This window comes from Rousettus aegyptiacus, unplaced genomic scaffold, assembly GCF_014176215.1.
Source record: "Rousettus aegyptiacus isolate mRouAeg1 unplaced genomic scaffold, mRouAeg1.p scaffold_m13_p_6, whole genome shotgun sequence".
Classification (NCBI taxonomy): Eukaryota; Metazoa; Chordata; class Mammalia; order Chiroptera; family Pteropodidae; genus Rousettus; species Rousettus aegyptiacus.
Genome location: NW_023416309.1, coordinates 99030764 through 99094085, shown reverse-complemented (window position 1 = coordinate 99094085; position 63322 = coordinate 99030764). Strand labels below are relative to the sequence as shown.

Here is a 63322-nt window from a genome sequence, read left to right as displayed (position 1 = left end):
CAACACGTGAAAAGCATGAAGTGGCCATAGATCTTAGGTGTCCCACTTCTTTGTCCAGAGCCTCTGGCCTGAACTGTCCTTAATAACTTGGCAGAAGTGCCCTGGGGTCTGGATGAGAGAGGAAAGGAGAGTTTGAGAGGGAGCATGGGCCAGGCGGGCAAGAGTTGGGAGGGGTCTGATTTCTGAGGAAGGAACATTTCTTATTCCCCTGCCAATGAGGGGGCTGGATGTGAAGCCCACATTTTGGAAACAACATAACTAGCAAAGGAGTGTCCCTTTGATAAATGGGCCAATGAATCCCCATGGGGCTGATGGGGGTATGAGGGACTTCCGGGTGGGGTGGTAAGTTTGTTCCAGGGTTACTCACTAATGAGGAATGAGAAACTGGCTCCTGAGGAGAGAGGCTGCCATTTGAGAAAGGTGGATATGAGTGGGCTATGAAGCGGGGGCGTGGGGGGGGGGGTTGGGGGGGAATGAGATGTAAAATACTATGCCATTAATGATTTCTGCTGTCTCGCTCACGCGGACCACCCCGTTAGATAGGTACTTTCCATTTTTCTCAATCATAGCTCCCTATCTCTTTCTGAGAACTTGTCACACTTTGTAATTATCTTTCTTGCTTTCTTCTTTATCTTCCTCCCCTTCTAGATTCTAAACTTCAGAGAGCAGGCATCTAGTTTCTCTTGTTCCCTGCTCTAGCCTGGAGTCTAGTTTGGTATATATGTAGTAGGTACTCAATCAATGTTTGTCAGATGAATGAACGAACCCAGACAGCAGGAAACATTCTTATCACAGTGCTTCTCCACTGGAGAGCTGGTGGACAGGGCACTCTGATCCTCCTTCTTGTGTTGTCTTTCTTGTTCCATGCGCTTTCGTGGACACTTGGCCCCCGCCAAAGCACACTGGCAGCATTAGAAGCCTCTGTCTCAGAAGCACATCTTCAGCCCCTGTCCTGGGCTCAGGTTTGGCGTGGTGACTGTGGAGAAGGGGCTCCTGGAATTTCTTATGCTAGATAGGAGAATGAGTGAGAGGGATGGACGAGAGATGGATTCCTGTGGCTGGAGGGTGCGGAGATGAGAGTATCACAATAGTAGAGGATGAGGCCTCGACTTCAGAAGGGCAGGAGACTGCATGCTGGGGAAAATGTTTGGGAGGTGAATTAAGCAGGACTTGGTGACTGATTGGATATTGAAGAGAAGGGAATTGGGGCATCAAGAATGACCCCCAAGGCTTTAAAAGAATCAGTGCTGCGGCCATATCTTTTGGCTTGTGGTTTGCTCCAGTCCAAAGGCACAGAAATGGCCACTGCCACCCACAGTTCATTCAGGACTTATGGCGACCCTTGGAGGTATCTGGCCCATGCTGCCCGTGGAGGGACACGCTCCTTGCGCTGAAGGGACGCAGGTCTGGTCTTGGAGATACACACTCCCACCACTGCCCTGGGGCCGTGCGGGACGGAGTCTTCACGGAGAGACGTCCGAGCGGAGTCTCTGGGAAGAACAGGCGTTTGCCAGGGTGGAAGGAGGTGGGCAAAGGGAAAGCGGGCTGGAGGGAAAGCTCCAGGAATGACAATATGACAAATTAAGAAGTAAGAAAGAGGGCTGTCGAGTGGTTGGAGCAATGGGGTGTGAGCTCAGCGTGTGACACGCCAGACTGGGCAGCCGTGGAGACTGTTCTGGAGTTTGGGTTGATCTCCCAGCCACCAGGGAAAGCCATAATGCTGCCCTAACTCACAGGCCAACTCCAGGGAAGGCAGCTAAACCCGAGCGGGAGTGGCGGGGAAAGGGTGCCCCCAGTTAGGGACCTCCAAGTCCCAGAGAAGCAGCGGCTTTGGGCAGAACCATTCTCTAGAGGTGGAGAGTGGGTGGGGGAGGGGAGGGGAGCTCTGCATTCAGAACCATGCCGATGGAACCAGCTAGAACCTCCACTCGGCTCTTCTTGCTGTTCTCTTATTTTGGCGCTCTGTTCCTCCATTAGCTCGCCCCTGCGCAGTCCCCGGTTCCTGTCACCACGAGTTGCTCCTCTGCTGCCCCCTCCCGCGCGTGGTCCGACCCGGAGGGCGACCCGTCAGGCGCAGGTTATAAAGTCTGGGCTGCCTCAGCGGACTGAGGACTCAAGATACTCTCGAAGGGGGTTGGGGCAGGGATGCGCCGGGGACCAAGAGGGGCCCGGGCCCGGGGAACCCCCAGCAGTCATCCGCGCACCCCCGCCCACGGCCAGTTCTGCTCCAGAGCCCTCCACCGAGCCTGAACTCTCCCCTGCGCAGGCACCCGCGGCTGGACAGGGAGCAGGTTCCCGATCCCGATCCGGATCCCCACCCGTCTTGAGACCCCCAGCCGGAGTTCGCCTGGCCTCCGAGACTGGATCTGGGCCGCGAGCCTAGCGCACGTCTTCATTCTCGGCCGTCCGGGGATATGCCCAATCTGCGCCCAGCAGCTCCGATGCGCCGCGAATCCGTTTCATACTTCAAGGACCTTTTGGTCTTCGGGCCACTGGCCTGGGACCGGAGAGGCAGGGGACATGGACGACGCCGGCTGCTTACTTCGGCCGGCGGTGTCAGGCCCTGAGCGCGCCTCCTTTATTCGGAGTTGGAGGAAGGTAAACGGGGTCCCGAGACCCCGTAGCAGGTGGGGCTAGGGAGGGGGCCCTGTCGGGTCCAGGCACCCCGCCCCGTCTGGCGTTTGGTCCCACCCCTCTGTCCACCCGCGCGATGTCACTGGCTGCAGTGCCTGTCTGGCCGCCTCTTCCCCGCCTCCTCCTCTCCTCTCGGTCCCTGATTTTCGTCAGTGGGTCGGGTCCCGGGGCGCGCGCGCGCAACTCCGCCCAACTTTGCGAGCCTGTTGCTCCAGGAGATCTGCGCACTCTCAGGGCCCACCTCCCAGCTCCAACTCAGCCGCAGGAGAGGGGCGGGGGGCGGGGGGACGGCGCTGCCTCGCACGCTCTGAGTCTGCGCTGGCCCCGAGCGCCAGCGACCCGAAGGTGGTGGGCCAAAGCGGGTTGGGGGGTTTGCCGACTTCTTGGCTGAGGGGGTCAAAGTCCAGCTCCCACCCCCGTCCCCTAGCCTGGGGGTGGGCGGGGCCTCAGACAGAATCTGCGCGTTCTCTTGCATCCTCCTCTGGGTCGTGGGAGATCTTCGCATTGGGTTTAGAGACTCAGGTGCCCCTACCCCAGTACGGGAGAAATCTCTTTCTCTCTCTGCTCCGTGCGCAACAGGTTCGGGGCGGGTGACTGCGTCTGTTTTTATGACCCATGAGGCTCTAATGAGTGGCCAAGGCTGCCCTCTGGTTGGGGGGCGATGACTCAGTCTACGACGGTACTTCCTTTAGCTTGCCTCCATTCTCCTACGTGCCAGGGATCCAGGCGTCCTGAGAGCCCATTTCCACCTGAGCCCGGAGGACTGCGATCTCCTTACCTCACTCAGGACCCTCCATTGGGGGTTGGGGGGAGAAGGAAAAAACAAAGAGTCCAGTGTGCCTTTGGAGTGGGGAAGGGAGTGCTGAGTACTGGGGGGGGGGGGGTATGAAGAGGATATTGCGGGCAGGAAGGGAGCTCAGTCTTCTTTTTTGTTGCTGACCCTCGTTGAGGGAGAACTGGGGATAGGGCAGGAAACAGGGTAGCATATGCCCCCTTTTTTCCCAACCTGGTTGACCCACTTTCTCTTGCAGGGGTCCTGACTGAGCCCTGTCGGTCAAGAAGATCACCCAAGAAAATGTCAAAGTGATGGTAAACTTGCTAGCGGAGGCATGCTGCCTTCCCTACCCCACTGCCAGGGCCTTAGCCAGGCTTGTTTTCATTCTGTCCTGGAGGGCAGCGGTCCCCAATCTTTTTGGCACCAGGGACCGGTGCTCCTTTAAGAAGCTAATGCCTGATGGTCTGAGGTGAAGCCGAGGTGGTGATGCTAGCGCTGGGGAGCGGCTGCAAATACAGATGAAGCTTTACTTGCTCACCTCCTGCTGTGCAGTCCAGTTCCTAACAGGCTACAGACCAGTACCCTTCACGGCCCAGGGGTTGGAGACCCCTCTTGTAGGGGTAGGAGTCTTATCTGTTTCCTGCCTGGCTACCTTTCTGTGGCCCAGCTGGGAGTCCCTCTTATAGAAAGCAGGCAGATGTAGATGTCCAAGCCGGAAGGGCTCTTAGAGCTGTCCGGGCCGATCTGTTCTTTTCCGGTAAGGGGAAACTAAGTCAGGGCCCATAGTGAGTTACTGGCTGACTCTTGTCTAGTACACTGGAGAACTAGGGGTCGGGGAGGGTTTCCCCTAGTGGTGGAGCTTCTCTTTGATCCGTGTCCTCCCTAGCTTCTCCCGCCTCTCTGGGAGGTCCTCAAAAACCAAGAATGTGTTTCCCATGGATGGGGGTCCCTTTGGCCAGTCCCTGGTGAAACAGAATGATGGAGGAGAACAGCAAGCTGGAGGTTATGCTGGGCTCAGCCAGGGAGGAGCTAATGGAGCAGGGAGGAGCGGTAAGGGGTATGCCATCTTGGGCCACCTACATCCCCTGGTGCCAGGACCCTCGCCTGCCCTGGCCCTGCCCCGACCCAGGGCTCCTCTCCCCCTGCCAGATTTTACACCTTAGATACCAGGTGAGCTTGGAGGATGACCTCCTTTAACTCTACTCAGACTCTGGTGATGATGAGGAAGAGGGGGAGGGCTATGAGAAGGAAGAAGAGGAAGAAGAACAGGAAGTAGAGGAGGAGCGGCATCATGATCATCCCTTTGAGGCTCCTGAGCTGTAAGTGTCCTGCCTTTGTACCTGGGTAGCCTCTTTGCCAAGCCTCAGCTTCCTTGTTTGCAAACTGGTGCATGGAGGGATGGTTAGTGTACCTGCCAGCAGGGTTGCTGGGCTAATTGAGACCGCCACACAACCTGAGTGGGCTGGGAGCTGGGTGCCCCCCTCCCATCCCACAATACTGTCTCCCGTTACTCCCTCCCTAGGATCCTTCTACCTGAGCCAGAGTCGCTTCACCACTGCCCACAGCTAGAAGCTCTGCAGGAGCAGCTGAGGCTGCTGGAGGAGGAGCAGCTGAGAGAGGAGGTGAGGATGGGGGAAGGGGATGCCTGCGGGCAGTGGGTATTGACACTCCTGCCCCTTCCTCTCACCCTCCCTCCAGGCCCTTCTCCTTGAAGCACTTGAGGAAGAGGAGCAGATGCTCCTTCTGGAATGTGTGGAGCAGTTTTGTACATGAAGTTGTAGCTTGGGGTAGGGGGCTGTCCCAAGGAGCAGAAGAAAGAACTCAGGACTGAGTTTGGAGATCTGAGTTCAAGCCCCAGCTCTGGTACTCTCTAGCCGTGTGAGCTCAGACAAGTTCCTTGACCTCTTTGAACCTTCATCTTTAGAATGGGGATTAATAATCTCAGTCCTGATGACCTCTCCAGGGGTTACAGCCGAGGAAATGCCTTGTACAAACTGTAAAGAGCTATACGGAGGCTGTGGGTTTCCTCTAAGTCAGTCTCCTTTTATTGTTTGGGGCAAGAGGAGGGAGGAGCCTAAAAGTGAGGAAGAGAGGGAGCCGTAAGGTTTTGGAGACTATGCTCCCCATGGTACTGAGGCTGGGGCAGTTCAGAGTTGCACATTAGGCAGTGGCTTTGCCTGGTACCGCACGTTTATGAAGATGAGTGAGGGACAGTGTTTGTCCCTGAGGAACTCGAGTCTGGCTGGTGAGAGGCAGGCTCAAGAAGGCAACAGCTCTTCTCATCCCAAACCTGGCCTTTCTTCCCCTTGGCTCTCCCAGCTCCCTGAATGGCCCCACTGGTCCCCAGACCCTGGAGTAGGAGCCACTTGTCACACTCTTGCTTCTCCCTCCTAGGAAAGGCTTAAGTCTCTTTCTTCCTCCCTACCCTGGCTGCCTCTAGCCCAGGCCACCTCTTAACTGGTCTCCTTGCCTCCAATCCAGGCCCTTCTGCATACAGCCCCAGTGAGTTTTCTAAAACCAAATTCGATTGTGACTCCTTTGCCTACAACCCCCCAAATACCTTACCATCGGCCAAAGAATACAGCCCCGGCTCCTTACCCAGCTTTGTGACCTGGGCCCTGCTCACTCCCTGAGCCACTCCCCACCACAGTGTCATGTGCTCCTCCCTGAGCCTCTTTGCACCCTGCCTAGGCTTTGTCTTCCCTACTGCCTGGCTGAGCCCCATTTGCCCCAGGGGGTCTTTGCTTCGCAGACCTTGCAAGGCCGTGCTAGGTGCCACAGCTGTGACCCCCTCCTGCATTCTTGACACTTGCTTCATCCCGGTCTGCGATACCAGCCATTGTGATTTCTTTTCCCATCAGTCTCCCCGCTAGACTGGAGCTCAGTATGGGCTGGGACCAGATTTTGTTGACTGTCCACCCAGTGCCCTGCTCCATGTGAGTCAATAAAGGTGTATTGGAAAGAAGACCTGAGTTAGGAATGCTATCCCAGTGGACCCTTGGGGACCCTGCAGGATCTGGGGCTGGGGGTGAATAGAGGCCTCAGGGAGGGCCAGAACTGGTCCCCGAAGGCCAGGGGAGCCAAGGAGGACCTTCTCTTCCCACTCCTCCCCAGCGAAGGCCAGCCAGCAGATGGCCGAGCTGTTGGAGGTGCTGGTGCTCAGAATGGAGAACTGTGAGCAGCAGCAGCAGGAGGTCTCCCAGCTGCGGACCCAGGTCACGAAGCTGCAGCAGTGCTGCCAGTTGGTGCGTCGGGGGGGGGGGGGGTACGTGGGGCTCACTCCTCCAGTCATGGCCCTGTGCGACCCAAGGCGTCTTTTTCCTGCCCCTACCTTCTGGAGCTCTCAGCTCAGCCGGGCCCAAAGATCCTGTCCAAGTCAGAGTCGGAGTTGGGGGAGACCTCAGAGAGCTCCCCACATCCTGTCCCTTCGTCCCAAGAAAGGGACCAAGGTGTTCCAGGAACCAGGCCATATGATCCCCGCCCCCCCGCCCCCCCCCTCCACACACCTATTTGGCCTATTCCATGTGACTTCCTATTTAAATGGCTGCCAGAGACTCACCGATGGGCCTGGGAACACTTGCCAGAAGCAGGGGGTGTGTGGGAGTGGGGAGGCGTTGCCTGGGGCTCACGCATCTTGGGTCCTTTCAGTATGGGGCTGAGACAGAAGTTGTAGCAGCAGCTGGCTTCGGAGAAGGAAATCTAGATGCAGCTCCAGGGAAGCGAGGCTCCCCCTGGGCTCCTGCCCCTGCCTTTGAGAGCCCCTGTCACTGACTCTCCCACGAAGACAAGCTCCTTGTAGCAGGGATGGGTCTGTCCCTCCCCGTGCTCTCAGTATCTGGCACAGGGCCTGCAGATGGCAGTTCAGTTGGGGTCTGAGTGGAGTCCAGGGACCTACCTGGGGTCACCCTGCATGTCATGTGGGTCTAAAGTCTGGGCCTCTTGCCTCTTAGCCCAGCTTCCTGGCCCCCTAGGGGAGAGAGTGGGCAAGGCATGCTCAGCCTGGTATACCTGGATTCCAACAGAACCTGTGGAAGAAGCGCGTGGAGTGTGGAGACATGCTGAGCGAGGCCCAGGAGGATGCGAAGACCCTCCGCCAGCAAGCCCCAGTGTCCACAGGCTGTGTCGGCCACTATACACACCTGGAACCTCTGGTGAGAACCCCCTGCCCACAGCCTCTCTTATCTGTGTTCCCTGTATCTACACCCTGCTGCCCAGTTTCCATTCTCAGTCCCTTTCTGTGCCTGGAAGTCTTAGGGGGAAGGGTTCAGTGGGGGTCCTGTGGTAATGTCCCACCTCCTGCCCTAAGAGGCTCGTCCTGGTTTCCAAGAGTCCCTGGCTGAGGAGCTCAGAACGTCTAGGAGGAGGATCATCTCAGACCCTGTGTTTTTTATGGGGAGGTGCGCTGCCGGCCCCCAGGCCCTTGCCGGCCCACACCTTTGCCTTTCCCGTGGTGGGAAAGGTTTGCCCTCTTGCTTCACCACCCTTTTCTCTATCCACAAGGTCTGGGTCTGGGTCCCTCATTTCTCCCTGGAATTTTTGTTGCAAGACGGGTTCCCAGAGACTTTGCAGTTTCAGCTTCCTTTGCTTTGGGACAGTGATGGGCCTTCTCTCTGTTTAAGGAATTGTGAAATGACCACAGAGGAGATGTCAGACCTGAGGTAAGCAAGCCATCACCTTCCCTCACCTTTCAGCAGCCAGGCAGCCACCTGAAGCTGGTTCTGGTACCCCACAGCTGTGGAGAAGACCCCACTCTCTGCTGGGCAGACGTCATTATGGGAAGGAGCTGCCTCCTTTTCCTTCAAATCTTGCTGATAGGTGGCCACCTGATTTAAGGCAGCTCCGAAGTGGAGACTGGAGCCTTCCCTTCACCTGACAAGGGGCTGAGAGGCAAATGGGCAGTGGTCTGAGAGCTGAGAACACCTGAGACTGAGTCCTTCCTAACTTGCTCCCTTTATTGGCCGTGCATTCTTGGGCAAGCCATTTGACCTGTCTGAGCCTTACTAAAATGGATTTGTTTCTATGGCAAGCAGCTGTGGGTTGGGTTGGGAGGGTTCAATAACGAAGGAGGGGGCAGAGGCGATATTATTCCTGTTGGTCTATGCTGAGTAGCAGGAGGGGTGCTAGGGGAAGGCGGAGCCTACGCAGTGCTGGGGACCATTCTTCCTCCTTCCTACCAGGGGCATGAGCCGGGTGTTTGAAGCCTTGAGGCTGATACCCAGCTCTGCCCGCCTTGCCCCACTCCCATTGGCTGGGACAGAACTGTGTTGTAGTTCTGTGTCTATGTGTAGACTGGGCTCCTCCGCTGGGGCTGGAGATGAGGGGGCGGGGTGGGGGAGTGGGGAGGCTGGGAACTCTGGCTGGGGCTGGTTGCAGAGGCATGGAGACTTCCCTGCCTCTCTTGCACTACAGTGAGGAGCCAGAGCAGGAGCAGGGGTTCGAGGCTGAGGAGCGGTCGTAGCGAGGATTTCATGCCTGCGGAGGAGTTAGTGCCTAAGGAGGAGCTGGGGTCCATAGAAGAGGTGGTGCCAGCTGAGGACGAGGAGACGGAAGAGGCAGAGGTGGCGCTGGAGGAGGCTGAGGCCTGGGAGGAGGCGGAGGCAGGACTGGATGAGGCAACGCGGAAGAAAGTGGTGGCCTGAGACCTGGAGGCCAGCGGCTTGGGCCTCTCGTGCCAGGACATGAAATGTGTCCTCTAGCAACTGGCCAACTGGCAGGACACCCATTGCATGTGGCAGCTGAAGCAGGAAATGCTCCAGAAAGGTGAGTGCTCCCATGCGGGCCTCCCTCCTGCCAGCCGGACAAGCTGCAGATCATCAAGCCGATGAAAGGTAAGGGTCCATGAGCTCCCTTCCCCTTGCTCCCTTGCCCTGGCCCGACCCAGTGTGCGCTGATTTGTATGGATTTTGCATAAACAAGTCAGGTTGGCTCAGCAGAAACTGCTCATTTACATGGAATTTGCATAGGATTCCAGGTCTCCACCCCCTTTTCTCCTGGGGGCTGGGCTGGGAGTCAGGACAGGGAATGCAGCCTCCACTGCACCTCAGCTTCCCGTCTCTGCCCACCCCTTTTTCCTGTCCCTCACCCCTGCCATCCCCAAGGCTCCCCAACCCTGCAGCAATGGCAGCAACAGGCCAAAACAAACATGGAGGGCAAGATCGTGGAGCAGCTACCCAGGGTGCCGACCCAGGACTTGCGAAGGCCAAGGCGGGAGGAGGACAGGGCCAACCCTCCCACGGCTGGAAGGAAGAAGGGCTTTCTGGGGCCACCGAGGCTGCTGGGACAAAGGCCTCCGCCAGCAAGGGCCATAGTTGGACCAGTCCCCTGGGTGGGTCTGAAGGTGGGCTAGGGCCTCCTGCAGGGTAGGGGTGGGTGGATCAGGGTCTCCTCTCCCCAGTTAGGAATCCCAAAAGTTGGCGACCTGCACTTGCAGAGTGCGGGCTATGTGCTAGGCCGTGTGAGCCCTGCCTTCAGGGAACTCACAGAGATATCAAAGATGATTCACTTATGCGTGTTATCTCCTTGAATCCTCTCACCCCTGTGGGTAGATATCATCTTCATTTATTTGGTGAAGAAACTGAGGTTCAGAGAGAGAAAGTAACTCCATCAGGGTCTCACAGCTAGAGTGGATCTGAGCCTGGTCTCGTCACTATTATGCCATAATGACTTCCCTGGCCCATCCCTCTCCTCCGACCCCGTCCTGGTCCCTGCCTGGCCTCCTGGGTCAGCCATGAAGTTTACAACCTGTTGGCAGCCTCACCATTATATCTGCCCTGTCCTCACTCGGATGGTCCTTTCGGCATTGCTGGGTGGCCTCATCAGGGTCACCATGGAAGGCTATGCAGATTGTAAACTGAATGGTGACCTCTACGGCCGAGCAGTGGGCAACCTTCATAACTGTCAGTGGCAGCCATCTCTTCCTGATAAGGCTGACCAGGCCCCCGCCTTTGCCTGCTGCCCAGGCCAGGCCTGTGGCCCTCAGGCCCCCAGTTCACATCTACCCGCCTCTCTTCCAGGCTTTGCTGTTTCCCAGCAGCCTGCAGAGGCCCCATAGAAAGACTGCTGCCTGGTCAAGTCCCACTCCACGCCCCCTTCCCGGATCCCCCTTTCATTCTTCAGAAGTGGGACCCCCTGTCTGTCACCAGCCCACCCTCTGTACTGCTGAACCTGGGCTGGTGTTTGAGGGCCCAAGCCTCGACCCTCTTCTGGGACAGGCTGAAGGAAGCCTGGCTGTCCTTCTGCAGCCAGTGCAAAAGCTGTGGCTGCTGAGCCCGGATCCCATGGTGGCTCCAGGCACCGAAGAAGCCCAGAGCGAGGCCTACCAGCTACCAGATTCAGCTCTGAGCTGGGGGAGGGGCACTGGCCCTTGGAGCAGGAAGTTGTTCTGAGGACCCTTCTAAAACCATACCCTTACCCCTTAACCCCCAAATTAAAGGTGGCTCCTGAGTCCTTGTGATTTGGGGGATCCCCATTCTTGGCCCTCTCTTCTCAGTCCCTAATTACTGTTTATAACGGGAAGTGTTTCTACGTGAGGAGTCTCTCTGCCCGGTGGTGGGTGGTGCGCCTTCCCCAGCCCCTTGCATGGCCTGTGAGTGTCCTGGTTCCCACCTCAGGCCCAGTCGCTCCCTCCCACGGCCCTCCCCTTAGTGCTCCTTGTTGCCTCCTTCCCGATCTCTCCTTCTTCACTCATAAACATCTGGAGCTAGGGGGGCCTGTGACCCCCACCTCTGCCGCTCCGCTCCCACCACGCTCCTCGCTCTCCTGTTGCTCGTCAGCCTGTGTACTTGTCATTGCAGGAAATAAAGAACCTGTGCTCTACTTGGCCCATCCTCCAGCCATCTTTCTCAGGGAGTGTGCGCACATGTGTGTGTGTGTGTGTGTCTGTGCGCGCGCGCCCACGTGTGCGTGCATGTGCTTTGGTAGGTAAAGTTGTGGGGAGAAGGAGGGCTCCAGCATTGAATGATGTGCCAAAGACTTTGATTAAATCCATTATTTAATCATATCAACAACGCTTGCGGGTTGGCGTGTGATCTGATAAATGGTTGTCAGATGATGAAACAGGTCCAGGCAGGATAAGTGACCCTCCCTAGAATCTAACAGCAGGTAATGGAGTCGGGATTTGAACCCAAGGCCTCGGGCACTCATGCTTGCACAGGCTCTCCCCCTGATCCTTTCTGCTCCAGCGTCTCTCATGCAGTGCTCAGTGCTGAGGGTGAAGCTGAGTGAGAGTCGCCCACTGTCTTAGGTAGAAGTCCCCTAGGAGAAGACCCGGAAGAGGGTTTGAAGACAAGTGGTGACTTGAGAACAGAAAGAAGCTAATGAAAGGGAGTTTTAGGCAACAAAGGCACAGTCTTAACTGTGGAACCCTGGGAAGCAAGTATAGCCCTTTGCAATTCAAAGTGTAGTCCATGGACCAGCCTCGTTGACATCCGCTGGGAGCTTATCAGAAATGTAGACTCTCAGGTCCCACCCTAGACCTAGAGAGTCAAAGTCTGCAGGTTCACAAGGCCCCCAGGCAATGCACATGCCTGTTAAAGTTGGAAACACACAGATATAGACCCCATCTCAGTTATCCCACCCAAGTGGTGAGGAAGCTGGGGCAAGCATCCTCCAGCTCTCATTCATCGTTGGCCGAGGGCTGTTCCTGGTGCATTAACTCGCTGGTGCTCTGGTCTCTCCATGCTCGGAGCTGAAGGAAAATCCCCAGGCAGAGAGTAACTGCTTGTAGTGGAACACGGTTGGCATTTACGAGAATGGTGAGTGCCAAGGACACCAGCAGGGCACCACGGTGTCTGCTATAGGCCACACCTTGTACCACTCAGAAGCTCCGTGTGGCGTTCACTCTGGCCTGGCATTGCTTCTTTAAGATGGTGGCTGGTCACAGTATCTTAAAAAAAAAAAAAAAAAAGGTACACCTGGCGGCCGCGTGGTCTAAGCTGTGCTTTCCACTGCTGCACGTGATCCTAGCACCCTAAGTGCTATTTCTCACCTCCGTCCTCTACCACCCGTCCTCTATTCCCCTCATCCATGGCCAGCTGGTTCATGTTGCTTTCCTGGTGAAGTAACCCAGACCTTCACCCCCCAAAAGGTTTCACACCTTGGTCACCAAGCCTTTTCAGGCCATTGTTGCTGCAACTTCCTGTTTATGGTTATCACCCGGCAGGAAGTCCCAAGAGGCACCCCAGCGAGCCTCCATTCCTGTGTACCCTTCCTGCGTTATTGTGAGGCAGTGAGCCTAGCCCTCAAACTAATCAGAGTCAATTACCTCTCATAGTAATTGACCTTTCTTTGACCGCTGGTCTAATGGCGTGAAGGCAGCAGCTGTACCTTTAGGATTTAGGGGAATCTTTACAGTATTCTCTGGTGGAAGCGTACCCCCACCCACCCCCAAGAACAAGGATTTTTAGTCCAGAAATATTGAGAAGACAGGAAACACAGATTCTGAGGTTGGCCCCTGGCAGTGATGGCGACAGGGGCCACTTCCACTCTACCCCTCGGTTCCTGGACCCATGTGTTCCTGTGACTGGGGACACAGCCCCATCTAACAACCACTGGTTCAAAGTACATCCTGCATTCCAACGCCAGGGCTCATCCCCAAGTTAGCCTCACCTGTAATTCCAACATTCTCTCAGGCCTGTAGCGATGTGGTATGCGGTGGGACAAGCGGATCCCAAGGTCATGTGCTCGTTGCCGCACCTCCTCCACTGTAAAGCAGGCCCCTTGTCTGAGGTCACGTTTTATGGCATCCTCTGATGGCAAGTCATATACACTGTGAGTTCTTAGATGCTCTGTAGTCCTGTAGCGCTGGCAGATGCATGTGGGCAGGAAAGCAAACTCGTACTTAGGATATGTATCAGGCCCCACAAGGACGGCTGAACACCTCTTCTAGAGTGTAATCTAGCAACAAGTAGCTTGTTGGTCTCCTGGAGGCACAGTCTATTATCAAGAGCTCAGAGTTAAGTCTCTGCTGCCGATGAATCAGCTATTTAGCAGAGGCAGCAACTAGATTGGCTGTCAGGCCCAGGCATGACCTCTGTCTCTGCTGCCATTGTCGCTGTATTTGTGAGCCTGTAGTGTAAGTGTGCAGTGGCTGAAGACTGCATCTGGCTGACGGCCACCGGATGAATAGCTCGGTTGTTCGGGTGGCTGCTCTCGGGTGGGTCTCAAGCCGCTCACTTCGTGCCTCTTCCACAGAGCCATCTGCTTGCCTCTTCCCAGAAGTCTCTCTCTGATGTTCTCATTTCGTTCCTGCACGTCCCCTGACCGACCAGATGAACCCTCCGTCACTGTCCAGAAGTCTGCGCATATGCTTCCCTCAGACTCCTTCTCCCTCCACGCCAAGCTGATGACCAGGTCTACTTGAAATTCCACCCACTGGAAGGATCGCCCCTCACCAATGCCTTTTGGGGTCACCCCCGGGTGGGCCATAGTGTGGCAGCAGTCCATTTTCAGTTTTTACCAACATGTCAGGCCTGCACATTTGTGAACCAGGCCTGGGTTCTTCCTTCTCTATGAGCTGACCATAGAGAACCTGTAATGAGGCCATGGGGGTGAGCAGAGAGGAGGCACGGGTGTGATAGGCGTAGGTACCTGGGGGTGTGGGTGACTGAGTACCTTTGTGCCTTCTCACCTTCCTCAGGCCCAATCTCAAATACGCCACGTCCCTCTTAAGCTCGGCCCACCTGGCCTCGTGACAGGGTGGGTCTGAAAATACCCAGCTCACGACAGGCCACTCTGGTTGCATGATAACAAAATCCAACGGCCAAGTGCTCATTCCCTATCAGAGACCAGGAGCCCACCAGGCGTGGCTTTTTAAACAAGAAGTAATTCTCTCTTGCAGATGGCATGACCTTGCTCTAAAACAGGAGTCAGCAAACGATGACCCACGGGCCAAATCTGGCCCATCACCTGTTTTTATATGGCCTGCTAGCGAAGAATGATGTTTATATTTTAAATAGTTACATTTTAAACTGCTATTTGAGTATCTATACAAATAGCCTTTTGGCCAGCAAAGCCTAAAATATTTTCTATCTGGCCCTTTTAGAGAAAATTTGCCTCCCGTAGGGGTCTGCCCTGCAGTTCTCCTCCAGCTGTCGCCTGTCATTGACTGAGAGACCTTGCTTGTGGAGGCACTAACTCCTCAGCCTTTCCAGCCTGCCTCGCACTCAGAAAGCCCTCAGGTGGAGAGTAGCATGTGCCTGTGGGAGGATGCCGCCGACAGGCACAGAGCAGTGAGGGACTGTGGGTGGGATACCAACAAGTGCCTACGCCGGCCACTCCCCCATTTGACAAATATAGATTGGGTACCTTTTGTTCTTGGCACTGGGGATTCAGCAGGGAAGAGGGACACAGGGTTCCCACTCTAAACAGAATTTCCTTTCTAACTGGGGAGGCTGACAATAAGCTGGAAAACAAACCAACTACAGATGGTGAAATGTGCTTTGCAGACAATATTATGCTGCGGATTTAGAGAATAATGGGGGCTGTGTGTGAAGGGTGAGGAGCAGAAAGGGCGAATCCTCAGAAACGGGCATTTCACCACGAGCCAAGGAGAAAAAGAGGAGCCGGCTACCTCTGTGCCTGGGGAAAAGAATTCCAGGCACAGGGAACAGCAAGGACAAAGGTTCTGAGCAGAAAGGAGCATGGTGCATTTGTGTAGGGGAAAGGAAGAGAGAGGTGGGAGAAACGTGGCCCCCACGACGGCACCCACCAGGAGGAATAGCTCTTAGAACTCTGATAAGGTTAGATTTTCTTCCAAGTGCCGTGGGAGGCTCTGGAGGGTTGGAGTAACACGATTTGATTTATTCTTTAAAAAGCTTACTCTGGTTGCGACCCCCAGCCCCATTCTCCCACCCACACATGGAGACATTTGTTGGGCTCCAGGGAGACCAAGATGATAAGCCATGGTCCCTGCCCCCAGAGGAGTGCTCAACGCTTCTCCCCGCCTCAACCCTGCCCCCAACTCCCCTTCGTTGCCCCATGACACTTGACACAATGTGATCCATTGGAAGCGAGTTTATTTTGATTGGTTTTTCATGGGGCCAGGCTGGGCTGGGAGGTGACTGGGCTCTGCAGCTTGGGTCTAGGGACGTTGGTCTCCTTCCTCAGCGCTGCGGCGGCCGAAGTCCATCCATCCATACGATTCTTCTTCTCCCGTCCATGGCCCCTGCTTCTTGGACAGGTCTGAGGGTCAGAGATGGGAGAGGAGGTGAAGCTAGGGGAAGGATGCTTAGCTTCTGGGACTGAGTCCAGGGCTAAAACTGGCTGGGTAAGGCAAGCTATCGGTAGCTCCTACCTGCCACCAGGTGTGGGGGACCCTGAAGTCCCAGCTGCCTGCGGTGGTGGGAGGCTGGATCCAGCTGTACCAGCCTACGAGGCCCCGGGCCCCGGTTGACACTTGGATCTGAGGGTGCATCCCGCAGCTGGGAGTGGGGCTTCCAAGAAGCTTCGGAAAGGGTGGCCAGAGCCAGCGCCAGGATCAGCACATTCACACACAATCTGTGCATCTTGTCTGTAAAGAAGAGAAAGATCGAGCTTAAAGGTTGAGCAGTTCAAGCATCCAGAGGCAGGGGCTTGGACCAGATTAACTCTAGGCCCCTGCCTGCAGACGAGTCTGCAGTTCTGCAAGGGCTTGTGGACTGTTCCTCCAGTTCCTGCCTGCTCCCTCGGCCCCGAGCCCTGCCCCTTTTCTCCTTACTTACCCTAATTTCAGTGACTGTTTCTCTCAGAGGAACTGAAAGCCTAGAGGGATGGCCAGGTAAGTGGCTCTCTAGATGTTTCGGTCTCGTAATTTAAAGGTGAACGTTAAGTAATAATACCAAAGGCACACATTTATTTAGCTGTGTTACAGACCACACAGCATCTTTTTGGAGACCTCCGGCAGTCGCTCTGTCCAACACTAACCACGTGTGTTGTCCAATATGGTAGCCACTAGCCACATGTAGCTCTTCACAATTTAAATTATTTAAGATAAAAAAATTCCTCCCTTGCACTAGCCATATTTCCAGTGCGCATGTGGCTGGTGGCTGCCATACTGGACAGTACAGCTATAGAACATCACCATCATCACAGAAAGTTCTTGTAGACAGTGCTGGTCTAGGAAAGAGCTTGAGGTAGGATCCAGGAAGCCTAGGTTCCAGTCCCGGCCTTGCCCCATAATTTGGGTAAGTCGCATCTCCCCCTGGGCCTGTTTTCTCACCGGAGAGATGGGAGAATAGTCTTTGTCCTTCTCACCTCCTAGGTGAACATGTAACAGGAGGGGCAGGGCAGGAACCTGGGTGAAACAGCAGGTCAGCTCGTAGGCAAGGGCTGGGAAGCCAGGTGGGTCCTAGTGCTGAGAACTGGTCTAGCCCTGGGCTGAGGGAAGGGTCCCAGCTCCGAAGACACCAAGATGTGGGCCCAGAACCCACCAACCCTCTTCCCAGCCTTTCCTTCCCCTCCTGGGTACTCTCACCTGCAGAGCTGGGAGGCGGGTGATGCTGGGTTGGTCTGGTGCCTTTCTGTTCTCAGCTGGGCTGGGTGCTCCAACTCTGCCTTATAAAGCCCTCAAGGCCCCTCCCAAGCCCTCTTTCTCCAGGAGGCCAGGATCCCCACTGTGAGAGGAAGGGGGGTGGGCCAGGTACATCACCCCTGCCCCACCCTGTCATTTATAATCAGTCATCCAGGTGTGGGGGAAGGTAAGGGGGGTTGACTTTCATGGTGCGGGGCAGGAGCAGGGTGGGGTGTTCTTCTTCATCTGGGCATGAGGGCAGACAGGAGACAGGGTCCCTGGGGTCAGAGACAGTGTCCCCACAATGTCCTTGGGGTCAAAGGCCTTGTGCTCCTCCCTTGGACTGCATTCGATTAGGGGGCATGTGAGATGAATGGACTAAATGACCTTAGATTCAGAGAAAGCATATTTCATCATACACTGATGTTTGAAGAGCAAGGAGTATGTGAATGTAGAGTGATGTATTGATTCCTTGTCCCCACTGCTGGGCTCTGCAAACAGGACGTGTCATAGTTATCAGGAGCAATGGGCCGTGGGTTGATGCCTCGCTCTCTGCCTAGTGGCTGTATCCTGGCTGCCTCTGAAACCCCTTCACCTGCCCTTCTGAGGGTCCCCCCTTCTCCATATGTCCTCTGTGCTCCCTGACATCTCCCCAGGTCTGCTCCTCATCTCTCACCTCTTGTAAACCCCCAACCCAGAGCCAATTCCTGAGCCTTCTGAACCTAGAGGCTCGAGGGGAGATAGTAATCTGACTTCTCAATATAAAAATGTACCTTAAAAAAAAAATCTTAAAATGGTTAGTAAAGAGACTAAAGGGTTTGCCCAAGATTTTCCAGAACGTCAAGTGGTATGTTTGGTGACCTGTTTGATAAATTGCCCCCTGGACCTGTTTTGGACCAATGTAACTAGCTCTAGGCTGTTTTTGATTTTTCTGTAGCTGGGACTGGAGATTTTGCTTTTGTTCATGCATCATCAGGGGCCCATCCAGTCTGGGGAGTCTTGATGCTCTTTGGATCCTGGATGAGGGGCAGTGGTACTCACACTCACAGCTAGCCTTGCTGAGAATTAATAGGTGATGAAGGAAGCAGGCTGTGAGGTGTCCATGGCAACCAGTGGCTGAATGTTCTGGTGAATAACCACTGTAATCCAAAACAGGTCTCAGTGACACAGTAGATAGAATGAACAAAAATGACAAGCAAACAAACAAACAAACAAAACCAGCACAGGTGTGGGTGATCATAATTGCATCACAGAAGCTTAGAGACGGTAGAGACTTGAGGGGCCTTGGAGGGAAGGGTGGAGTGGGGAACAGTTCTGCTCACATCCTGGGGAAAAGAGATGTTCGTGTTGCTGTGGTAACGGGAAATTACAAGCTTTCAGCAGAGCCCTGGTTATACCAGAGCCCGAGACTTGATTTCTGCTGGGTGGGGGAGGCGTGTGCCCCTTGGCTGTGCTTCCGCAGGCTGGTCGCACAGGGGCTGGCAACGGCACCGTTTGGAAGCGCGTAATAGCCCCATCCGACACGTGGTGGAGTGCTGCTGTTTGCAGGCGCTGGCAGGCGCGCTGCCAGGGCTCCCGTGCACAGTCGAAAGAGACAGCCCTCACCCCGGGGAGCGCGCCATCATGGAGACTTGCGTGTTCTCCTCAGAAGGGAACCTGCTGAGCTTTGGGCCACTCTCTCCCTCTCCGAGCTGTTTTTCTCTCCAGGAAATGAGGACATTAACTCGGTGATGGTTGCGGGGGATGGTCCTGTGAAGGGGATGTCCATAAAGCACTGTGCATGGTGCCCAGAAGTTCACGGGTATCTAATTTGTTGCACCTTCTCCCCTTATCCTCTCTGGGCCTGTTAGCTGCATCTGTGAAGTGGGAATCATTCATTCCTACCTCACAGGGCTGCAGTGAAGGGGAAATGCGACTAGGTCTGCGCACATGCCTTGCACACACTGGGGAGCTTTGCCTCCCCCAAGGCTTCGTAAGGCCACCTAAAAAGCATCATTTGTAAACCCAAAGTTTTCCCTCCCAATGGCTGTGATTCATAGAGATACCTGCCCTGAGTTATCACTGAAAGAGGCAAAAGGGATGAAGCCTATTGAGGCTGGACCAGAGACGAGCACCTACTGGTATGAGGAGGGTTTTGGAACTGGTGAGGCCAGGGTGGGATCCAGGATCCAACACTTTAACTAGCTGGGTGACCAGAAAAATCCAGTTTCTGGGTCTACCAAGTTGAAGACAAAATCTCAGCCCCTTCCTCTCCCTGTGGACCCTATCCCTGTGCTCACAACGATGACAATGCTGTGTGCCAGGCACTGATAAGCCCTTTCATGAATGGATACAGTTACTCTTCCCCATCACCCCAGTATGTAAGTGCCAGTGTGTCCCCATTCTACAGATGAAGAAACTGAGGCCCAGAAAGGTGAAGCATTCACCGTTCTGAGTTCATATGACCAAGAAGGAGAGCTGGGCTTAATACTCAGTTCTTTGTCCACCTGTTTCTGTGATCTTTCTCTTCCCAGGGCAGAATAACGGTCCCCCAAAGATATCCACACCCCAATCCCTGGGATCTGCGAACATTTGACGTTACATGGCAAAGAGACTTTGCAGATATAATTAAGGTTATAGACTTTAAAATAGAGAGCTTATCCTGGATCATCTGAATGGGCACAATTTAATCACATGAGCTCTTAAAAACAGAGAATGTTCTTTGGTTAGAGGCAGAAGAAATATGGCTGAAGGGTGAGTCAGAGATTGGAAGAATGAGAAGGCCTCGACCTGCCTTTGCTAGTTTGAAGATGGGAGAGGGAGGCCAACAGGCAGAGTAATGCAGGTGGCCTTACGAAGCTGAGAAAGGCCCTCAGCTGAGGCCCCACAACCACAAAGAATTGAGTTCAGCCAGCAGCCTGCATGAGCCTAGACAGAGATTCATCCCAGAGCCTTCAGGAAGGAATGCAGTCCTGGCCACACCTTGATTTTGGCCCAGTGAGACACACTGTGCCTGGACTTCTGACCTACAGAACTGTGAGAGAATGAATTTGTGTTGTCTTAAGCTTCTAAGTTGGTGGTCATTTGTTAAGGCAACAATAGAAAAAGGATGCAAGGGGCTCCGACCTTCCGATGGCTTTTGTCAGTAAGAAGTGGCCTTGCATGAGTTTCTATGGGATTTTCCAAACACAGTTAAGGGAGATGTTCGTTAAGGTATTGGACTGTTCATCTCTTCCATTTTCATTGCCGTTACCAAACACCTGCTGTAAGCCAGGGTCTGGATGAGGCCCTGGGGATAAGAGAGGAGTATGACGATGGCCCTTTCCTGGCTTTGGTGTGGTTTAGATTCTAGAAGAGTCGGGGCAAACACACACACATACAAAAATGGACATAATAACAATGGTACCCTTTCAAGGGGAGAAGGTCCCCAGACTCCCCAGGGGCATCTCTGCACATGTGACCACGCTCTGCCTGCTAGGGCAGCCTCGGGAAACTTCACCATGTTGGATGAGCTGGCATCGAGGAGGCCGTGCTGGAGTCCTAATTGATTATTGATGACAGGAAAGGGAAGGGCTGATGACGTCTCATTCACCCTGCCCCAGGCAGCGGGGCCTTGGAGAGTGTGAAGGTTCTGGCACAAACAGTGACACCTGGGTGGTGTTAGTGTCAACATGGGCATCCGTGGTCCCTCCCAGGGTAGGGGGCTGGGGAGGGGGAAGTCGCATCACGACTTCTGGACTAACTTGCTGTCCGATAGTGGTAACACAGCAGGACCCAGAGGACAGCCAGCAAGCACACTGCTCTCAGGCTGAGCTGAAGAGGCCACCCGCCCAACTTCAGGGGCCAGGGGACAGTCTCAGCTGCCTAGGAGGAGAGCGAAGAACACCCCCAATCCAGCCTCTGCCTTCTCTTCCTGAGCTCCCCGCTCACGTTCTCACCTCATGCCCACCTGTGCCTTCAGAGCAGTGGCTCTCAGCGCACGCCTCACATGAAGATCACCTGGGGAGCCCTAACCCTTGCCCACTGTACCCCAGTCTTCAAATCAGAAGCTGGGGGTGAGACCTGGGTGTTTGTCTAGCTGGAGTCTGTGAGCAAGACCAGTGTTTGTGTGTGTGAAAGGATGAGGCAAGGAGGCTTTACTATCCTGGACTAGAATCCCAGCTTGGTACTTCCTGAGTATTCGATCTAAGGCAAGTCACAAACTTGAGGATAATACTGGCCCTTACCTTGAGGATTGTGGTGAGGGATAAATAAGCCGCCTGTAGCATTCACTTGGTCTCTCACACAGCAAGTTCTAAGGGTCTGTCTGCTATTACTATGGGCATTTTCATTACCCCAGCCTACGCACACATCATCTTGCTGCTTCTTCCTGCCGACCTCCAGAATAATCTTCTTTCCTTGATTATTTTCCTCTTCCCTGCAGTAGGCCCTGGTGTGCTTCCTGTCAAGTCAACACCCTTCCTCTGTGCAGGTCTCCCCAACCTTCTGTCTCTCATAGTTCTGAGTCACCCTGTCCTCCACCCTGGGGACTGTCGTCTCCCTTTTTTTTTTTTTTTTTTTGCCCAGTTCTTATTTTATTTTATTTTATTTTAATTGAAAATGATTTAAATTATTTTTCCCCCATCTGCGTCCCCTCTCCTCCTCCCCCAACCCTCCCATGTTTTAACAATGACATTTTCCACTGTTGAGTGAGCTCTCACAGGCATATTATCCCTCTTAATACTCAAACTCAAGCCCAGAACCCTGTTTGCGGACTGCCAAAACCCAGTGAATGCAAAGTTAGGAGTTGTGCATCCCATTGTATATAATTTTTATTTTAAAAAAAGAACTGTAACAAATGTCCAACTCTAGTTAATGAAGTGTTTAGAGTGAAGCGTACCGACATTTATTTTTAAGTGTATGACAAATAAGATATTTGGATATAAGATCTAGAATAATAAAATATAGAATCTGGGTGGTAAGCATACGAGCACTCACATTAAAATCCAACTTTTCCGTGTGTTGGAACACTTTTATAATGAAATTTTGGAAAGTACTTTGTTTTAAATGGGCAATAATTCCAAAAGCTCCTATGTGAGAGGAGTCTTTACTCAGGTGCATTTTAGAGTCGAGGAAGTGAGGGGCAGCCAGGTGAAGCCGCTTGCTTTAGGCCCCACAGGTAGGAAGCTGGGCCGGGAACCCGATCCATCTCCTTGGATTCTGTGTACTTGTGCACTGCTGCTGCCTCTTCTCACCTGCAGCTTCCTGCCCCAGCCTCTCTCCAGAAGCCCAGCCCCTGCTCAGTCTACCTTCACTGTGACCTCTAGTTCCTCTACCTGCTTGGATCCTCACCACCTACCTGCCTCTCCTGGTCTCACTTTCCTCTCTCCCCAGTCTGTCCCCATGGTTTCTCATTTCAGTTATGTGTGAAGCACCTAGATTGTTACCCTTCTTCTGCTTCGGAACCTGCCAGGCTGGTCCCCAGTTGCTGGCAGAGGACACCCCCCCCCCCCTTCCTCAGCTCCTGTCTCCCTCTCTGCGCACACAGGAAAGTTCCTGAAAGTAGCTGGCTAATTCGATTGCAGATTAATATTCTGCAGCTGGGTTGTTGCCTGGCAACCTTCACTCACAAGATCATCTGACGTCAGTCCCCTTCTCCCTGCCATGACCGCAGCCGTCTGAGCCCTTCTGCCTTTTTCTCCTTTCCTCCATCACTGGAGGGTGTATAGCCCTGTTCAAGGTCAGTCCCTCCATCAGGGCATTTCATGTGAGACCCTCCTGCCTGCTTAGAGGCCTTGTACAGTCATTTTCCACTCACTCATTTATTTATTAAAAAATTGTTTCTAAGCGCCCATTTGATGCCAGGCACTGCACTGACTCTGGGGCTATATCTATCAAGAGGGTCTTTGTTCCTTTTCTCTTGGAGGGAAGAGTCTGATGTGACTTTAAGGTGCCATGGATGTTTGCGGGGGAAAGAAAGTAAGCAGGGGAGCCCTCTCCTTCCCTCTGGACCTCCATGTAAGCCTGCTGACATCTAAAAGACATTTTCACCTCCCTCTTCTAATAATGGTGATTGAAAGTTAGGGAGTACTTCTATGGTCAGGCCCCTATGCTAAGCACTTTGCATGCATAATGTCTTCGGATCCTCACCACAGCCCCATAAGGAGGGTAATACTACTGCCCCTAGTTTATAGCCAAGAAAACTGAGGCACAGGAAGGTTGGGGATTGTTGGGAGAAGCAATGAAGCAATCCCCCACAGGTACTAAGCATTCCTGAATGTAAGGTCATGACTATTCTCATGGCCATTTCTCAGGGTTGTGTTTGAAGTGAGTAATCTTGAGGCACGAGATGATGTCTCCCTATGGGACAAAGAGCAGACTTGCTTCTGCTGACTATAAAAGCAGTAGATTCCCCAAGCTCAGTGTTTCTCAGCTGAGATGTGCCTACTGCCCGTGTAGCATCCATGTGGGTCCATATTGTGTCACCATCAAAGAACTTGGGGGGCGGGGGGTAAGAGGAATCGATGCAAATTACGCTGCTAGCAGGGTGTTAGTAATAGTTATTTGTCTCTGACCCAGGAGTCTTGTATCTTCTGCCAGCATTGGTGAGTCAGTAATAGGATAACTTATTAGCTTGAAAGTAAAATAAAATCAAACTTGACACAGTGATTTGCCCAGAAAACAGAGTTCATCAGACACAGAGTTGAGACTTGAACCTGGGCAGTTTGAGTCCACAAGCAATGAAAACATGTCTTTCCTTGCTTCTCTCCTGCTCCTTCTACGGTGCTCTTTCTCCTTCCTTCACTCTCTTATCTCTTAAGTCAGTGGGTGGGGTTGGTTGGAAAGACAGACAGTGGGGGCAGGGAGAAATGGAGGTGGGGAGGGAGTTTCAGTGGCTGAATTTGCCTACGGCCTCACTGGCTGTTGTGAAAAGCTATTTCAGGGAAGGGAGAAGGTACAGTGCGTTTCTTCTGGCTTTACTAAAGTTCTGCATTTATAAACCCACCTAATTCCAAACTATCCTTGGCAGAGGATAGAAGACATTTCCATTCGTCAGCCAAAGAGGTACTGCCGTGTGAATGAGGACAAAACCCTGCTCACAATTTGCCCACCAGCCAGCTTTGAAATGATGCAATTGAAAAATATACCACACTACACAACATGCACACATACATGATATAGTTCACATATCACACAGCTCACTCTTTTTAAAGTATACAATCCAGTGGCTTATTATACAGTTACAAAGTTGCACAACCATCACTATAAGGTAACCCCAGAACATTTTCACTACCCCAAAGGGAAACTCCATCCCCATCTGCAGTCATTTGTCATCATTCTTCCTTTCCCCTGGCAACTGCTAATCTACTTTCTGTCTCTACAGATTTGACTATTCTGGACATTTCATCTAAATGGGATTATACAATATATGGCCTTTAGTGATCTGGCTTCTTTCACTTAATATAATGTTTTCAAGGTTCTTTTATGCTGAAACATGTGTCAGTACTTCATTCCATTTATGCCTCAATAATATTCCATCCTATGGATATACTGCACTTTATCGTTCATCAGTTGATGGACATTTGGGTTGTTTCACTTTTTAGCTACTGTGAGCAATGCTGCTAGGAACACTTTGTACAAGTTTTTGTGTGAACAGATGCTTTCAGTTCTCTTGGGTATATGTCTAGGAGTGGAATTGCTGAATCATGTGGTAACTCCATGTTTAACTTTTGGAAGAACTTTCGGACTGCTTTCCTCAGCGGCTGCACTATTTTACATTTCTGCTGGCAACATACGAGGGTTCCCATTTCTCCACATCTTCCACCAAAAATCATCATCTGTCTTTTTGACTATAGCCATTCTTGTGGTATCTCCCTATGATTTCGATTTGCGTTTTTCTGATGACTAATGATGTTGAGCATCTTTTCATGTACTTTTCATGTACTTATTGGCCATTTGGATATTTTCTTTGGAAAAATGTCTATTCAGATCCTCTGCCCATTTTTCAATTAGGCTGTCTTTTTATTACTGAGTTGTGGGAGTTCTTTATATTTTCTAAATCAAAGTCCCCTATCAATACATGATTTGCAAATATTTTTTCCTGTTTGGTGTGTTGTCTTTTCACTTTCTTGATACTACCCTTTGAATCACAAAAGTTTTAAAATTTGATGAAGTTCAATTCACCTCTTTTCCTTTTGTCACTTACGATTTTGGTGTCAAAGCTAAGAAAGCTTTGCCTAACTTAAGGTCATGAAGATTAATTCATTTTCTTTTAAGAGCTCCATATTTTTAGCTCTTATGTTTAGGACCGTGATCCATTTTGAATTAATTTCTGTGTATGGTGAAAAGTATGGATCCAACTTCATTCTTCTGGATTTGGATATATATTCATCCCAGCATCATTTGTTGAAAAGACGATTTTCCCCTACTGAATTGTCTTGGCGGCCTAATCCAAAGTCAGTAGGTGAAATTAAACGATTCTTGATCATTTTCAGTTTGGGATAATTTGTGTAATTTCAAATGTAGTATGTAGAGTGAGGCTTTTAAAGTGTGTTTTATAATAGTGCTTCTCAATTTTTAATATGCGTGAGAATCCTCTGGGGATCCTATTAAGATGCAGATTCTGATTCAATTGGTCTCAGATGGGACCTAAAACAAGGTTTATAAGTAACTGCCCAATGAGCTAGCAGCAGGTAAATCACTTCCTGAAGTTAAGAACCCTTCCCTCCCTGTTGATTGTTCAAAATTTAAAGTTCCTCTCTCAAACAGTACAGAAAAAGGAAATGAAAACCACAAGGTACTTAGAAAATTATAGTCCAGTGAATTCTAAGAGATGGAGCCAAATCTAATTTAGAGCATTAATGCATTCATCATTAAATGAATGAATTAATACAAATGTGTGTATCTTTAAACTCAGGAAGTTATAAAAAGAACCACAAAGTCAACCAAGGAATGTAATGGGGTAAAGGGAAATGATAAAAGTAGAAATTAAAGACTGAGAAAGACAGAAAAAAAAAATGATAGAGTCGATAAGACTAAGAATAGATTTTTTGGAAAAAAATCATTAAAACAGAGAAACATTTAGCAAGTCTAATTATTAAAAATACAGAAGTCACATATGCTTAGACATGAGAAAGAGGATTTAATTAAAGAGAGATTTAAAACATTATAAGAAATACTATGCATAATTTTATGCTAATAAACATGATCTCAATAAAGGACAATTTTCTAGGAAAAATCCATTTCCAAAATCAAGAAGAAAACTGAAATAGTCCAAAATTATGGAAGAAACTCAAAGACTTGTCAAAGAATAACCTTTAATAAAGATTACAGGCCAAAAGAATTTAATGATGGAATATCATTCAGCCATTAAAAATGGCGTTTTTGAGAACAGTTAAGGACATGGAAATTCTCACATAGTGGATTACACTGATTTCTGTTTTCTTTTTTCCTACTTTTTGCTGTTTTCCAATTTCCTTTCAGTGTGTCTTGTTTTCGTAGTCAAATAAAAAATATTTTTTTAAAGGAAGAGTAGTGTGCACCCAAAACTCCCCACCTCTTTAAGCCCCTACTTGCTCCTGGTGGGGCTTCTGACCCTCTTCAAGGTCACCAGCCCAATAGCCTTAGATCTCTCCTAGTATTCTACAGTTGCTCCTGCAGCATTTGGCACAGCAGACCAGCCCTCTGGGCTTCTCTGATAAGGTCTCCTGCGAGGCACTTTTCCAGCTCTCTACCTTTTGGAAACTTCAATTCCTTCTACTCTCGGACTGTAGGAGTTCCATAGGGATCATCTAGTTCTTTCCTGCTCCCTTGGTGGTCTCAACCGATGTTGTGACTTTGGTTATGCCTTCGTTGTTCATAATCTTAAAACTCTGTTTCCAGCCACAACTGCTCTTCCAAGTCCAGACCTACTGCCAGTTCTTTGCTGTGTTCATTCATTCACTCATCCATTCATACTTATGGAATACTTACTGGGTGCAGGCACCATGTCAGCAATAAACAAGTCAAGCCACACCTTGTTCTCATGGAGTTCATATTCTAAATGGGGAATCAGATGCTAAACCAACTATTCACTGTACAAATACCTATATTATTTCAACTGTGTTTTGGTAAGGGGTCATAATCAGCATGTGACAGTGAGTATACTTTTTCCTGTTCCCTTTTTCTCCATAACACATATCGCCATCTGGACAAGTATATAATTTGTTTGATTTTGTTCATCTTCCCCTTGATGGAACATAAATTCCACGTGGGCAGAGAGCTTTTTTTGGTGCTATTCCCCCAACATAGCCATGACTGTATTTTCTCCTTTAACATTGTTTTTGACATCCTGGAGACCTATTAATCGAATGAACAGGACCTGGTGGGGCTTGATGGGTGTGAATGGGTAGATCACCGTCACTCAGTAGGCCCCTTGGGTGGTTCTAGTTTGAAGCACTGAGGGCTGAGCCTGTGCTGGTCCCAACAGGAGCTCCCCAGCCGATTCCCATGACAGCCAGGTTTCTGCACCTCTCAGCTAGTACTATGGTAATCAGTTCATATTCTGCTCATAACTGTTGCTTTCTGTACTTCAATTGTTTTTGTGTATTCCAATTCAGATCTAACACTATGATAAAAAATGCAGTTATAAAAAGTAAGTTATGGAGTATTTGAGATCTTGCTTCCCGATGGATGTTGTCAGTTTGGCTCAAATAAACTCCTATAAAATTTTTTTTAAAAGTCATAATGATACTATCTTTTTTAAACAGCTTGCAGATTACAGTATGAGGTCTGCTAATTTTATGATCCAAACCGGTGCTTCTCAAACTTTGTTAAATGAAGAGTGTTAAAATGAAGATTGGTTCAGTAGGTGGGGCTTAAAATTCTGCACTTCTGTCACGTTCCCAGGAGATGCTGAGCAGCAAGTCTTCGTTCTGTCTCCACGGTGGAACCAGGTAAATCCCATCTCTCTGCACTTGACTTTGTCCCTGTGCTTGTTTTCTGTCATTTCACAGAAATCGAATGAGAATCAATGACTTGACATACAGAGTGACTGACATGTTTGTGCTCCACGTTAACGTTTCCTGTGTTCCCTACGCTTCCTGTTTTTAACCGGTTGTCCATGCTGGGTATAAATTAACCATAAAGGACTATGATTAAAGACAATTTAAGCTGCAACGATTGGACTGCTGCGGCTGGGTGACGACTGGCGATAGTGGCTGTGGAGTGAGTCACGCACAGGCTCTGAACACCGTGGAGTCCGGCCGCTGCATGTGTGCCTTCTGCCCGATGCACACTCAGTGTGAGATATTTATAAATATTTTTAAATAGTTATTAATTTTAAAAGTCGATATTGAAATAGGCACTGTTGACGCTTGTACTGATGGGCCTGGAAAACCTTCGTTAATCCCCAGGGTTTTGTAAGCCTCAGGAGGAAAGCATGGACCAGTGATTCTTAACTGTTTTGGGTAGTGGGCTCTTTTAAGAATCTGATAAAAGCCATGGACAGTCTCTCAAGAAAATGCCCATATGTACATTATGCATGAAATCTCATAGTCCCAGGGTTTGAGGGTCTTAGGTGCTGGTAACCAGGTTTTGACCCTTGACCACCCCTTTTCAAACCATCTTAAATATACTACTACTTTCCCTGAAGTTTAGCTCTGATAATGCTTTTCTCCTGATATTTCCCCAATAGCTCCTCATTACCCACAGCACTCTTTCTCCAAGTGTGGTTCCTGCAGAAATTGGCTGATGCTGGTTAAAAAGGCTGGTTCATGGGCCCCACATCAGTGCTTCTGGATCAGAATCTCTGGTTCTAAAGGCACAGCCATTTCCTGGAGTTGGTAAGCCAGGCATTCTAGCTTCAGAGGCTCGGTCACACCTCATACCAGATGAAAAAAAAAATGCACTTGCAGGCCAGACGTATTTTTTTTTTTACATATTTGAAAATGTTTATAAATTTTACAAACTGAAGTTCTGTTAAAAATAATTATTGTTCTTCTTTAGAACTTTGATTACATTTACACATATAGGTAAGAATTATTTTGTAGTCATTGCCAATGTTACCTTTTATAATGCTAACACTTATTCATTTTTATTTTGCAGTTTTTGGCTTAAATTTTATAGATGATACATTTCTTTTTAGTTCTCAGACATTTCTGTAAGCCCTTGAAAAACAGGTGGAACCTGGGCATTGTTCAGCTAACACCCGGTAGAGCCAAACTGTCCTGGGTGGGGTCTACATTCTGAATTTTTAACAAGGTCCCCAAGAACAGTGCATTTTATAAATATTTGAATTAGAGTTTAAGAGTGAAGAAATTACCAAAACCTCAGATTATGTGCTAATTTTCAAATAATGTATAACATATGAAAAAAAGAAAAAGACTAAGTTGTAATTTCAAAGCCTTGTGAATATTACAGTTTTGACACTGATGCCACTTGTCAAGGATTGTAAGTGAGGAAAAGGGGTCAAGGCTACAGCTACTTGGTAGAATGTTCAGTTCACAGATACAGTGTTTCTTCTAGAGTTTACAGCAATTTGAATAGGGTTGTTTTTGTAAATTCCTGTGTAGTTTTAGCTGGTTTTCATTTTGTCTTAAATGACATTTTAAGAAACACCATTTTAAGTGTTTAACACCATTTTAAGAAACTTAGGTTGTCCTTGCTTGTCCCTGTTGCAGATGGCGGCCCGGGCAGCAGGAGGGCTGCTGATGCCTGGGGTGGGGCAGGAAGACAGAGTGGGGAGGAAATGGGAGAAGGGAGAAGGGAAGAATCGTCCTAGCTTGTGCTGTAGCCCACTCTGATCTCATACCAACTCTCTAGCTGTCACTTTCTTCTACTCTGTTCTCTCATCTACTTGCTGGCAAACTTGTTACCTCTCTGAATCAGTTTTACCATGGGGCTAATGAGTCCCAACTGTTAAATAGTGGATGCATACTTTAGCACTTGGCACAGGCCTGGCACACAGTAGTAGACAGTACTGTTAATTCTTCTACTCTATGCAGGTCCTTTGTTCCAGTCAAATGGTCCTGCTTTAGGGTCCTCATACACACTGGGTGCTTCCACCTTTGGGCCCTGACTCCTCTCAGCCTGAATTCCCAGCTTCAGTTGGCACCTCCTTTATGAAGCCTTCCCTGACCCCCTGGGTGTGGGTAGAGCTGGGGATCGCCTAATTCTTGAGCTCCTTTGGCCCCTTTCTGCCGCATGTCAAGGCTGTGTGCTGGTCTCATGCCCTGTCAGGGTGTCTGCTTACTTGACTCACCTTTGTGTACCGTGATCTCTAGCACACTGCACTTCACGTACCAAGCACTCAACCTTTGTAAAGTGGGCTATTTAAATTGTAAAGGTATAGGTATTCTGGTGGAAAGAAGACAGGGAATCCTGGGTTCTAGATGAGGCTCTGTCTCCCCTTAGCCTTGGGAATTTCCACATCTCATTTTCTCGACCATAAAATGGAGACAACTGTTATTTCAGACCAGAGATACACCCAAGTCATAGCAATTGGATTAAGGTGTTCACAAACCTACTGTCATATGTTCAGATAATTTTGGTTAGTTCCAGACAGCTGACTTAATAGATCTTGCTTTCTTTAGAATCATCCCAAAGAACTACAGATTCAAAGGCACAAGAGATGTTGACAGCCTAACACAGGACCTACATATCAACCTACAGTATTGATTCCCTCCAGTTCAACCTATTTCCTCATTGTAGTCTTCTGTTTGGTCTCCAGAGCTGCTTCTAGAAGTACTTCTATGAGTAAAAGTCCTTTTGTTATAGTCAAATCTGATTTGTGTCACCTAAAAGTCCTAAACAATGTCACTGGTTGGAGTCAAGCAGTAAGCTCTTCCATGTTTATTAAATAGGTATTTTGTAAGACCTTGTGTCATAAGCCTCTACCAAGGTTAGAGTCCTCCTATTTTCAAGGCAATTGCCACTGGCACAGCCTTTCACCAGACCTGCTCCACACCTCAACCTTCATCTACAAACCAGGATGTCAACAGATAGGAAAAAGGTCAATTCTTCATGACCTTTCTTAGCAGTTTGATGCCTGTATTTCACTATCTAAAACTAGGATGTTTATGATCTACATGCTGGCAGAATTACAGTATTTTCATAGAATGGACCCGGGAAGAGCTTGACTTAATTACTCACTTAAGTTTTTTTGGCCCAGAGATTCATTCAGGCCCCAGTTGAGAAGCTGCGGGTGCAGATGGATCCTCCACTGCCCATTTCTGTGGTTCCTTCACACATACAACTGACTATACATAAAATAGAATCTATAACTCAGGTGTTTCTGAAAACAAGTTTTATTTAAATAATGGTTTAAATACATTACATAACATTAAAACTGAAGGGAAAAAACCAAAAATCTGTTACTTCACATGGCATTGGGCAGCTCTTGCTAGTAAATTGCAAGCTCTACAGCTAGCTACATGACATATCAGTTTGAAACTTGTTCCCTTGTCAAAAGTTTAACTCTGATAGAAGGTTGGCCTCACATTCTGTGTTTGGACATCAGTTAGGACATTTCTGATCAAAAATACCTTGGTGGCAAGCCAGATGTCCTTATCACCTCATTAGAAGGAAGGTGACTGCCTGAAGCTCCGCCCACCTGGTCAGACTGGAGACACCAAGGGATCTTTGACTACTGGAGGCTCCCTCTAGTGGCACAGCTGCTGTTGCTGCCTTACCCCATCCTCTCTCCTCTTAAGCTTCACGGAAGGCTGTTCAGGTGGTGACATTCTCTTAGGGCAGGGAACTCTGTAGAGGGAAAGCCGAGGAGCTTCTGGCTGGACATAGCCATCTGTGATCTTGGGGCTCTGGGCTTGGCCGAAACATCACGTTATTGCTTTGTTTCAGGCTGGACACTGCCGGGCGCCTACTGCTTGACCTCTGTTTAAATGAGGGACTTCAAGACTAGACAGCATGGCTCTTTTCAGTTTATTGCATGAAGGAGTTACACTAGTCCAAGTTAAAAGCAGACCCCAAATGGTTACATTATACAAGCTGTGAGGTTTTTAAACTTGTGACAAGGGACAGAAGGGAAATTCTACTCATTGCAAGGAAATCCTCACTTAAGCTTCAGTGAGCCAAAAAGCACTTAAAACCCATGAACCTTCAGCTGGTCGTCCTTAGCCAGACCAATCTGCAAAGAAAAAACGGCAAAGTTTTAAAGAGAGTTAAAGTCTCCAATTCTGATGCCAATAATTCTTTCTGCTTCTACACTGGGCAAGGGAAGTCCAAGGGCCAAGATGCACATCTCAACCACCAGTAGCACAGTGGTAATCAACTCAGGAAACCCAGTTAAGAACCAACGATGTGAGAGAATTTTAGCACGTGGGAGGAATAGCCAAACAGACATCCTGCTTTATTTTTGCAATCCTTAGAGTAGATCCATACAAACAGTAAATGTAAAGCAGAAAAGTCCCTTCTGTTTTTGGAAATACATTCGTCTATGTACTTTAAACTTCAACTGTTTTTGCTCAGCTTTACAAAATGAGAACTATGTCTCTAGAAGAAATTGAATAGACTAAGGAGGATTTCACATTAGCCAGGGAAGAGGTTCAAATGCATCATCAAGTGACTGAACTCACCTCTACGAGGAACTGGCATATGTTCTTGCGCTGGTCACCCTGTAGCTGAATTACTTCTCCATATTCTGGATGCTCAATTACAGTACCATTGCAGGCAAATTTCTGCAAGCACGAGGGAAGCAAAACAAATTAGGTCAAGCAACGGGACCCATGCACTAATAATCCCTTTTGAGAAATAATAATGCACCACTACCATGCGGGCATGTAAAATGTGAATTTCCTACAATTAAGACCTACCTTTTTAAACGCCTTCACTAGTTTCTTTTTATCGTAATCATCAGCGATCCCTTGGACAGTAGTAAGGGTCTTCCTGCCGTTCCTCTGTTGAATTCTTATATGGATATAATCCTCAGTGCCAGCAGGAAGCAGATCATCACCCTTACTTGCATCAGCAAAGGGGTCTACAAAGAAAGGTCAAGTTTAGAACTGTTGTGGCTCAGATGCCACTGTTACCCTCCCACTGGATCTTTTACATGCAGAAACTAATACTGAAATCGTCTAGACCTGGGGTAGGCAGATCATATATATCCTTTGTTGGGTCTCCACAAACAGGTCAGTCTGGGACAGCCGGCTTCCCCAGCCCCGTAGAAAGTCTGGGCCTCCTGCCCTGGGCCCGCCCTCGGAAGCCGATCACGTGTGGAGGGAGCCAGGGCTGGCAGACAGCGCCCTACTCGGCTGATGCAACCGGCCGGAACCCGAGCTCCGAGGCGGGGCCAACTTCCCGCCCCATTGGCGCGCGCGTTTGTCACTTAGGGCTGGTGCCGCCTCCAACTCCCGGCTCCGTGACAGCGGCGGTGACGTAACGGACGTGACGCAGGGGTGGCGGGAGGGGGCGGGTGTGGCCCGCGGTGGCCCCGGAGCCATTAGTAAATGCGCCACCCGAGACGCCGGGCCCGCCCAAGGGCTGACCTCTCGCCCTAGCCTTCCGGTCACGCTCAGAGGCCGACCCCAGGGCCTAGGTCCTGTCCCCACTGCCCGCAAGGCCTGACACCTTCACTCTGCCCAAATTTACGAAGGGCCGGAACGCTTGGCAGCTTTCTGGGCCCCGTCTCCGGGCCTAGAGCGCCGCGCCACCCCACCTCGGCCGTTCCTCCCGTGGGACCTTTCCGTAGCTTACCGAAAGAGTGGAGGTTCTGGATAGCGGACATACGATACGATTCCTTTTCCTCGGTGGAAACGGCCTGCGGAAGGCGGCGGCGGGAGAAGGCGGGCAGGGGGGACGGAGCGTCGGGAAGCGAGGGGGCTCGAGGGGGAGGCTGCTGAGTCCTCGGCGGCGGCTCAGTGACTAGGGCAGAGGGGCGGTGCCTGTATTCACTTATATAGCCGCCCCTGTGACGCCAGCGCGCTGTCCTCACGTCTAGACCCCGCCCACGGCGTCGGGCCCCCCGCGCCCAGGCGCCGCCGCTTCCAATTGGTTTGGGGACAGAACGCGGGACGGCGCTTGCGCAGGAACTCATTGCTGCGGTAGGGCGTCCTTTGGCTCCGGGGAGGGGGAGGGGGGAGGGAAACCTTGGTCCGTCTAAGCGCCTGCGCAGTGAGGAAGGAAGGTGTCAGCTGCGCGGAAAAGTGGCGGAAGGTTTGTGATGCGCCTGCGCAATATGTTCCATTTACTTGACCCTGTTGCAGCCCTACCTGCAATAAATCCAGGAAGGATTTTTATGGGGTAGGTTGGCGGTCCTTAGAGGGGGTGAAGATGCTGAGCCCTCCAAAACAGGACAAATTCCCACTATCTCATACCCAACCCAGTTATCCACTTAACTCCCTTTATCTTTACGGATTTAGGGCCACACTTTAATCAACATACAATAATATAACCAAAACTTTGTTAACCGAAAAATAAAAATGCCTTTCAAAGTGAGAGGCAAGGCGCATTCATTTTGAGATCAATAAGAATAGCTATTTGGGAATCATTCACGCAGAAGCCCAAACGATGCTCCAGTTATGAGACAAAGGAATTGTATATTTACGAGGAAGAGGAACAGTTACATCATTAGAAGGAAGGCATTTGTATTGGTGCAGATAACATAACTAGTGATGTTAATTTTCATTTTAGTAGTCAACAATTGCTTTCTTGGTATCTTTGCAAACAGTTCTTTGGGACACAGTGTTTCCTTAGGCCCAGTCCAAAGATTATTTTGTCCTTTTTTTAACATTCCAAGTTTGAGGTGCAAGATGTGCAAGGCAGTTCCTCTGGCATGGTAGCTCTGGCTCCATTTTAAAGTGGCCCCATTTATTATATATACACACACACACACACATATGTATATGTATATATGTATGTATGTATATATATATATATACACAACACACACATGTATGTATATATATGTGTATATATATATAGGCAACCTTAACTTTATAAATTAGATTATCATAATGGTATAGATGCATCTAACTTAAAAATGGGTTAATCTCAAATTTGTCATTTAGATAATCTAATGAAAGAATACCAGCTCATTAAGTAGGAGTTTAAGGGAGAGTAACTGATTCTGGGTGCTGGAGAAGAATTCAGGCACCTGAAGGGTGCCCTTTGTGTCATACATTTGTGTGGGATAGAGCCTTCCCAGATAGAAGATGAACTATGTCCTTCAAAACAGTTAAGTTTTCTTGCTCTTTCAATTTATTAATTGAAATGCTCTCAGTTGCTGAGGTAAATGGAGTGGTTTTAGACTCTGGGGCCTCCAGGGTCCAGGCAGGTAAGATAAAGGCATGAACACAGCAAAGCGTGATGTGGTTGGTCGTGGTGGGGGCTGGGTTGAGAGTTAGAGGCTGCATTGGCTATTCACCTGCAGCCCATGTGCTAGATCTTTTTCAAGAGAACCTGGAAATTGAGATGTTCATTAAAAATCCTGATTTTTAAAGATTGCCAATAATTGAATTTTTGGACACACACTGTGCAAGCCAAACAAAAACAATGTGTGTTGACCTCATGAACTGTAAAGCAAGAGCCTGTAGGATGAAAAGCCCGAGGGAGGAAAAGCTAAGTGGACTTGACAGTTTGTTTTGAGTCTGAATTTATTAAGTAATCTTTTGACTAATAATTTGGCTTCCTTGATATAAGGAAAAGGGGAACCGTGGCTAGAAGTCATGGGCATCCCAGTCTCAATTCTGTCCGGTATGAGACGCTGAGCACCCACCCTGCCCTCCACCTGGGAACCTCTATCCTCACAGACATGGATCTGCTTGAAAGAGGTGTGGAGGAGAGCGAATGGGGCAGGGCTATCCTTCCAGGTGTGCACACATATTTTGCTGTAAGAGAATTTAGAATAATAATGTGGTCCAGTTTATCAGTCTTACTTGTTAGGAAAAGATCCTGTGTCATATTTAAAAAATCCTTTCTCTGCCTCAAAGTTGTAAAGATATTCTGTATTTCCTTTTGAGAGTCTTAAAGCTTTGCTTTTCGCCACCTGGAATTTATTTTTTTGGATGTGTGGTGCAAGAAAGAGTCTAATTTTTTTTCCTATGAGGATTGCCAATTGTTCCAGCATCATTTTGTTGAATCATGCATTTTGCCCCACTGATTCATTGTGCCTTGGTTATCATAATTGGGTTTCTACATGTGTGTGTTCATTTTTGGAGTCTGTTCTGTTCCACTGGTTTATCTATAAGCCACACTCTCTTAATTATAGGAGCTTTACACAAGGTCTCGATGGCCAATAGGATGACCCCCTCCCTTTTGTTCTTCAGAATTGTCTTGGCTTTCCTTGGTCCTAGTTCTCCTGTCAGGCTCCTGGTTCGTCGTCACTCCACATTCTACGCCATCACAACTCTATGAAGCTCCTTGAGTTTCCTCATCTCAGGGTGTTTGTGCATGTTCTCCTTATGCTTGGTACATTCTTCCCTCCTCTTTGAGGACATATAAGATCTCGAATATCCTAATTTGTGGCCCAACCTTTGGTTTGAACTCAGATGGCAAACAGAGGATGACTCTGCTCCTTGGACTTGGAAACTTCGGCAGACCGAACAGTCTCTCTGTGCTGTTTGATTTCTGTTGATAAGTAACCCAAAAGCTTTTGTTCTACAAGCCTGAATGAGAACTAGGACATTGACAAATACCTAATTACATGTTACCTATTGTTCTTGTATCACAGCCCCACTTGCTGACCTCTGGGTCAGCCGACTGTTGAAAGGTCCAGTTGCCCCCACCAATCAGAAAATGAATGATGTAAGTTTGTGGTCTTGTTTCCCCTAGCAACCCACCTCTTTGATAATCAGCTCCTTATAACTTCTGCCTTTAAAAGCCTAGCCCCAGCTCTTCCATTTTGAAACATGTCTTCAGTTCATATCAAGGTCTGTGTCCCTGATGAGCAAATTATACATGAATAAAACTCTCTTTTAATTCTTTTGGAATTTTTGTTAACATCTTCATGTGCCATTTCCCATTCATCCTTCAGGACTCAGCTGAGATTATCTGTTCTTCTGAGAAGACTGAAGTCCTGTTTTGTGCCCTCGCTATTTTGGCATTTATCACACTTCATTTTGGTTACGCATTTCTCGGACTGGCTATCTAATTTGCCAGACCCAATACAAAATAAAAATGTGGGTCCTTTTGTTTAAAAATGGTTGAGAATCTTAAGACAGTGACAGCAGAGCATTAAACCAAGCACAGGACCTTCTATGCATTGAGTCCTGTGATGACTGTACAGGTTGCATACTCATATGAATGAAAAACGAAAAAGTCAGTGACTAAAAGTAATCTCACAGGGTGATCTGATCATAAATTTCTAACTGCAGGTCATGGTGGGTAGTCATGCCTCTATAACTTCTTTAGCAAAGTCCTGTCCATGTCCTTGTGCATGTAGGTTAACACATCTTTTTCAGACCCCTTGGAGATGTGTCCACCCTCAAGGGAACACCTTGTTAATTAATCTTGTTAACTATTTTGTAATCTGATCATAGAAATTTCCCCCAACTTTTTCTCCTCCTTAATTCCAAATGTATAAAAGGAACTGCAAAACTGTCATTCTCCAGAGCATTTGAGATCTTGCTTCCCAGCAATGTCAATAGTTTGGTTCAAATAAACTCTTATAAAATTCTCTACAGGTTTGGACATTCTTACCTTGACACCCATGAATCTGGCCCTGCTGACTCCTTTGTCTCCCTGCTAGGTCGTGAACTTAATTCTGGATATGCATAGTAGGTACCCTGTGCACAGTGGGTGCTCTATCCTTGCTGAATGAACACATGGACATACATTGTAGGTGCTCAGTTACTAGGAATGGCTCCAGGCTGTAACTTCTGCCACCCTCTTAGAGAGTACTGGGGCAGAAGATGGAGAAACATTCTTTCCCAGAGGTCTGACTTGGCTCCAAAGGGAGCTGCTGGATCTGGCCTCATGGCACAGGGCAGGGAGGATGACTAGGTAAGCTACATTCTCTGGCCCGTTCATCTCTCAGGGCTCTGTTTCATCTTCCAAAAAAGGAGGACTGGGTAATTTCTAAGGCCTTTCCAAGGTCTAAAATCTGAAGGTTTGTGCGCATTTCCAGGTTGTGAGCATTTCAGAGGAGGTCTGTAGGAGACCACCATCCAGCATGGAGGTTGTTCCAGCCCTGGGAGCTCATGGAGTAATGATGGAGCCAGAATGAATTTGTCTGAAAGTGACATCTGTGTCCTCTGTTAATATTGTCTTATTCATGACAGCTCTCCTCATTCAGGGGTCCTGGCCTCGCAGCCCGGGGCAGTGTCACCTCCCCCTCTTCCTGCCTGGGTGACTCAGCCTCCGTTTTCTCATCTGTATAAAGGATTAATGATTCTCTTAGTTTTTTAAAGGTGATTTAAAGAGGAGAATATGTGTGACAGGATAAAAATGTAACATTATCAAATCACTAAGTTATGCTAAATTCCCAGAGGGGAAGGGAGAGAAGGAGCTTCTGAGAGCAGCAGGGGACAGGAGCGAGTCCCTCGGAGTGGGGATGGGACAGAGTGAGAGCCTCTCCATGTGATCTCTTTGGGAGGTGGCAAAGGCATGGTTGTGTGGGACACCTGGGGACTTGGCCTGCGTAAGATTCTCCAGGGCCCCAAACTTATGGAAGAATCTCCCACCAGGAAAGGAGTGCATCCTCTGGGGAAATAGGAGTCTCTATGGTAACCAGGGTAGATGAATGATCTGGTCCAAGGGGCCTTCCCCAAGCTCCCAAAGCCCTGTGACCTAGAGAGAATCCTGGGGAATGCTGGATCCCCTGTAACATTCACGATGGGATTTCTAGGCAGGCACGTTAACAGCCAGGATGTTAACTGGCATAGGATTTAACTTGATTTAAAGAGTCAAATAAATGTGATGTTTCTTGCATTCCTTGTTTGGATGCTATCACCCATGTATGTAAATGACTGGAATAGTGCATGCTTCTCCCCTCCTCTTTGCACAAAGAAGTTCTCAACGAATGAAGGTGCTGTTCTTACCACTTGGGAAGGGAGGCACACCCGGGTTTGCTCAGCTCTGCCCCAGATCACATGGGGTTATTATGAAATATGCACGTTAGTCATCAGCTGGTTTCGACTCTGGGTTTCTGCTGGCAATGCATCACCCCTTCCAGAACCTATGGGGTACTGGAAATGATCTTGATCTTGATCCAGGTGGTAAAAATTCATCGAGCTGGACCCTTAATGCGAGTGTGTATGTCAGTTACACTTTACCGGCCTCCAACCCCCCGCCCCCAACCCCAGCCAGGCTTTCATCTTGTTCTCACGGTTTCTTCCCCTTGCTAGGGACTCACTTCTGTCAACCCCAAGTGGGGACTTCTGCTCAGTTCCTCTTTGCCTTTTGGCTGGCGGAGCATCTGCCTCCTCCATCCCGCTTCCCGCCCCCGCCCCCATCTCCTCCCTCTTCCTCTGCAGAGTCTTGCAGGAGCTCCTTAGGTGAGATGAGGGAGAGGCAGCCTTGCTTAGGCAGGGGGATAGAGGCCAGAGTCCCTGTTTCCCCTCCCCCCAACAGTTGCTGTGGTGCGGCCAGGGGGGAGGAGGGTAGGGGGAGGGGTGGGGGTAAAGTGCAGCCTGAGCTTGTGGAGGAAGCAGAAGCAAAGGGCCAGGCCTGGCACCCGCCCTCACAAGGGGGCTCACAGCCCAGCAAAGCTTCCCACGCTGGAAGTGCCAGACACAGGTGCACAGAGGGCCCTGTATTCTGATGGGGCACTGGAGTTGGAGTCCCATGGGTGGGGGATGGGTGCACATTCCAGTTGGAGGGAAGAGCCTTGGACAGTTGTATGGGAATCAGTTTAGGCCTGGCCCCCTCCCAGAAGAAGCTGACAGATGTGTTTGCGAAGGGCATTCTGCCTGGGACTGAGACCACAGCCCCTCCAACCTCCTTTCATTCTATTTTTATTTTGTAAAAAGCTAATATATCTCATATAAATACCATCTCCAGAAAGGCCTCTGTGTGCACCCACCAGCAAGTCTGTGTAGCGAGGCTCAAGTCCTTCCCATGGACTTGAAGAACTCTCCCATCAACTGGGAAAGAGCAGGTAGATTGAACTAAATATTCTGGGAAGTGAGGAGCAGGGGAGTGAGCGTGAGAGAGGTGAGGGGAGGGCAGAGGGCAGAGGCGGTGGCGGCCCTGGCAGGCCTCCTGCAGGAGGCTGGGCTCCACTCGGGTGGCTGGGGCCTTGGAGGGCTTTGAGCCATGGTCAGCTCTCACCCTTTCCTCTCCTCTAAAACCAGACATTCACTGAGGCTGCAGTGAGCGTGACAGGGTGTATACTTGTCCTGAGCTAGCACCCCCCTACTCTTCACCACTTCACAGGGCACAGCTGGTATTCCCCGAAGCCACTGGTGGCCCCAGCCAGCCACACCTCTACACCTATCCCTCAGCACTCTGCACTCAGCTCCTTGTGTGTAGCTGCTGCCCCAAGCCTGTGTCTCCTGGAGGTACCTGCCTCTCTGGGTGGCCTCTGCTCTCCCCTGCGCCCATCCACCTTCCAAAAGGTCCACAGCAGCCTCGGGCTCTAAGTATACAGTATACATGAAGCTTCGAAGATAGCATGAAAAAAAATGATAAGATATCTCAATTTTTATATTGATTACTTATTGAAATATTTTGGATATTTGGGTTATATAAAATATATTATTAAAATATCTCACCTGTTTTCTTTTGAAAAATGTGGCTACTAGGAAATTTAGTTACATAGGCAGCATGCACTCTACGTCCACTGGACAGCTCTAGACTAGACGAGTCCAGGCTAACAAGCGAGTCCCTTTCACAACGTGGCAAATCCACAGTCACACGCATGGCCGTCTCCCCAAGCCTCACCAACATCCGCCGTATTTCCTGGTCTCCTGCTCCCTCCTCCAGCCTCTGGTTCTGAGTAATTTACTCTGCCATGAGCTCGTGAATTGTTCCCTGTTCCCAGTTGGGTGAGCATTCCCTCCCCAGTGGCTTCTCAAGCCTCTACCTACCCAAACTGGGTCTCTTCCTGGGTGGGGGTGAGCGTTCTACCACCAAGAAGGTGAAGTTCTTCATTTTCGCTCACGCAGCCCAAGCTGACATTCCCCCGTTAGTGACCACCCGAGCATGGTGAGGATGCTGACCTCTTCCTTTGTCCCAAACAGCTCAGCAGCTGTCCCCTCGACCCGTAGATAGGACTCTTCCTGTGAGAAATTCAGGGTAATAATTAAACAAACAAACAAACAAACAAACAAACAAACAACCAAACAACCAGACTTAATTTTTTAGAGCACTTTTAGATTTACAGCAAGATTGAGGGGCAGGTGCAGAGATTTCTCATACACCCCCTGCTCACATGCCTGTATAGTGCCCCCCCCGCCCCCCGCCATCAACATCCCCCACCAGAATGGTGCGTGTGGTACGTTTGGCGGACTTACGCTGACACATCACAATCACCCAAAGTCCGTAGTTTACACGAGGGTTCGCTCTAGGGCAAAAACGTTTTTAATTTTGTGAAATTAACAGTCATGGAACACCCGCCACCTGCTAAGTGCTCTGTGGAGTTTTTGCCACTTGGGCCCCACGGAATCCTGACAATGCAGGTGTCGTTAGCCCTTCTGTAGGTCAGGAGCCTGGGCTTGGACACTGGCCAGGGCAGTGGTGGCCTTCTTCCCGCTGGGGAGCACGCTCACCCCAGAGGGACCAGGTTCCTCTGAGGAACCTCCGGGGTGATTCTGCTCTAGTAAGCAGTTTAGCCATTTCCTTGATGAGGTCAGTGCCCAGGAGTGCACCCCAAACCCCCAGCGGGTGATACTACATGTGAGCAGGTGCATATGCATCTAAATGCATAGCTGAGTGAGTGTGCACGTGCACACGTGTGCGTATTTGTCTCTTCCTTCCCGTGTGCTTCTGAGGGTCTGAGAGCATCCTGCATAGCAGCCCGGGCCCACGGGAACTGTCTACAGGAGCCTGTGGGGAGGTCCCACAGCCTGAGTGCGATTTTGAGTCAACGAGTTGTTTGACATCTGTCCTGCTACTTGTCTGCTCTGTGTCCTCAGGTGACTTGATCAATCTCTCTCAGCCTCAGTTCCTTTCCCGTACATATCAGGAAACCCCCACACTGGACTTATTATTTAACCACTCCTCCCCTCACCCAGCTCACCTGGAGAACAGTGCCCAGGGGACCTTAGTTGGCATGTGGAAGAGCCTGGGTAGAGCTGAGATGCTGGGTGGAGGATGGAGACCCCAGGGGGAAACCTGAGGGGTCGGGGAGGTGAGCCAGCCAGGCTGGGGGCAATGAGGCAAACCTCGGTCGTGGTCGGTGGGGACAGAGAGAGAGGGGCTGGGAGAAACAACAGAGCGGGGGAAGGGGGAGAGGTGGGCGTGGGGAGGGACCTGTGTGCAGTGTTCAATCTGCCCCTTGCTCACTGCTCCTGCCAAATCTGTACTAAAATACCGATGCTTCCCAGTGCTTTTGGGGAGAGGGTCTCCACTCGGGGACAGAATTTTGGGTTCTGCTCCCCAGTAGGAAGAAGGCCACCACCGCCCTGGCCAGTGTCCGAGCCCAGGCTCCTGACCTACGGAAGGACTAAGGACACCTGCGTTGTCAGGATTCTGTGGGCTGCTCTTGGGAGGGGACATGGTGACATCCTGGTTTGTTTATAGGGAGTCCACCGCTCATCACAGAGCTACTCTTTATCCTCTGCTTCTGAGTGCTGGACACGGTGTTACACACCTTATATTTATTGTCTCGTCAAATCTTCCCAACATCCCACCAAGAGGGAATAGCTATTTTCTTTACCGCAACTCAGAGTAGTGGGATTATTTTTGCAGATCACAGCTAGTAAGTTGCAAGGCTGGATTCAAGCCCAGAGCCTGTGCCCTCAGCTCCCAATGTGTGCCCAGTACCTGGCCCGTAACCCCCACTGGCACCCCCACTCACAGCCGGCTTTCCTTCTCAGACATGGGGGAGGCACTAAATCCTTGCTCTGGGCAGGTGGTCTGGCATGGCATTTGAGTGACCCTACTTCCTTCGGTTCTTTTAGTATCTCTGTTTTATTTAATTTTAAAACAATGTTCATATTTCCCCAATTGTAAAATGATACAGTACAGTTGACCCTTGAAATTATGTGGGGTTAGGAGTTTCAATCCCCTGCACGGTTGAAAATTCACTTAAAACTTTTGACTCTCCAAAAACTTTACTTATAGACTATGGTTGACTGAAAGCCTTACCGATAACATAAACAGTCGATTAACACAAATTTTGAATGTTATAGGTATTATATACTGTATTTTGACAATAAAATAAGCTAGAGAAAAGAAAACGTTATTAAGAAAATCATAAAGCATAGAAAATATATTTACAGTATTTACTGAAAAAAATCTGTGTATAAGTGGACCTGTGTAGTTCAAACCCATGATGTTCAAGGGTCAACTGTATATTTTTATTGCATAAAAATTTAAAAAATAGAAAAGTGGCCAAAACTATTGCCCGAGTTAGTTACCACTTAGGAATGACTGAGACCCATTTTGGTGTGTTTCTGTTTATGTGGATATTTATGAAGTCGTCAACTTTTTTGAGTCTCCCTGCTTTGTGCCATGTGAGCCTGTGTGTGGCCTTCAGCACCACTTCGAATTCTCCCCCCAGAATGCATCTCGCTTGAAACCTGAATGAACAATGTGCGCTTTACCCAGTGCCCCCCCCCCCACCCCGGAGGCGGCGGGGGCGGGGGCGTTGACATCCGGCGCGCCAGAGCTCAGGAGTCGCGCTGGTCCAGACCGCAACAGCGGTGTCTCCTTCTCCATCCAGGACCTGCCTCTGCTGGCTCCCACATCTCCCGCTTTGGTCCTGTCTCAGTTCCAGACCTTAAACACTTCTCCCCTCGGTTTTGCTATTCGGCTGTGCCCCACGCCTCCCCACAAATGGGTACAGCCGAGACCCATTTCCACTTGGCTAAACAAAGGGTGTGCTGGCTTATAGGACCCCTAGGTAGCAGATGTGGGCAGAGACATCGAAATGTTTTTTCTGTTATTATACATTTGAACATAATGCATTTTTGTCCAGGACCAAACTCTATAAACTGTTTTTTGACTTGCTTTTTGTCTGGTAATTGATAATGAGGTATGCTCCCGTTATGTATGTTTTTTTTTTGTTTTGTTTTGTTTTTGGTCTAAAATAAAAAGTAACCTTTAAGTGGAAGGAGGGAAATAGGGTAGAGAGGGCAGGGATAGAAGCTGGATTTCCTTGACTTTATCTTGTTTTGGAGATTTGATTTTGGAACCATGTAAATATTTTACGTAATTGTAACAACTGTGATAGATGAAAATATATCAAATATGCTTATTTCAAGTATATTTGAATTCATGAGTTTATATAAAGAAAACCCTCATTAGTCAACTTTGGAGGATGGTAGGAAATTATCTCATTACTTTGAAAACTGGTAAATAAAAGGAAATTATTGTCCTTGCCTTCGTTGTAGGAACTTTCTTAGTGGAACCAAACCGTGGATGTGAGTGTGGGGGGCGGAGGGCATGATTCTCTTTATAGAAGTATTCCAGGTTACAAACGAAGAAGGAATTGATACAAGTAGAACATTGCCATTTTGCAACCCCTAATACATGAGTGGACCTGGGTGTGGATTATCAATGGCTGCTAAAGTCAAGTCACCAAAGGAGAAACAGCACCACCTATGAATTGCCCTTGCTGAAAGCAGGAGGAAACCCCGAACCTGACTTTAGATCTAAACTAGCAAGTTTCAGGCAAGGCAGAGGACAGAGGAGCATGTTAAACTACAACCACAGGAATGTAATCTTCTAGCTTCGGACTGAAAACTTTACAAGACCAATGATCTTTACTACAACCAAGAAATCGTGGGAGGAGGAAGAAAAGAGACAGAAAGGCTCCCTCCAGTTCCAAAGACCTAAGAAACATACATCTATTTGCTGTGTGTGCACTCTGTATAGAAATGAATTTTCAAAAAATTGTCATTTATAAGAGAGTTAGAAATTTAAATGTGGACCAGAAATTTGATTATATTAAGTGCGATATCGTGATATAATAAGAAATATATATTTGGTCTCTGCCCCCAGTTCCTGGTACAGGGCTCCTAAGATTGCTGTAATTTCCTTAGTGATGGGGGTGCTAAGAGCATCTTTTATTATAATATTTAGTCTTAGTCATCGGTTCTTGATGCAAGAGCCTCTTAAATCCTTAGATCTCTGGAGTGATAAGAGTGTCTTTTTGTTTGCTAATGAGATGACTGGTGGAGGGAGGCTCTCAATAGCTCCTAACACCAGGATGGGGTCTGGAGTTAGAGGAACCAACCATAGGTTAGATGGTTGGAACTTTCCATCCCAAGCTTGCTGAGGTAGGGAGAGAAGCAGGAGGTGGTGTTAGCTACCAATGGCCAATGATCATAATCGATCATAACTATGTAATGGAACCTCCATACAAATCTTTAACCAATGAAGCTTCCAGGTTGGTGAACACATCCGTATGCCAGGAAGGCAGTACACCTCAACTCTATGGGAACAGAAGCTCCTGAACTTGGGACCCTGCCAGACCTCGCACTATGTACCTGCCCATATGGCTGTTCATCTGGATCCTATTTCATAATCTCCTTATAATGAACCAGTAATGGTAAGTAAAGTGTTTCCCTGAGTTCTGTAAGACTTATAGTTAATGATTAAACCTGAGGAGGGGGCTGTGAGAGTCCCCGATTTGTAGCCAAGTCAGACAGACCTGTGGGCAACCTGGGGACTCACTACTTGTAATTGACATCTGAAGTGGAGGGCAGTTTTGTGGACTGAGCCTGTGGGGTCTGAGCTAACTTTGGGTAGTTAGCGTCAGAATTGTTTGGTGTGGAAAACCACACATTTGGTGTCAGAAGTATTGTGAGTAGAGAAACGATTTTTCTTTATTAGGAAATTATTGTTTATTATTTTAGGTTGATAATTGCATGTGGTTATGTTAAAGAAAAAGCTTTTCTTTGCTAGCTACATACTGAAATATTATGTATGAAATGGCATGATGCCTGGGATTTGTTTGAAATTAATATGTGGCAGGAGGGAGGATGTGGAGAGGGTACAGACCAAGATGGTCCATGAGTTGATAATTGTTGACTTTGGGTGGTGGGCGCATAGGGATCTATGAGGGTCATGTTTTTCTACTTTGGTGTATGTTTTAAAATGTCCATAATGAAAGAGTGACAAATAGATATCTTCAGCCTCTTTCTGTGTTTATAAACAGCATTCTGCAGTGATGTTTTTAATGGCTGTGCAATTTGTCTGAATGTCACATGAATAATGTTACTAATCTTTCCTGGGGCATCTAAATTGCCTCTGGTCCTCGGTTCTAATCAACAGTGGATGAATGTCCTTGTGGATAATTCAATGTATGCTTCTTAGGATGAATTCCTTCGAGTGAATTTTCTGGGTCAATACATAAACATATCTTTAAGGTGTTTGCCAAACTGCTCTCCAGAGACAAATTGGTTCACAGTTCCTCCAGCAGCCGGGCAGAGGGGGTCCCCACCTGGGGGTCCCCACCTGCCCCTTCCCAGCGACTTTTCGTACTCTTCCCTCCCTGGGCTTCTGCAACACTCTCAGAGCTCTGCTAAAGGCTTTACAAATCCCTTCGTAAATCATCACATTTAATTGCCACATCAACCCAAAGAGGCAGGTATTTTTGTTATCACCATTTTATAGACAGGGAGACTAAGGCTCAGAAGGGTTAAGTAATCAGTCCAGGGTCACAAAGCTCCTAGTAAGCTGTAATTGGCTTGCAGAGGGCCTGGCCTGATGACTACTGGCTATATTGACGGGTAGTTTCCCTTTGCTTTCTCTGAGGGCTTCCCATCTTTCTCTTCCTACAAGGACCCAAACTTCTGCCTCCTGCTTACTTAGCAGCAAGCTTGTTCCCCACCAGCTCTATGAAGATGACTCTTAAATTGTACCTGGGCTCATTTCAGTTCTTACGGGCATCTATTTCCAGGTCTGCCTCTGGAGCGGGTGACAGAATCACAGTGGCCCAGTGAACCAGAAACATTTTTGGGGTCAAGGCTCTGCCACCTCTTATGAGAATCTTCACCTGTCTGATTCTCAGTCCCCTCCCGTGTAAAAGTAGGGGAAACAACAAACAGGGTTGGGGAAACAGTACAGCCATTTCTCAAAAAACTAAACATAAAATTACCATATGGCCCACAATTCCACTTCTGGATATAGATCCAAAAGCATTGAAAGCAGGGGCATAAACACATATTTGTACGCTCATGTTCGTAGCAGCATTATTCGTAAAAACCAAAAAGTGGGAAAAGCCCAAATGTCCATGGAAGGATGATTGGGTAAACAAAGCAACCAACAAAAATGTGGTATATACATACAATGGAATATTATTCAGCCTTAAAAAAGGAATGAAATTCGGACCCGTGCAGCAACGCGGAGTAACCTCGAACACATTGTGCTGAGTGAAATAAGCCAGACATGAAAAGACAAGTACTGAACGATTCCAGTTATGTGGTCAAGGTCGTAGGAACGGAACGTGGAGCGGTGGTTGCCAGGGGCTGGGTGAGGGGAGACAGAGGAGTTATTGTTTAATGGGTACAGAGTTTCAGTTTGAGATGATGAAAAGGTTCTGAAGATGGATGGTGGTGGTGGTTGCACAACAGTGTAAAGGTGCTTAACGCCACTGAATTGTACACTTGAAATGCCTAAAATGGTAGGTTTTATGTTATGTTTATTTTGCCACAATAAAACACATGTTCGCACAGGTGGCTACATGGTTACCTAGAGGGCTGAATGAAATTAACACATGTGTACCCCCACCGTGATGTTTAATAAACACCCCAAATCTAGCATGCCCTCATCTCCCCTACCCATCCGGACCAGCTCCTTCCCGTCGTGGCTCATGGCAGCTCCCCCTCCCCGGAGACAGCACCCTTCTTTTCCCTCCTACCCCACCTGCAATGGACTAGGAAACCGTGGGGCTTTCTGCACAGTATATCCATTCCATCCAGCATCCGACCACTGATCACGGCGCCTTGGCTCCTGCCCAGGACCAAGCCACCGTCGTCTACGGCCTGGATTACTGCAATAGCCTGAAGTAGCTCTCTCCTAACCTTTGCCAATCTCACGTTCACTGAGGCCTGTTACCCCTAATTCCCCTCTCAGCTCATCGCAACTACTCTACCCTCCACCCCCACCCAAGCCACACCAGCTCCTTTGCTGGGTCTAGAACATGCTGGAAATGCTCCCACTTTGAAGTCTGGAAGCTTCTTCCAGATATTCACATGCCTTTCCTAAAGTCTTGTAGGGGAGAAAAAATATTTTTCCTTTTACTCTTTTCAGTTCTTGGCTGAGACCTCTGTAATAAAAGAGATTAACAGGAGAAAAATGCATTTATTAACATGTATACCTTGTGTACCCGTGAGGGAGACCCAGGAAAAATGAGTAACTCCTCCAGGTGGTTTAGAATTCAGGCTTAAATGCCATCATAATGGGGAAAGGGAGGGAGAGTGCAGGCCTCTTGGGGGAGAGTAAACAATTTTTAAGAAGGAGGATGAATGGGCCATTAGAAGAATAGCTGGGAGGTCTGAGAGTGACAATGTTTGGCTGTGGAACCTACTTCTAATCTACTCTCCTGTGGCAGTCAGTCTTCCCGATGATGACAGTCCCTCCTGGGGAGGGGAATTCCATCGGCTGAGCTCCTTCTGGAGGCTCAGTCGTTAGGCAGGTAAGGGGAGTTTAGAGAAAGGCTTTCTCTGCATTTGCTGTTTTTCAAGTGCCTATAGCTCAAAATAAGCACCGCACCGAAGTAGCATATTTCAGGGTGGCATATCCTGCTTCCCTTCCATCTCGAGGTTTTACTTAAATGTCTCCTTTGTACTGAGTGAGGCCTTTCCCTGACCGCTATTTTAAATTGCAGCCTCTGGCCCAGTTCTCCCACATTCCTTTCCCTGAATTCCTGCTCCCTCCCCCCCCCCCCCACAGAACTTTCTGGTACACCATGTACTTCACTTATTTATTAGGGATTTAATTAATGTCAGTTTCCCCCACTGGAACCTAACACCGTTTACCTATGTATCGCAGAGACTGGCACATAGTAGGGGCTCAATAAATACTAGTCAAAGGCATGCATGTGTTCAAATGCTTCATTGACTATGAAGTCTGTACAGGTGCGAGTTATTGCTACTGCTTTTACTTTGATTACTTTATGATTTCTAGTTGCCCGAAGGACGTCTTCGCCAGAATGTCCTGATAGCAACTCAAACCCAAGTCCTCCTCTTCCTCGGCTGACTCGCCTAGCTCTGCCAGCAGTCCCTCCATTAGCACTGCTTAGCCTTCCTCCTTCTCTTTGTCCAGCACCTCCTCTGTTGCCCCGAAACGTCTCCCATTTGCCCTGTCCACTTCCCTCCCCTACAGCTATTAAGCTCTTTTCCTGAAGAGACCCAGGTCAAGCCTGTGCCTTTGCTCAAAGATCTCTGCTGACTCCGCATTGCTCAGGGTGGGCCCTCCACCTGGAGCACCCTCTTGCACCTTCGCTTGCCCCAGCGTCCAGCATCAACATCAGACAGAGGTCTGCCTGACGCCTTTCCTCAGCCTTCTCTAGCTCACGCTCCCTTCATCTTTTGAAACTTTTCATGACCTACTCTTCTGGTGGGTATCTGGTGCTGAGTTTTGGGCCATGTCATTTGGTGGCCACCCTGCTGGACTTTAAGCTCCTGTAAAGCATGGGCTGTGCCTTGATCCTTTCTGTATACCCGTAGCCCCGGCGCAGGGTCCACTTTTCCTCAACCCAAGCGTTACTGCTAATTTCCTGCCAAACGCTAAACTGCAGGACAGGCGCACTTCCTTATAGGGCCACAAGATGGCAGCAGAGACCAGGCTTCCGGACAGAGGTGAGGCTCCCCGGTCCTCCCACCTTCCCAGAGGCCAAAGTCCTAATAAGCAACTGGGTCCCTTGCGTATTTGGAGAAGAGTCCTTTCTCTAGAGTCGGGGCACCAGCCGGCGGCCTGTGTGTGCTTGTGCTTCCTGAGCCACCTCCTCTCAAGGTCTCTTTTCCAGGAGAGACCTAAGAGCGGTGGAAGAAACGCTGGGCAGGGAGTTGGCATGTTTGGGTCCTGGTTCTGCACTGCTGCCATGGGCAAGTGTCGTTGGCGTACCAAGAAAGGGCCATCGCAGAGTTCAGCTGGGGCAACTGCCCGTGGATATTTAGCTTCCTGTCCTTTTTCAGCACCCTTGCAGTTTTCATGAAGGCAAAAATGATGGTTGCACGAATGGCTGCCGCTCACCACATTCTCTCCCTTTTTGGGATTCTGTGTGGCCCAGAAGAGGGGCGAGGTGGGGTTCCTGGAGCTGCAGAAGGCCCTGCACCACCTCAAGGCCCACTTGTTCCCCGATTGAGGAAGGAGGAGCCCCATTCAGGCAGACTAAAAACACCAGGTTTTTTAAAATTCCTGCCCGGTGACCTTGAGCAAGGTCCTTCACAGTCCAGCTGCCGCTGCCCACCTGTGGAGGGAGGGGGGGCTGCATTTCCTGGATAGTGGAAGGTTGTAAGGTAACCAGATCCGGCAAATTACAGGTGCCCAGTCAGCGGTAGCGATAATTATTATTAATAGTAATATTCTTTCCTACTGCAACATTTGACAATTCTAACTTTGAGACGAACTGAGAAAGCAGGGAAGAAAAGGTGGGGATTTAGGAAAGCCTGAGGTATATTTGCCAAGGGAGCAGGAGAGAGGAGAGAGGAAGGACAAAGATGTCCGTGGATGGCCGGGGATGGCCTGGGGCTTCCTTGGGGGAGAGGTAGTGTGGGGGAAGGGGCTGGACTGCCTCTGGGTTGAGCCTTTCTCGCGCCGAAGCTTCTCCCGGAGCTTGGTGGCGGAGGCCTGCTGGGGGCGGCGCCGGGTCTGTCCAGCAGAGGGCGCGCGAGCGCGCAGGTGCCTGTCTTGGTTTCCCTCCAGCTCCTTATCCCACCGGGTTGGGTTGGTCTTCCAGAGCTTTGGGTCTCGGCAGGTTCTCCTGGGATGCAGTGGGGGCGAGGGTACTGCTGGCTAGGTTGGGGAGCTGGAGTTATTGTCCCTAGTGGCAACTGTGGGTTTGCCTGTAATCACCACAGTAATCATTCATTAATTCAATTAAGACTATTAAGCACCCACAAATGTACTGGAAGGAGCATGTCCTGATAATCAACACCCATGATCCAAGTGACAGAGGTCAGCCAGGGCACTGGGGGAGCACCAAGGAGTCGAGTACTTGCCACCACCATTCCTCTCACTGGTATCAACCCTGAGGTGAGCCGTGTTATGTCTCTTTTACAGAGCAGAGGCTCAGAGAGGTTAAGCACTGAGCCCAAGATCACACAGCCAGTAAAAGGATGAGCTGGGCTTTGTACCCAGAGCCTGGTTCCAGAATGTCCTCCCACCTGCCCTGAGACTTCCTCTGCCAGGAAACAGCCAGTGACGCTGTAATGGGGCGAGGGGTGGGCATGGGGGCAGGAAGGCGACTCTACCTGTACGTGACAGGAGCCTGCTGGTAAGGCAGGTTACAGGGTGGCTGACTTCATGCCAGAAGAGAGGAGGAACTCTCCAGCAGCCAGAGCTGCCCACTCAGAGGATGGGGGAGCCTAAGGCGTGGACATGCCTGCCTCTGCCCAGACAGTGCGGTGGCGCCCTGTCGAAGCCAGCACTGGAGGTTCTGCCTGGCGCAGCCCACCTTCTCTCCAGCCTCAGCCGGCCCTTTCTACCCAGCACCCTCTGTGTTCCTGCCTCTCAGTCCTTCTTGTGGCAACTTGCTGGGCATGCTTCTTACCTCTGGGCCTTTGCACATGCATGCTCCCTCTTGGTCTGGCTCACTCACCCATTCTTTGGGCTGCTCCAAGCCTTTCCTGACACCCAGCAAGGCCAGGTCACCTTGTGTGCTGCTCATTCAGACTTCCCTGCTTCCCCTATAGGTGCCTCGTCGCACCTTACTGCGATGACTGGGTAACAGTCTCTCCCACTAGACTGTCAGCTCCACGCAGCAGGACCGTGCTGCCTGTTCTGAGGTGTTTCTACGGCATCCAGATGTCCAGCGCTGTGCCTTGGTTGGTGGTGAAAAAAGTTTGTTGAAAGAATGAGTGAATAATGAATGACAGTAAGAAAGAATAAAGGAAGCGTGCAAAGCCAAATGCAGAGGTGAGCAGACCTTCAAGCCCCCCTCATCACCCTCTGTCCTCAGCTCATGATTTTTGCTCAACTTCTCAGGAACCGGAGATTCAGAGCATCTAACTCATGCCAGGCACCCGGCTGGACACTGTCATGTGTATTCTCATCCATCAATTACAAAGCAGGGATGAGGTGAAACATCGTCAATGGACGCTGGCTGGGAGGATTCAATCCCTGCCTAGAATAGTATGTCGGTTGGTCTCCGCCATTGCCACACTCGGACGCACCGGTCCTACCCTCTCTCAGACCCCATCCTGTTTGTGCCCCTGGATGCGCTATCGAAGGAGGCCACCAGGTGGCGGCAGAAGCTAAGAATCCGGGCTCAGAGCTCTCTTGCCAGCCGCCTGCCGCCGGCAAGCGGCGCTGCTGCTCTGCCAGGCGCTCGGGTGAGCTCTGTCAGGTTTACCAGCTGGACCAGGGAGGCGGCGTCAGGCCCACCAGGGGGGAAGATTATATGCCACCCTCATTCCTTCTCATGTATTGTGCGGTATTTAAAAGCCCGGACGGTAATATTTTAGGTATTGCTGGCCTTATAGTCTGTGTTGCAAATACCCAGCTCTGCCCTTGAAGTGTGAAACAACCCGTGGACAAATGTGCGTGGCCATGTTCCGATAAATCTTCATTCATGGATGTTCCACTTTGAATTTCATACAGTTTTCACGTGTCACGAAATATTGTGTTTTCTTTTTTTTTTTATTTTTTAGGTGAGGCAACCCTTGGCTGACCTCACAGATTGCAAAGAACTTGTCAGTTTACAATCCTTTATTTTTAAAAATTTTTTATGCCTACAGCACCTGGTCTTTCTAGATAGTCTCCCATCCCATCCAATCTTTTTTTTTTTTAATTTTTAAAAAATTATTTTAAAATGTAAAAAACAATCTTAGCTCTTGGAAGGGGCGACCCTGGTCTGGGTAAGGCCCCACACCAGTGCCTGACATACGGTAGGTGAGAACCGGAGGTAGCCCCCCAGGAGCTCACAGCAGGGGCTCCATGAACCCCTAGGGGTCTCCAGCAAGGCTAGCTGTGGGGCAGGACACTCTCCCTGTGGTCTGGGCGCCTGACTCTCCTTTTCACACCTCCTTGCCTCTGCCTCTGCCTCGAGCTCCCCCTCCCTTGCCTTTTCATTGTCCAAAGCCCAGTCTCATTGGTCTCTGTGAAAGTTCAGCGTTACCGAGGCATTCCCCTATTCTAAGCGCGGAGTTCACGTGTTGTGACAAGGAACCACCACCACAATCAAGATGGAGAATATGTCCTTCCCCCCAAAAGCTTTCCTTATGCCCTTTCCGGGTCAACCTTGGCTTAAAAAAAAAAAGCGTCTCCCAGTTACCAAGTGCCTGCAACATGCCAGGCTCCATGGAGGGGCTTGACGAGTTCTGTCTCACCGAAGCCTTGGGAACCTGGTAGTTGGGGGGCACTTGTTATCAATGGGAACCTTTCAGCTGAGAACCCCAAGCTCTGGGATGGGAAACACGTGCCATCGTGAGTAAGGGGAAGAGCTGGGATTTGATCCTGGCCTAACCGCTCTCCTGCCTGTCTTTCCCCGGCCCCCTGCATCTCCCAGGGCACTGTGCGCCCCCCCCACCGCCGTTCCCCCCCCTCCCCCCTCTCCCCCCTGTGCTTCCTGCTACTCAGTGTGGCCGGGGACCAGCAGCATTGACACCCACTGGAGCTGCCCAGAAACGCAGAGTCTCAGACCATGGCCTGAACAGCTGACTCCCCAAGTCCTGCGTTTTTGTATCTCCTTGCCTGCCAGACTGTGAGCCCATGCCTGAGCCCACACCAGGCCTCCACCCCGCAGTCCCAGTGAATCAAAGTTGAATTAGTAGAAGGGAAGAGCAGGAGGCTGGAGCTTCAGGGAGAGGGTCTGGGAATGCAGATGGGAGGGGTGAGGCCAGCGGGCATTGAGGTGATTTCTCCTGGTCTGTCTGCTTCTTATTTGGAGGTCTGGCTCTCCATTCACTCTGGCCACTAAGTTGGCTAAGGGAGCCTGGGCTCATTTGCATTTATTTGCATATGATTAGCATGCCCTCTAGTGCTTTACATATTCTCTCTTATATGGGAAGGGGCAGACTGGATGTGGGGAATGGGTGGGCAGGACGGGGGACTGGGGTGTTGGGAACAGCCTTGGCTGCAGATGCAGGCTGGGCTCCTCACTAATGACTGGGCTGGTGTAAAGCTCCGACCGTCTTTGGGTGAGCAGGGGGTACTGCTGGGTCCTTCAAGCTCTGGACACTGACTGTGGGGACAAGGCTTGGGGCTGAGCTGCCCAAGTTTCCTGCCTGTAATGTGCATGTCCCACAGCAGGACTGTAGGAGTGAGAAGATCATGCAGACGTAATGTGCAGCAAGAAGACATAAAAGGAGCCATGTTATATGAGTCCAGTTGGACAAAGCACAAAGGTGTGCCAAACAAATCCCTGTTGCCAGAAGTAAGAGAGACTCCGGGGGAAGGGTCTTGTATTCAAGAGGGGGCATCTGGGGGGCTCTGGGAGGTTCTCGAATTGTTTTGCGATCTGGTCACTGGTTACACGTGCGTGTTCACTCTGTGAAAATTCATTGAGTTGTATAGAGATGATTATGCATTTTTCTGGAGACAAATAAAAAGTAGAAAAAGATCAGATTTCAATTTCGAGAAGAATCGTCTGCCTATCGCACTGCCAAGAGGCCCTCCTGACACTTACCTGCCCGGAGCCCTGACCTCTCCCACTCTCTTCTCCTCCTGGGTTGTGAGCTACCTGAGGGCAGGCCCTTGTCCTGGTCATCCTGTGTCCCCTGGCATGTGACCAGGTACAGAGCCAAAAACATGGGTGACTCCTCAACACCTCTGGGTGGCACAAGAGGCCCAGGAGCACCGAAAAACCTAGATAGGGGTGCCTCTGCTTATTACCTGCCCCTCTTCCCCAGCCCCCAGAAGGCCAGCATTGAAACACCTGGCTGTGGCCCATGTCTAGAAGTGGGCAAAGAAGGTGTCAGAAGAGGCAGAAGTGGGACTCAGGGGTCCTTGGGTGGGTGTGGGTGTGAGAAGCCACCCACAGTCTGGGTCCTTACCACCCAGGCCTCTCCCCCGAGGGGGCACCTCCTCTCGTGTGTTCACCCCTGACCCTGAGGCTGCCTGGGCCCCTGCTGGGTCCCCACCTCCAACTCGGGCTGGGGAAGCTGAGACCTGACTTCTTAGGACTTGGCACTGGGCTGGGGCTGGGGCAGCTCTGAACCCGCCTGGCCCTGAGTCTGACTCACCCCTACCCGCCCTGCTGCCAGAGTTGCAGGGACCTGCAAGCGGCCCAGAGCCCCCTCCCCACTGACTGGAACTTGTCATAGAAGGACTCTGGGCAATGGCCTTGCTGCTCTGGACTTGGTTTTTATTTTCCGTAGAGAGGGAGGACAATGTTAGCTGCTGTGAGGTCAGACACGTCGGAGGGAGTGGGAAACCCTGGGCCCCAGCAGCGTGGGGAGCAAAGGCCTGCTGCAGGGCGAGACAGTTAGTGAGGGGCCACGAAGCCCATCCCCTTCAGCTGGGCTGGGTCTGCACGTTGGGGCAGGTGAGGGGGCGGGGATGGTCTGTGCTTCTGTTCTAAGTGTTCCCCTGGCAGGTGGGTGGGGGTGCTGGGGGAGCACGGAAAGGTCGGGGGCCTGGGTTTTGGCCTGACTTGATCCTGCCTGCAGGCGTGTTCCCCTTTGGGGCCTGAGTTTACTCTGTTGTCAATGGGGCCGTTGAGTTCGAATGTCCCTTAGGCCCCTGGGCTCCGAGGCTCTCTCACTTCCGTGGACCGTTTGGCCTGCATGGGGTGTTATTTTGGAATCGGGTTTTAGATCTCAGAGATGCAGAGACATCCCAATCAAATCCAGTTCTAGCTTCCTGAGTACAAAATGAGGTCTGGCCATTTTGGGATCCCACATTTGCGGGCAGCAAACTGGGGCAGCTGCTCTGGAAGGAGCCTTCATTCCCCTGGGGGCGGCCAGCACCCACTCCCTGAGGGTCCTGCCTTCAGGCATTTGCGTGTGCGGCCTGCTGGCCCTCTGCTCTCCGGCGGTCGGCCCCCACGCTGACCCCCGACCCCCCCCCCCCCAGAGGCCCAGTGGCTCGCGTACTTGCTCAGGCAGCCTCTTTCCTCTTTTGTTTTGCCAGCTTAAGGCTTGGGAGGGCAGGTCTGGATTGGACCGGCATTAGCTCATGTGTTTATCCAAAGCAGAGGCCTAGGCCTTGGATTTCTGGGGGGACGTTCAGAGCCTCGGTGGGGGACAAGAGATAGTGTTTGCTTGTGGGGAGATGGGTCCCTCCCATCAGGGACCAGGTTCCTCCCCCCCACGCCCCCCGCCACCGTGATGACTCTCATTCCCAGTGTCTCAGCCTGGCCACGAGGCCCTTAAAGACCATCTCCTTGCCTGTCTGCCCGTCTCTCGGCCTCACCTCCAGGCCCGTCTCTCCCAAATGCCCACACTCACAGTGTTCGTTATGGCATGGCCTGTCACATCCCCTTCCCATCTTCCCCTGCCAGCTCCTGCCCCCCAGACTCAGCTTCTCCAGCCCCCCGAGGCCTCCCCTGCCCTGTCTGCACGCGGCTCACTTGGTGCTGCCCGTGGCCTCCTGCACCACGCTATGTCGCTGGTGCTGGGATGGGGCCTGGTCCATCTGCCTCCCCACCCCGCAGCACAGAGCCAGGCACACCGCCGATGCTCCGCAAATGGTCTAATGAATGATGGCTGGCTTCTGTCCGAGAGGCAGGGGGCTGGCCGAGATTCTTTGGGCTATTGCTCGGCCTTTGCTGGGAGAGGGAGAAAAGATAACCCCACCATCAGGGCCGGCAAGGGGGTCCCCTCCCCTCCAACACCATTCCTGGCACAGCCCTGTTCCTGCACTCAGCCACCTGTTGGCAGTCGTAGGTGCCAGCCCCGGGCCCAGCAGGGGCCCTGCGGCAATGTGTGAGGAGCCCCTACAGCCAGGGGCTCCCAGCTGGGCACAATTTCCTGGAACAGCCCAACCCCTCCACCTCTCAGCTCATGATGGGGAGAACAGAGCTAGGGCAGACCCCTAGGCCAGCTCTTGACACTTAACAGCTGGGGAAGCAGAGGCCCAGAGAGGGGCAGGGATTGACCAGGTTTCCTGGGACCCTCTCCCATGTGGCCTGAACAAGGTTGTGGTGCCAAGTCAGTCCTGGGGGCTGGGACATTGCAGTGCCGGCCTTGTTGGGGCCACAGTCCCCCAAACTCCTACCTAAGCAGAAAGGGAACCTACCCTGCCCCCAGCATGCACCGCTGGGCCTGGCGTGTCCCGAGCCAGCAGAAAGGTAGGGCGGGAGCAAGCCCGAATAGGCCTGGGGAGCTTCATGTCCCAGCGGGCCCTCCCTGCCCACAGGGCCTGGGAGCGGGAAGTGAGTTCACACCCCAAATCCTCTGCCTTCCATCCCCACCCACACATTCAGCCTGGGGCCCAAACATGGCAGGGAGCCAGTCCCCAGCCACCTTGGTAACCAAGGCACAACACCCAACACCAGAGACTGTTTGTGCTGCCAAGGCCACACCCCAACCTGGGCCGGCATCCTGGCCAGCTTACCGAAGCCTGGCTGGGGGCGGGGGGAGGTGGGCAGGGGGCAGCAGGGACCCTTGGACCTCCCTTCCCAAGCTCAGGCCAGCCAGGGCCGTTGTCCCAGCAACCTTGGACTGGGCAGCCCCTGACCCCAGCTGCTGTTCCCAGCCCCTCAGGCCTTGGTAGGGTGAGGGTGAGAAGTACGGACTGTGTCTGAATCACAGGACAGAAGTGGAGGTCCGAGGAGGGAAGCCCTCCCAAGCCATCGCGGCTCTGGGAAGGATTAGGGGGTGGGCGTGAGAGGGCCCCTCTGGCCTGGCTGGGGAGCAGCAGTCTCCTTGCTGGCAGGGGGTGTGGGAGGTTTGCCTGCCCCCAGCGTGTGGGGGGCACCTCTAGGCAGCTTCGGCATCATGTTTGGGGGCTGGCTGAGTGGGTGAGCAGGGCCTGGGAATTGGGGTGGTACTGACGAGGAGAAGGACAATTTTTCTGGCCTTCACTGGCCTTTCATTTCTGTGGGCCAGGGCTCAGGATTATGGGAAATAAAGGCAGGTGCAGGCTCAGTCCCTGGGGAGCCCTCTGTCTGAGAGAGAAATGTGGCCCCAGCCTTTCGGGAGCTCCTAGTCTGAGGGAGAAGACACAGGCCCTGTCCTGGAGACTTGGGACATCCGTACCGGGTGACAGACTGAAGGCTGGTGGGAGCACTCAGCTCTGTCAGCTAACCAGGCCTCTGGGGCCTGACAAACGCTTCTGTAGCTTCAGGAAAGGGGGAAACTTAGGGTCTTTCTGCCTCTCCGCCCTGAGTGTGGGCACCTTCCCAGAGCTGGTGGACCTTCCCCGAGTCGCCACTGTTTGTCAAATGCTCCCAGGTTAAGCAGTAGGCCCCCGGCCACCTCAGCCCTGCACCATGTGAAGGAACTATTAGTCCCTGGCCCCTCTTACAGAGGAGGACACTGAGGCTCAGGGAAGTCACAAGTCACATGCTAGAGGGCTTAGGTCCTGCAGGACACACCGCTGTCTAGGGTGCTCACTCCTCCTGACATTGGGGAACCTGCTGTGAGCAGACTCCAGGCAACGCAGGAGAGGGGCGAGTCAGACAGTGACCCTGCAGTTCCCCCAAGCCTTGAGGCCCGGTGGGTGCTGTCCTGGCTCTCGGCCACTCTCCTAGGCCCTGTCCCCTGCCTCAATCCCCAGTGGGCCAGTGGGGCGGGTGGAGTAGGAGAGTCTGGTCCTGCTGAGGCTGCAGCTTCCCGCCCCACGGCCCACTCAGGCTGAGTCAGGGCCGGGCGGGAGCCGGGGAGGTGGGGGTGGGGGTGGGAGTGGGGGTAAGGGTGGGGTGAGGTGGGGCGGCAGCTTTCCCAGGGCCAGCCTGGGCGGCGTCCACATTCCTCGCAAGCGGGTGCGTCTGGGCTTGGCCAAGCCAGGTGTACTGTGTTCCGCCCAGGCCCCCCGCCTGCCCCCGAGCCAGCTCAGCACCTTGGCCTTGAAAGTGTCTGGCAGCCACTGGGAGTGGGTTGTGGGAACTGCTTGCTTTGCATGTCCTTGTTGGGTGGGGTGCAGGCTGGCGTGTGTGTATGTGTGTGTGTGTGTGTGGGGGGGCAGCCTGCTGGAGTCCCAGCTCCCCCAATTGCCTGGACAGTTGGGGCACCCCTGCTCGCCCCCTACTCATGCTACCTACCCTCTGCCTCTGCACTTGGAGAGCTAGAGGCTGAGGCTTAAGACAGGCTGTGGTTTGGGCCTTGGTCTTGGTCCTAGCTCCGCAAATTCTGGTGGGAGCGTGACGGGGTGGCGAGGCCCCCTCAGCGGCTGGGAAGCAGCGAGGGAGCACGTTCCGTTTGCGGTCCCCAGTCTCTCAAGGAGGAGTTTGTTCTCACCAGCTTGAAGCTCTGGGTGCCTGGCGGAGCCCTGGGGCACAGCCTCTCAGTGGGGCTCTGTGCTCATGGCGACACCGGCTCTGGGGGCTGGTGCTAACAGCTTGCCGCCCTGGTCCTGCGTCCTTCATACCCTTCCTGGGCTCTCTGCGTTGACCTGGGGACTGGGAGGGATCCATGTGTGGGTCAGTCCATGTCAGTCCCTACCACTCATGAAATTCTGTCTATAATTCTGGGCCTCGGTTTCAAGGGAGGTCAGGAGCCCTGTCAAGGCCCCTGGGCTCCCGGTGTATGGAATGTGTGACCTTGAGACTGAGGAGATGCTTTGGTACCTAAAATGGGCTGTGCTGGGACCTGACTCCTTCCCCGCTGGGGGATCCCCCAGCGCAGCCCACCCCAGCCCTGTGGCTTCCCCATCAGCCTCTGTGGGTCAGGCCAGGCTCAAGTCTGAGATTTGGGGACGCTATTCACCCCTTTCCTCTGAGGGCTGCTGGTGTGCATGTATGAATCTGTGAGCTAGCATTTCGATCACTCCCCTTGCCTCCCAGTCACCCCATTCTACAGCCTCAGCAGTTTGAGCTCAGCCCAAGGTGCCTCGGCTGGTCCCCTCTGTCATGCCCCTGCAGCAGGCAGGGCCAGACTGTTTCTTGGGCGGATCCAGGGCACCTTGGGCTGAGAAATTACTTCCCAGGCTCTGGTGGGAACAACTAGGCCTTGGCTCTGGGCCCAGGGTGGGTGTGGGAATTCTGTCCTGCATGGAAGGTCAGGAAGGGTGACACCGGGGCTGTGGGAGGAGAGGCCGAGGGGTGAGCCGAGATGGGGACCCTGCACCTGTGAAGGGCAGCAGGCTGAGCTCCAGGCAGCCGGGGCGCCTGGGTGAGGGAAGAGGGAGAGCAGAGCAGGCATGGTCCCACCCCAACTACCCCTCACCGTGCAGTGGTGGGCAGGACTGGCCTGGGGTGTGGCAGGCTGGGACAGGGACCCTTCAGCACCATCTCTCCGGCCTTCTTTTGGCTGAATCCTAAGGGTGGAGTTCTGGGGTGACCCCATTCCTGGGACCCTCTACGAACTTTGGCTGCCATCCCTCCTCCCCTTTCCAGGGCCTTCTGGAAGGAAAGCAACACTTTGTCCCAGCTGGTGCTGTTTGCAGTGGAAGGAAGTACCTCAGCCCCCTGAAAGCCCCATTCTGTGTCTTGGGGTTCTGGGGCTGGGGATGGTTTAGAGCGTATGTGAGTGAGAGAGAGAGAGAGAGAGAGAGAGAGAGAGTGTGTGTGCGCGCGCGCGCGTGTGTGTTAGGGGAAGGCAGTTGTCCAGTGGAAGTAGGTTTCTGGACATTCAGACCAGGGGCCCTGCCGTTGACTTCTGAACCCTGAAGGATTCTGGGAGTTGGCACGGAGAGCTGGGCCCAGTGCAGCTTGGGAAATCGTGGGAACAGGTGAGAACAGGCTAGAAGGGTGTGGCAGCAGCTGGAATGTGTGGGCAGGAGCAGCTCCACACTCCCTCATTCAAGGACGGGCCCTAGCGGGGGAGCGCCCTCTCCAGCTGTCACCAGCTCTGCTCCGCCAACCTTCCCGTCCCTCTCTCTCCTATGCGGTTCCCTCAACCCCCCCCTGCTCCTTGCTAGGCTAGATCGAGAGGCCCAGCTGGGGCAGGCTGTGTGGGAAAAGCTGGTAACTTTTCCTGAAGATTCCCACGCTCTTGGTGCTGTGTGTTTGTTTCTGATCCTTTTTACACACGCAGACCCTTTGTCACTCATAGGGGACTCGCTCTGACAAGTTAGGGTAGCATAGGGCTGCAACCTGGACCAGCGGGTGGGGTTTCTGGGCCAGCTCTCTCCTAGGATGTGGGCTGAGGGCACCTGCCAGGCCTGGAGCTTTTGGATACATGCTGTCGGCCCCTGCATAGCAACTTTGTCCTCTGCTGTGCTGCACAGTTGATAGGGCACCCTGTGTCCTTCACAAGAAAGGCCACACCCCTTAGCATGGCACACAGGTCCTTCTACGGGTGGGCCCCTGCTGGCCTCTCCAGGCCCAGCTCCCATCTCTGCCTCCATAGCCAACTTTCTTCATCTGAGACGTCTCAATCTGCCAGCCTCTGGTGCCTCTTGACCTCAGCATGTGCCAGTCACCTGCCTGGAAGGCCAGTGTCTACCCATAATTCTTATGTGTCCAGGTTTCTGCTCAGTCCCCTTCCCCAGCTGTCTTGCCTTGGGCCGAGTCAGGGGACCCACTTAAGAGCTCCCACAGCCCTGTCCACTAGGCCTCCATGATGCCCTCCCTGCTCAGTCAAGCTTGTGAGGTTCAGGTGTCTCCCTTGGAAACAGAAGTCCCCAAGACCAGGGCCCAATGAGTGTCATGTCCCCAGGCCTTCCCTCGTGTAGGTCAGGGAGTGAGGGGATGAACTAATGAATGGGCACAGGAAGTTTGGGGAATTCCTCTGAGGCCTGAGGACTTGCAAAGGGCTGTCACATGACCCTAGCCCTGCTTCTGCTTCTGCTTCTGCTTCCTCCAGTCTGAGGAGAAACACCCCTCTACGTTGGAATTGGGGTCTCCTGGAAGATTCCAGAAACCTCTCTTGAGATCAACAAAGGCCCAAGCTCCTTCTCCCTTCTGTGAGGACTCAAGGTTAATGGGCCAGTGTGTGAGTGGCAATGGCTGCTTTGAGTGAGTGTGTGAATGAGTGTGTAAGGTGTGAGTAGTGAGAGGCTGTGTGAATGTGCATAAGTGTGAAAGCACGCACGAAAGTGTCTGAGTGTGTGAAAGTGTGAGTGTGTGAGTCTGAATTGGTATTCATGCACGAGGCTGGGCAAATCTGTATAAATGTGCGAGTGTGGCCGAGTGAGTGTGAGTGTGTACAGTTTTGTGAGTGTGAGGATGTATAAATTTGAGTGTGAATGAGTGTGAGTCTGTGTGAAGGTACATGTGAGCTGATTGTAAATGTGAGTATGAGAGACTGTGAATGTGTATATATGTGTGTATGTATGAATCCATGAGTGGGTGTGAGTTTGTGTATATCTGTGATTATGACTGTGAGTCCGTGAGTGCACACATGACTATGTGAGAGTTGTGAATGGAATTTGTGAGCCTGTCCGAGCTGTGTGTAAATGTAGCTTATTCTGGAGAGGGGCTGACGGGATCCCAGGGCTGTAGAAGAAGTTTGGCTCTCCTCTTTCCAAGGCCATGGTCAAACCCAGGGAGCCCTCCACAGGAGCCCTGGGCAGACCCAGGGAGCTGGGAGGCTTCGTTGGCCGCAGACGAGTTCCTCAGAGGGGTGAGTGGTCTTTCTTGTCCTAGAGAGAGCTCAAAGGACATTCTTTATTAAACAACAAAAAAACCCAATATGGAATAGGCTCAAAATAATATCTACAAAATATGTGTAGGATTTAAGACTTAAGGTACAACAAATACCCATGAATCCACTACCTAATTTTAGAAACTCCGAAGAAGGCCCCTCCCCACCCCACCCCTACCCCTTCAGTGTTAGCACTAGCCTGGATTTGGGGTTGTTAGTCCCTTGCTTTCTTTTTAGATCTAAAACCCTTGTCGCAGCACCTTGTGGGAGCCAGCTTCAGATGAGGCGCAGGACTCTTTCCGTTGTCAAGTCTCTGGCGGGGCCAGACTCGCTCAGTGCTGCCCTCTGGGGGAGAGGGGCGCCGGCTTCCTTCTGCTCTGCTCAGCGCCTCGCACAGTCTGGGCGAGGGGCCCCACCCAGGGGACCGTGCAGAGACCCCGCAGAGGTGGACGCGCTCACAGTGCAACACGCGCGGGGCACGCCGGGACACGGAGGCTCTCACTGGCACTCACAAAGATTTGCACTCAGACCTGTTCCATCTATTGTGAGCCGAGTGAATGCCATACTCTGTGTGTGAGGCTCTCTAAGATAAGTGAGCCAACAGCAGCCACTGACCCTAGGGAGATGACAGCAGGA

The 63322-nt window shown here is 51.0% G+C and overlaps 2 protein-coding genes and 1 long non-coding RNA gene across 3 annotated transcripts; 1 reads left to right on the top strand and 2 right to left on the bottom strand.

Annotated features, from left to right (window-relative positions):
- Positions 1-2885: 2885 nt before the first annotated feature.
- Positions 2886-3862, top strand: LOC118603980. The gene is made up of 2 exons (XR_004951560.1): positions 2886-2979; positions 3666-3862. It is a non-coding gene; the product is annotated as an uncharacterized LOC118603980 (long non-coding RNA).
- Positions 3863-15070: 11208 nt separating this feature from the next.
- On the bottom strand, positions 15071-16084 carry GAST (gastrin). The gene is made up of 2 exons (XM_016150826.2): positions 15702-16084; positions 15071-15589 (listed from the first exon to the last, which is right to left on the bottom strand). The coding sequence occupies exons 1-2, from the start codon at positions 15910-15912 to the stop codon at positions 15489-15491; spliced, it is 312 nt and encodes a 103-aa protein (XP_016006312.1). The 5' UTR covers positions 15913-16084; the 3' UTR covers positions 15071-15488.
- Positions 16085-31120: 15036 nt separating this feature from the next.
- EIF1 (eukaryotic translation initiation factor 1) lies at positions 31121-33714 on the bottom strand. The gene is made up of 4 exons (XM_016150823.2): positions 33543-33714; positions 32663-32826; positions 32426-32527; positions 31121-31977 (listed from the first exon to the last, which is right to left on the bottom strand). The coding sequence occupies exons 1-4, from the start codon at positions 33571-33573 to the stop codon at positions 31933-31935; spliced, it is 342 nt and encodes a 113-aa protein (XP_016006309.1). The 5' UTR covers positions 33574-33714; the 3' UTR covers positions 31121-31932.
- Between the last annotated feature and the right edge of the window lie 29608 nt (positions 33715-63322).

What these genes read in the sequence shown, in the direction of transcription:
- GAST (XM_016150826.2), bottom strand. Translation starts at nt 15,912, where the DNA reads ATGCACAGATTGTGTGTGAATGTGCTGATCCTGGCGCTGGCTCTGGCC. An exon ending in TCCCCCACACCTGGTGGCAG is followed by an intron (nt 15,590 to 15,701) that starts GTAGGAGCTACC and finishes TCTGACCCTCAG; the next exon opens with ACCTGTCCAAGAAGCAGGGG.
- EIF1 (XM_016150823.2), bottom strand. Translation starts at nt 33,573, where the DNA reads ATGTCCGCTATCCAGAACCTCCACTCTTTCG. An exon ending in CCAGAACCTCCACTCTTTCG is followed by an intron (nt 32,827 to 33,542) that starts GTAAGCTACGGA and finishes CTTTCTTTGTAG; the next exon opens with ACCCCTTTGCTGATGCAAGT. An exon ending in TATGCCAGTTCCTCGTAGAG is followed by an intron (nt 31,978 to 32,425) that starts GTGAGTTCAGTC and finishes TTTTCTTTGCAG; the next exon opens with ATTGGTCTGGCTAAGGACGA.